Source organism: Lolium rigidum, chromosome 7 (genome assembly GCF_022539505.1).
Source record: "Lolium rigidum isolate FL_2022 chromosome 7, APGP_CSIRO_Lrig_0.1, whole genome shotgun sequence".
Taxonomy (NCBI): domain Eukaryota; kingdom Viridiplantae; phylum Streptophyta; class Magnoliopsida; order Poales; family Poaceae; genus Lolium; species Lolium rigidum.
Window position 1 is genome coordinate 3,649,327 of NC_061514.1, and position 70,918 is coordinate 3,720,244.

At 46.9% G+C, this 70,918-nt stretch overlaps 4 protein-coding genes and 2 pseudogenes across 4 annotated transcripts in view; 3 read left to right on the top strand and 3 right to left on the bottom strand.

Moving 5' to 3' along the window:
- Positions 1-2,460: 2,460 nt before the first annotated feature.
- Positions 2,461-5,074, bottom strand: LOC124674724 (annotated as a pseudogene).
- A 2,948-nt stretch (positions 5,075-8,022) lies between these two features.
- Positions 8,023-24,379, bottom strand: LOC124669546 (annotated as a pseudogene).
- A 7,612-nt stretch (positions 24,380-31,991) lies between these two features.
- On the top strand, positions 31,992-32,852 carry LOC124669177 (auxin-responsive protein SAUR71-like). Its single transcript, XM_047205856.1, has one exon. It carries the CDS (start codon positions 32,054-32,056, stop codon positions 32,402-32,404), a length of 351 nt encoding a protein of 116 aa, XP_047061812.1. The 5' UTR covers positions 31,992-32,053; the 3' UTR covers positions 32,405-32,852.
- A 12,002-nt stretch (positions 32,853-44,854) lies between these two features.
- LOC124675913 (amidase 1-like) lies at positions 44,855-46,928 on the top strand. Its single transcript, XM_047211990.1, has 6 exons — positions 44,855-45,025; positions 45,112-45,515; positions 45,619-45,807; positions 45,897-46,041; positions 46,239-46,410; positions 46,502-46,928. The coding sequence occupies exons 1-6, from the start codon at positions 44,913-44,915 to the stop codon at positions 46,787-46,789; spliced, it is 1,311 nt and encodes a 436-aa protein (XP_047067946.1). The 5' UTR covers positions 44,855-44,912; the 3' UTR covers positions 46,790-46,928.
- A 3,202-nt stretch (positions 46,929-50,130) lies between these two features.
- Positions 50,131-52,158, bottom strand: LOC124669577 (F-box/LRR-repeat protein At3g26922-like). The gene is made up of 3 exons (XM_047206170.1): positions 51,217-52,158; positions 50,942-51,091; positions 50,131-50,829 (listed from the first exon to the last, which is right to left on the bottom strand). The coding sequence occupies exons 1-3, from the start codon at positions 52,156-52,158 to the stop codon at positions 50,425-50,427; spliced, it is 1,497 nt and encodes a 498-aa protein (XP_047062126.1). The 3' UTR covers positions 50,131-50,424.
- A 14,337-nt stretch (positions 52,159-66,495) lies between these two features.
- LOC124675178 (probable LRR receptor-like serine/threonine-protein kinase At1g56130) overlaps positions 66,496-70,918 on the top strand; it is a 7,092-nt gene continuing 2,669 nt past the window's right edge. Inside the window, exons 1-17 of the mRNA XM_047211249.1 lie at positions 66,496-66,671; positions 67,194-67,386; positions 67,468-67,539; positions 67,630-67,701; positions 67,807-67,878; positions 68,001-68,072; positions 68,194-68,265; positions 68,347-68,418; positions 68,976-69,047; positions 69,142-69,216; positions 69,320-69,394; positions 69,534-69,605; positions 69,698-69,763; positions 69,864-69,923; positions 70,257-70,301; positions 70,407-70,471; positions 70,572-70,918. The exon at positions 70,572-70,918 is cut by the window's right edge and continues 33 nt beyond it. Of these exons, the coding sequence (XP_047067205.1) occupies positions 66,578-66,671; positions 67,194-67,386; positions 67,468-67,539; positions 67,630-67,701; positions 67,807-67,878; positions 68,001-68,072; positions 68,194-68,265; positions 68,347-68,418; positions 68,976-69,047; positions 69,142-69,216; positions 69,320-69,394; positions 69,534-69,605; positions 69,698-69,763; positions 69,864-69,923; positions 70,257-70,301; positions 70,407-70,471; positions 70,572-70,918 (1,596 nt within the window). The 5' untranslated portion in view covers positions 66,496-66,577. The remainder of the gene's footprint in view (positions 66,672-67,193; positions 67,387-67,467; positions 67,540-67,629; positions 67,702-67,806; positions 67,879-68,000; positions 68,073-68,193; positions 68,266-68,346; positions 68,419-68,975; positions 69,048-69,141; positions 69,217-69,319; positions 69,395-69,533; positions 69,606-69,697; positions 69,764-69,863; positions 69,924-70,256; positions 70,302-70,406; positions 70,472-70,571) is intronic.

Below are 70,918 nucleotides of genomic sequence, written 5' to 3' on the forward strand. Positions count from 1 at the left end.
AATCATTGCATCAAAATCCAAGGTCAAAGTTGTAGTTTCATAACATTGATTAAGGTTAGCCATCAAACTGTGTGGGTGCCCTGTTGAATTTTCGTCTGACAAACAATGCTGTTCATATTTCATAGTAATAATTCTATGCTAAAAATTATACATTTCCAAAATTCATGATCAAAGTTGTGGTTTTAATCTTAAGCCTGTTGCTAGAAATATACCGGATGTATGTAGATGTCATGGATGCCTTGTGGCCTATTTGCCGGTAATACATTTCCATGCTTTTGGTTCCTAGGCAGATTGTGCACTCCTTTTGTGTAATTTTTGTTTAGAAGATCTATTGTGGAATGTCCCTTTCTCATGCCCTCGGTCTGTCGTCATTTTGGGCTGGTTTGCTTCACATGGAGTGTCCTGATCTTTGCATGATAGCTTATAGCTGTAAATGCCGTTTCAAACTTCCAAACTTGTCATGCTAGTTCATAAGAACTACAGCCGCTGATTCTAACTACAAAGCTCGTCCCAGGTGCTCAATTCTGCCAACCCTTGTTTGGTACTTCCACAGAAGCTAAGTCCTCTGGGACATTGGCAAATGCAGGTAAATTAGTTGAACCTCTGTTTGGTTGATCTCTGATATTGCTAGTTCTTAGAAACAGATGATCCCTGATATTGTTACTTCTTAGAGAACATCAAATGTATTGTCAGTTGTCCGTACGGTACCTGACAGTATTACATGAAATGCAAGCTTACCGTTTCCTTCTTTCAGTTATATAACTGGCCATGCCGCTTTCTGCTGTCTTTTTACCACTATATATGTATCATATAAATAATGCTGTAAATATCCTTTTCAAAATCATGCATTTGTTAGCTAATTTCCTTGTTTATGGCCTCCCGTAGTTCTTGGACTTTATATTTTCCTCCGAGAACTCTAGTATATCCTCCGATCCTTGTATATAGGGACCATGCGGCGCAGTTGTTTCTACTTGATGGGATAATAAGACAATAAATGATTTGTAAGCGTTCATTCTTACACTGTACTGGTCTTGACACAAAATCATGTATCTTGTCAGGAATTAGTCAAAGTAAATGTTCACCTAAAATATTCACTGCTAGAGAACATTATGCCGTCATAATACTTAACTAATATTGATTCTTGTGCAGGCACAAATCAGCACGTGGTTGAAGCAGGTTGTCACACCAACACTGCTTACGAGGAGTCGATAGTTTGTAAGATGGAACGTGATCTGAAACGGCAACGGTTAATGGCGTCATTGGGCAAAGCAACTCCGGTAAGATAACTGGTTCAGTACCGGTGTCCTTGATGTGGTAGTTGTTCTAATTTGATTAATTATAACAATAATAATACTAGTTGAATTCTTTTTTGCTTAGTAGATTTTATTTACAAATATATAGAGAAAATCCCGAAGCATGAAGGTGCTGTCTGATAGTGTTAATTAACATACTTCTCATGGTGCAGTTTGTGTGGGGGCCTGGTGCTGTGATGAACTCGGACGCCAACCTGAGTAATGTATCTTCCAGGTGAAGGAACGGCCGGTCCATGAAGTAGTCATCTGTTGGAGTGTTCGGCTGTCTCCTTTTCTGCTGGTGGTGCTGATCATGTTACCCGCTGCTTCAGCTTGAGGCTTGCAAGCCTACTGGAACTTTTAATAATGTTTCTTTATCATGCAACTCTGTTAGACTGTTACCAAAGTATTGCTGCTTGTGTTAAGATTACTACTATCCCCTATGCTACCGTAAACCGATCATATTTGTGCTATGTACTCCTTCTGTTAGTGAATGTGTGTATTTCTTAGTTTTCTTGTCCCTGCTCTCTCCACAGTGTTCCTACAACGCCATTTTGTATGACATCAATTCTATTCCAACATTCTGCCCTTGAGCCTAGAAAGAGTAATTAAGGTTCTAAGTGATGCATGCAACACACCCTAATATTGCGGTTGTGTGGGTTTGCAACTTTGCATGCATCGAAGTAGTAACGGAATAAACTGACGGAGTTTTGAATGAAAGCTTAGTCGCGGCCTTGTAATGGAGCGGCTAGCTGAGTGTTGGAAGCTGCCATTGGCATTTCACATGACGCATAAGAGACCCGGATACTGTTGGAGTTGTTCAGCTGCTGCGGCCATTTATGTTTCCTGCTTAACAAATATACTAGTAATAAGAAAATAAGCAAATAAGCACAATCTTTAGTCATTCTGGTTTACTCTTATTATTCAGCTTCATACCCAAAACCTAAAAGCTTACGGCCGACCAACTATCATTTGCTGATTAGCGTAAAGTGAGAGTTGGTTATTTAGCCAAAAGTTAACTACTCAATTTTCCCAACCTATATCTGCATGACAGTTGAACACCTTCCAGCGCACCAATTTTTGCTACGATTGCACCCCTGTTCTGAGATATCTTATTCTAGTATTGGCTACGATTGTGCCCCAGTTCTAAGATGGAGCAACAGGCATGTACAATAATAAGTAAGTACATAGCGCCTTATTCCTTGAAACGGAGGTAGTACAATTGAACGTTAGTTTATTTGTGTCAGCTAATGCTTAACTGGCACGAGCGATAGAGGCACCTTCTTGCGAAAAACAAGTTGCCCTGTTTCCTCCATATCGATGTCCTGCTCCTTCATCCCCTCGGGGAGTTCCCAGTCGAAGCAATACAGCAGATTTGCGAGCACAAGCTCGACATTAGCCACGCCCATGGCGATGGCAGGGCAAGCCCTTCGCCCGGACCCAAACGGCAGGAGCTCGAAGTGAGATCCCCTGAAATCGACGTCCGCGTCCTGGAACCGCTCAGGGTAGAAGTCCTCTGGTCTGTCCCATATGTCCGGGTCTCTTCCCATCGCCCAAACGTTGACGTGTATCCTGGTGCCCGCAGACACGTTGTAACCAGCGATCTTGCAGCTCTGCATAGTTTCTCTCGGAATCAGCAGAGTCCCCGGCGGGTGCAGCCTGAAGTTCTCCTTGAGTATCATCTTCAGGTACTTGAGGCGCTGCACGTCTTCTTCCTCTACTCTAAGTTTGTTCAGGACCGCGGCGCGCACCTCGGCTTGCGCTTTCTGCATCACCCTTGGGTTCCTCATGAGCTCAGACATGATCCAGATTGTAGTGACGGCACAAGTGTCAATTCCACCGGTGAACGTATCCTGTCAACATTGTGATTTTTTTTTACATCCATTAATTAAGTGTCTAACTATTGGTAACTAAATATCAAACGAGCGAACCATACCATGAGGATTCCCTTGATGTTCTCACGCGTCAGTGCCAGAGGCCCCTCTTGACCATCTCTCCACATCTTCACCAGCGCGTCGACCATGTCCTCCTGCACCCCCGCCGCCAGCCTCTCAGGCTTGAGGTGCATGTCGATGACCGCGTCGAAGAAGGCATCGATCCTTCGGAACACCCTCTGCCTCCGTGGCGCTGCGCCGGTCAGGACGTCCGCCCACCGCGCGAGCGCCGACAACGGGAAGAAGTCCTCGAAGGTGAAGCTGCCGAGGACCCGTAGCGTCTCGTCCATCATCTGCTGGAAGCTGCTCCGCTCGAACGACGCCGACCCGTACATCTTCCCGAACGCCACCGTGCCGATGATGCCGTCCGACAGCGCGTACAGCTTCTCGCTGAGGTTGACGGGGGTGGCCGGAGGGACGGCGGCGAGGGAGTCCACGAGGCGGTCGACCTCGGCGGCTCGGGCGTAGGCGAAGGACTGGACGCGTCTCGTGCTCAGCAGCTCCACGACCAGGAGCTTCCGCATCTCGCGCCAGTAGTCGCTGTAGGGGCCGAATGCCACGTCCAGGAAGTTGTAGCTCAGCATCCGTGCACCTGCGCGTTGAGAAAGCGAAAGTTTGAACTGAAAATCGCAACAAAGTTTTGCTGTAGGCGGAAAATTCATAGAGGAGCCCAACTGTATCTATGCGCAAAAAAAGGACATCTGAAACGTCAAAAAATCTGGAAAAAACATCATACATGAACAATGCTGTACGTATGTGTACACCCAAATTTGTATGACATCGAACATTTGTCAGCGGATGTCCTGGTGATTGCCCCCTTGTCTCTGTGTGTGTTGCACATTTGGCCTTTGTATTTCCGTTATGCAGTAATGAAAAAGGGCTAACCTGTTTTAAAAAAAAATCTATGAAATATGCTGTTTTTCGTGACCTTTTGAAAAATTGCTATAGTACAACGACGTTTGCCGAAATGCACTTCGATTTTGTCTTTGTCAGATACCATTATAATTTCGTGCACATTTGTTGGCTGGAAAATTTGTCACTTTTGCCTGAAATATAACCATGCTAATGCTATGACCGATTTTCAAAAGACTATCAGTCCTTTTATTTTTATCCATGCGATATGTTGACAAATGTGCCACAGAATTGGGGAAACCTGTACCCGGCAACCCAGTCAGCTACACGAACCGTGTTGTATGTGCACATGCAAATTTGTATGGAAAATGACATTTTCTGACTACCATGCTGCACAAGCTGTCGCCCCCATTGCATACGTTGTTTTCTTGAATAGTTTTTCTTATCTTATCTGTTCTACTCTAGCATTTTCGGGTGGTGGTAGTAGGCTATCATTACAAGTTTTGGCAGGTTGTCACTTCATCATAATAGCCGGAAGCGAAGAAGAATTTTGATTCATTCCTTTCAAAGAACCCAAGATCAATACGTGATACAATCTTCTCTAAAAATGAGATCAAATGATATAATCATCACTGCATTCGGATCATAGAAAAATAAATCAAAATAAGATTGCAGCGTTTGAGAGATACTACTAAGTAAGACATACTTGCCTGGTGAATTTGGCCGGCTGCAGCAGTACAGGTCGTTGGTCCGGAGAACCTCCTTGGCCGCCTCCGGCGAGGCGACCACCACCATCCGCACGCGGCCGAGCTGGACCTGCACCACCGGCCCGTACTTCCCAGCACGGGGAGCTGCTTCGGAGGGCCAGGAGCGTTTCTCGCTCCCTGCCTGCCGCTCCTGAAGAACAGGTAGAGAAGAGGAAGGATAAAGATTGAAGATATGAGTGTGATGAGAGACCATGGCCACGGGTTGGGAAGAGCAGGAGCAGCCATGGAGGTGATAATGATATGCGCTGCGCGGACGACAGCTACCAGGGGGGAACTACTGAAGGGGAAGCGTGCTTCGTTACGCCGCTGATCATGCGCGTGTATCTATCGACCACTGCCACGTTCCATTGTTCCAACATTTCAGTCACAAGAACTTTATGGAAGAAAGTACTACGGATTGATCTGCAGCGGAGGCGTGTCACCCTCCGTGGAGGGCCCTGTGGGCTGTGGTATACTGATCACGAACTTTTTTTTTCTTCGAGAGCACGCGAAAAACGTGCGTTATTTTTATAGAAGAAGAAGCATAACTCTTTATAGAAGAAGAAGCATAACAAGTACAAGAAAGCACTCCAGTGCTAAGACCCACACACACATCGCCTCCCTCCGTCTAGGTCTACTCTCTCGCTATATCTAGCCTCCCTCCACTCCTCGCCCTCTCCCATAGGTGAAAAGCCTCTCTAATCTCCGCCAACATTTGGTCTACCGTTCTCTGCTCCCTCACATTCCCAAAAGCCCTTGCGTTCCTCTGCTTCCAGAACGTCCATGCCGTGCAAATGACCATCGAGTCGAAACGCTTCCTGTCAATCCTCCGCACTCGCTTGCGGGCCTCCGTCCACCATCGCTGTAGGATCCCTGTAAAACCTGGATCCGCTATCCGAAGGTTCGCACTGCGTAGGACCTTGCACCACACCTGTCTCGCATAAGGGCAAGAGACAAGGATGTGATCGACGTTGTCCTCCTCCTGCAGACATGTATAGCACGTGTCCGGGTGCTCCTGGAGCCCATGTCTAGCCCTCCTATCTGACGTCCACACCCTATACTCCAGTGCCAGCCAAGCGAACATCTTACACTTCATGGGAGAGAAGGACCCCCACACCGGCTCGCTCATACTCCACTGGACACTCCCAAGACAGAGCATCATGTACGTGCCCTTTGCCGTGTAAACTCCCGATTCCACACCTTTCCAGGAGATGTGGTCTGGCCTCGTGTCATCCCTCTCCACAGTCTCCACGGCCTCCCACAGGGTCAGGCACTGCATCCAAAGCTCAGCGATCATCTCCCCCTGTATGTCATCGATCCATCCGTCCTCAAGTAACGCCTCCGCCACTAGGTGGGTGTTCTTCCTCCTAGTGGGTACCATAGCGAAAACCTCCGGCGCCAACTCCTCCACTGTGTAACCACTAATCCATCTATCCCTCCAAAAAAAGATCAAATGTCCGTCTCCCACTGTGAACTGTGCGAGGCTCTGGAACACTCCTGCCGCTTCAGGATCATTCAGCCCAGGTAGGCCCTGCCATGGCCTCTCCGGGTTTGTGCGTCTAAGCCAATGCCACAGCACTCTAAGGGCAAGGCCCTGCAACCTGAGGTCCTTGGCCCCCAAACCACCAAACTTGTTTGGCTTGCAAATGCTCCTCCATGCCACCAAACACTGCCCACCCTGGACTTCATCCTTCCCAGCCCAGAAGAAAGCCCTCATCCATTTGTTTATCTCCTCCAGCATCCAAGCTGGAGCCTCCGCAACCACCATTTGGTGCACCGCTCTTGCCGCCACTACTGAATTAATCAAAACAAGCCTCCCCTCTCTCCTAACCAACCCCCTCTGCCAGGCTGGTACACTCTTGGTGATCTGATCTAGCAGCGGCTGCCATTCCGCCTTGGTGAGGGGCCGGAGTGCAAGCTGCAGCCCCAAGTATCGTATCGGGAAGGCTGCCAACTCACACCCCAGGATCCTAGCTGTCCTCTCCTCCTCCTCTAGAGCGCCACGTATCAGCGTGGCGGTAGTCTTACGAAAGTTCACATGCAGTCCTGAAGCTTATCCAAACAGACTCAGGATGTGTTTCGCTGCCCACAGCTCCCTGCACTCCGGCTTGAGGAAAAGGACCACATCATCCGCATATACGGAGATCCTCTGTATGGGAGAGATGGAGTCCAAGTCCCCAAATAAACCTCCCTCCACAGCCTTAGCACTGATCACGAACTGAAAAGGCAAATTGCGGAGATTGATTTGGTATGATTTTCCTTGATCCCTGCTACACCTAGACTATCTGGATTAGGATTTGGAAGGCCTTCAATTCGAAAAGAGAAGGATTTGGAAGGCTTTCCGTACTACTATTGCGGATGACAATTTCAAATATTCAACTTGCCAGGTGATGATGTTTTACCGGCTTACAACTGGATCGCGTCCAGAATCGCCTGCGCCAAACTATGGTCCAAAACTTTAGAAACCTAATATGGCGCGGTAATTTAGAGCACGTCCCAATAAAGTTTCGATATGTGGCAGAGAAATATCTACTTGAAAAAGTGAAAGTTTTCATTCGACCCATGGTTTCTGAAATTGTACTATGCATGTTCCGTTGCGCCACACTGGAACCAAAAATTGAATATTCTCCTGATATAGATCACCAAACCTTATGCAAGTGAGGGTGTTGTGCTTTGAAGACGCATATCATTGTGTAATTTGAGATGTGTGTACATGACCAGCTGCAAGTTGCAAGTGTGATTCCTGTTTGTTTTGCAAGAAGCAAGTAACAGCTGATGGTCGTCATACTGTAACTGGTGGCGAACGGAAAGAGAACGAACAAACTGAGCATAAATATAGCAAAAACATACACGGGGATATTGAAACTTAAAGTTGAGGTCGAGCCTGAGCTAGTTGCAGATGACATACGGGGAGTTGTCGTGCCAAGTCTATAAAGAACAAGCACACTAGAGCAGCAACCATCACCAAATATGACAACCATAAATCGAAAGAGGTACACTTGCAATCGCACACACTAACACTAACACCAACCGAATCCTAGGAAATCCTCCGGGAGGAAAACTCCTAGTCAGCAGGCTAATTAGTAATCAAAACATTGACAAAAGAAAATCGTTGGAACATTGGAGAAAATGTATCTTCCTAAATCATAATATATATTTTTCTTAGCGCCGTTCTTCAACAGTATAGTAACAAAGTATTTATGCGCCTAAACTACCAGCGTAAACTGAAGACTTTGATCTTCCCACCTTACATGTTTTCTCCCACAATGCAACCAAAGCGAGGGGAGATGTTGCTTTGAGCTCGGCCGTACCCTTGGCTTGCCATTACACCATCCATTTCCATTCTACTCAAAGAGGTAATAAACCAAACGCAAGCTTCATGTAGCCTAGCGCAGTCCTGTTGCTCAGCCAAAACCAGCGTAGTTACCACTGTCTTCACATCAATGTTGTTACAAAGGATGCTTTCACACATTATCTTGAGCCTTTCCATGGCATACCGGTCAGCGGCGACGAGCAAATGCCTGATGATTTCTTTGTAGTTCTCACGGTCAAGATCATCCATTACGGGCAGCGAATCGGTGTATATAAAATGTAGCAGCGCCTCAAATACGGCGGGTTGCATGTCACCTACGACCCATGCCCGTCTCTCTCATCCCGCCATACAGCTCCGCTTTGAAGACCAGAGACCGCATCGCGAGCACCATCTTGTGGGCGGGAAACTCCTGTCCTTCAGCCACGAAAACCACGTCGGTGCCCTCTTTCTCTTGCAGCAGCTTTCCGAGATGCTCCGCGATGTCGGAAGGGGGCACCTCATCAAGCAATGTCACGTGATTGACAAGAGTGATGAAGGCGTTGCACTCGATGGTAAGGCGGTCATCGCGAAGGTAAGGCGACTCCTCCAGCTCGCTCCTTTTCTTGAACTCGGCAAGGCCGGCGCACTTGTTACTGCCGGGACCGAACTCCTTTGTGGTTGCCTTCGTATACGGCGGTGTGGATCCGGTGACGTCCACGAGACTCAGCTGAAAGGATGCCCTCACCCTGGTTTCGGTATTGTTCTTGCTATGTAGATGGACATACACGGACACTGGTAGAAAAACAGGCTTCCGTCCAGCACCATAAGTCGCGAAGCTGAAGGAACCGCGACTAATGGGACCTTTAGTCGCGGTTCGGGAGGCGAACCGCGACCAAAGGCCTGGGCCCAGGGCGCACGGTGGCCAGCTGGTGCACGTGGGGGGCTTTATTCGCGGTTGGCCAGGCCAACCGCGACTAAAGGTGCCCGAAGGCCTTTAGTCGCGGTTGGCCAGGCCAACCGGGACTAAAGCCCCTCTATATATACCCATCCAGCAGCCAACACTTAGCCATTTGGAGCCATTCTCTTCACAAACTTCACAAGTGAGTGTTAGGTTTGCTTTTGGTTCCTCTTATGCACATAAGGTGTTTGATGAAATGCCCCAAGAGCATGAAACAAACATGATATGAAGTGTTGGAGCCACACTTGAGCTTTCTCATTTATTTTTTCCTCCTCGATCGCGGTTAGCAACTTGAACCTTTGATGTGTCATTGATAAAATATGCATGTGTGTAGTTCATTGTTTAATTTATATTGTTTGTAGCTAGTTAGTTTAACAAATGCATGATGGTTAATTATATATTTTATATTATAATAATGCAGATGAATCGGCAATGGATGTACGGTAACCGACTCTCCGGCGAGTTCGAGTACGGGTTTGAAAGATTTCCTCGTAGTGGCTAATGCGAACAAGCGGGGGTTTTGTTATATGTCCATGTGTTAACTCGTAAGAATCGAAGGGTTACTCTTCCTCAAGAGATGTTCACATGCACTCGCTTCGGCACGGTTTCATGCCAAGCTATAATTGTTGGACCAAGCATGGAGAAAGAGGGGTTATAATGGAAGAAGATGAAGAAGGGGATGATTTCATCGATGAAAGCTATCTTGCTCATTTCGGTGATACTTTCATGGAGGATGCTGAAGGTGAAGGAGAAGGTGAAGGGGAAGGTGAAGGGGAAGGTGAAGAAGAGGCACGTGATGATCCCGTTGATGATCTTGGTCGGACCATTGCTGATGCACGGAGACGCTGCGAAACTGAAAAGGAGAGGGAGAATTTGGATCGCATGTTAGAGGATCACAGGAAGGCGTTGTACCCCGGATGCGATGATGGTCTGAAAAAGCTGGGCTGCACACTGGATTTGCTGAAATGGAAGGCACGAGCAGGTGTAGCTGACTCGGCATTTGAAAACTTGCTGAAAATGTTGAAGAATATGTTTCCAAAGAATAACGAGTTGCCCGCCGATGACGTACGAAGCAAAGAAGGTTGTCTCGCCCTCTAGGTTTAGAGGTTCCGAAGATACATGCATGCATCAACGACCGCATCCTCTACCGCGGTGAATACGAGAATTTGAATGAATGCCCGGTACGCACTGCATTGCGTTATAAGATCGAGGCGATGACCCCGGTGACGATGTTGAGGGCCGAAACCCAGGAAGAGGGTTCCCGCCAAGGTGATGTGGTATGCTCCTATAATACCACGGTTGAAACGTCTGTTCAGGAACAAAGAGCATGCCAAGTTGTTGCGATGGCACAAAGAGGACCGTAAGTCGGACGGGAGTTGAGACACCCCGCAGATGGAACGCAATGGAGAAAGATCGACAGAGAGTTCAAAGATTTTGCAGTTGACGCAAGGAACATAAGATTTGGTCTAAGTACGGATGGCATGAATCCTTTTGGCGAGCAGAGCTCCAGCCATAGCACCTGGCCCGTGACTCTATGCATCTACAACCTTCCTCCTTGGTTGTGCATGAAGCGGAAGTTCATTATGATGCCGGTGCTCATCCAAGGTCCGAAGCAACCCGGCAACGACATCGATGTGTACCTAAGGCCATTAGTTGATGAACTTTTACAGCTGTGGGGCAGACCCGGTGTCCGTGTGTGGGATGAGCACAAAGAAGAGGAATTTGACCTACGAGCGTTGCTTTTCGTAACCATCAATGATTGGCCTGCTCTTAGTAACCTTTCGGGACTGTCAAATAAGGGATACAATGCATGCACGCACTGCTTACATGAGACTAAAAGTATACATTTGCCAAATTGTAAGAAGAACGTGTACCTTGGGCATCGTCGATTTCTTCCGAAAGGTCATCCAGTAAGAAAGAAAGGCAAGCATTACAACGGCAAGGAAGATCACCGGCCGAAGCCTGCGGAACACACTGGTGCTAAGGTATTTGATATGGTCAAGGATTTGAAAGTCATCTCCGGAAAGGGTCCTGGCGGACAATCGGTTCCGAAGGGAGCTGACGGGCACGCAGCCATGTGGAAGAAGAAATCTATATTCTGGGAGCTAGAATATTGGAAAGTCCTAGAAGTCCGCTCTGCAATCGACGTGATGCACGTTACGGAGAATATTTACGTGAACCTCCTAAGCTTCTTGGGCGTGTATGGGAAGTCAAATGATACAAAGGAAGCACGGCAGGACCAACAAAGTTTGAAAGACCCTGATGACCGGCATCCGGAACGGTTTCAAGGTCGTGCCGGCTACGCTCCGACCAAAGAAGAGAAGGTCATCTTTTTTGAATGCCCGAGCAGTATGAAGGTCCCGTCCGGATTCTCGTCCAATATAAAGGGAATAATAAACATGACGGAGAAAAAGTTCCAAAACCTGAAGTCTCACGACCGCCACGTGATTATGACGCAATTGCTTCCGATTGCTTTGAGGGGGCTCTCGCCGGAAAATGTTCGAGTAGCCATTGTGAAGCTATGTGCATTCCTCAATGCAATCTCTCGGAAGGTAATCAATCCGGAAGTTCTACCACGGTTACGTGAACGATGTGATCCAATGTCTTGTCGGTTTCGAGTTGGTGTTCCCGCCATCCTTCTTCAATATTATGACGCACCTCCTGGTTCACCTAGTCGATGAGATTTCCATTCTCGGTCCTGTATTTCTACACAATATGTTCCCCTTCGAGAGGTTCATGGGAATATTAAAGAAATATGTTCGTAACCGTGCTAGGCCGGAAGGAAGCATCGCCAAGGGCTATGGAAATGAGGAGGTAATTGAGTTTTGTGTTGACTTTGTTCCCGACCTTAAGCCGATTGGTCTTCCTCGATCGCGGCACGAGGGGAGACTAAGTGGAAAAGGCACGATCGGAAGGAAATCAACGATATGTATGGACGGCCATTCTCCGACCGAAGCACACCACACGGTTCCGACCAATTCCAGCTTGGTGGCTCCGTACTTTGAGAAACACAAGAAAATTTTACGCTCGGACAACCCCTGGGAAGCCTGAATCCTGGATTAGGAAGGCCCACATGGAGACTTTCGGCAGTTGGTTGAGAAAACATTTAATGAATGACGAAGATGTTGTAGATCAGTTCGTACATGTTGGCCAAGACACCATCTTCGACTATAACGACTTTCCAAGGGTACGAGATAAATGGGAATACATTTTACACGATCGCCCAAGATAAAAAGAGCACCAACCAAAACAGGTGGTGTCCGCTTTGATGCAGCAACCGAGAATGGGCAAAAGGTCACATATTATGGTTACATAGAGGAGATATGGGAACTTGACTATGGACCCTCCTTTAGGGTCCCTTTGTTCTGGTACAAATGGTTCAACCTAACAGGAGGTGGGGTAAAGGTGGACCAGCAATACGGAATGACAATGGTGGATTTCAACAATCTTGGTTACCTTGACGAACCATTCGTCCTAGCGAAAGATGTCGCTCAGGTTTTCTATGTGAAGGACATGAGTAGCAAACCGAGGAAACGGAAAGATAAGAAAACGATCGAGTACATCATGCGATGATCCAAAGCGCCACATTGTTCTTTCAGGGAAAAGAAACATCGTGGGAGTGGAGGACAAGACAGACATGTCGGAAGATTATAATATGTTTGCTGAAATTCCGCCCTTCAAAGTGAACACCGACCCAAGCATTAAGTTAAATGATGAGGATGCTCCATGGATACGGCACAATCGTAAGCAAGCGGGGACACAAGGAAAGAAATGATGTGTAATAATTTATTGTACCAAACTTTGTTGAATGGATCATGTGAATTATATTACCCGTGATGTGTTTGGTGTCCATTTTCGAATGATTCAATTGACTCGAGATAGCACCGATGATACATGAAATTTGGAGTGATTCGGTCATACTCCCGCATACAGGAAATTTGGAGTGACTAAGTCATACTCCTGCATACATGAAATTTGGAGTGACTAAGTCATACTCCTGCATACAGGAAATTTGGAGTGACTAAGTCATACTCCTACATACATGAAATTTGGAGTGATTTAGTCATACTCCTGCATAGGCGTATAATATGCATACTCGTAGTCTTTATAGCCGCCGCCGTTGTACTGGTAGTCGTCGCCTTCTAAGTTACCGGCGTCGTCGTCGCTGCTGTCGTCGCTGTCGTCGGGCGGCGCTCGTGGCTCGAACCGAGGGTAGCGCAGGCGGGGGATATCGCCGGTCGTGATGTAGTCCATGACGCTCCGCGAGTCCGGCCGTACCACCATAGCCGACGGCCGGCCTCGTGGAAGTTTCCAGGAGGCAGACCGTCCTCCTCATACCTGGCGAGCGCCCTCTCACGCCGATTGATGAAGAAGGCGTCCCAAGTATGCTGGTTATCGGGATGCGAGCGGGGATTCATCCGCTGCTCCGGCGTGAGGTCGAGGTAGTAGTGGTTCGTGATGGCCGCCCGGCGCGAAGTACCCTGAGGGACGGGAGGGACCGGCACGCCGCCGGCGCTTAGGCTCCGGCCGGCGAGGACGCGGTAGCCCGGTGGGCAAGGGTAGTTCGAGGCGCAAAGCTCCTCCACCTGCTGGTAGGTTAGAGTGGGTGCGGTGGAAGCCATGAGAGAGTGATGAGAGATTGTAGAGATGTGATAATGCTGGCCAAACCGGGCTACCTATATGTAGTGACAAATGGCGGGAAAAATGGGAGCGGGAAGACAGGAGGCGGGAAGAAAGAGGCGGGAAGAAAGTGGCGGGAAGAAAGAGGCGGGAAGAAAGTTGCGGGAAGAAAGTGGCGGGAAGAAAGAGGCGGGAAGAAAGTGGCGGGAAGAATTTTTCTGATATTTTTGATATATTATTTGTATTTTTAAGAATTTGAATTGAATTAGTTTTATTTTTTGATTTTTTGATATATTATTTGTATTTTTAAGAATTTGAATTGAATTAGTTTTATTTTTCTGATTTTTTGGATATATTATTTGTATTTTTAAGAATTTGAATTGAATTAGTTTTATTTTTCTTAATTTTTTGATATATAATTTGTATTTTTCATTTTGAAATGAATTAGTTTTATTTTTCTGAATTTTTTGGTATATTATTTTTATTTTTCACATTTAGACATGAATTAGTTTTATTTTTCACATTTAGACATGAATTAGTTTTAGAAAATGAAATAATTTCGAAAAAAGCCTTTAGTCGCGGTTGGCCAGTCATTTTCCGCGGGAACCTCAAATGGGGCGAAAAAGGCTTTAGTCGCGGTTGGGGTCACCAACCGCGACTAAAGGGTAGCCTTTAGTCGCGGTTGGTGACCCCAACCGCGACTAAATCCCTCTCGCCAGTTCTCTTCTTCCTCCGCCCGTTCGTGTACTGAGAGACTCTGCCGCCTCGACGACACCGCCGACGCCTCCTCGACGCAGACGCCGCCGCGCGCCTTCGACCGCCGCCGACGCCTCCTCGACGCAGTCGCCGCCGCGCGCCATCGACCGCCGTACGTAGCCCGTAAGGATCGTCCAAACCGCCGCGCCGCCGCCCGTGCCCGCGCCGCGCCGTGTCGCCGCAGCCGCCGCACACGTACCCCCGGTGCGCCGCCGCCAGAGAGAGGCGCGGGCCACAGTACAGGGGCGCCGCGCGCGCCACCGGCCAGAGAGAGGCGCGCCGGCCACAGTAGGGGCGCCGCGCGCGCGGCGCACGTACCCGGCCAATTTTTTTTTCTTTTTTTAGTTTCAGTTCTTGTTAATTTCGAAATTAAAATTAACTAAAAATTGAGACTTAAAATTTGAGACTTAAAAAACTAAAAGAAGACTTAAAATTTGAGACTTCAAAAATTTCAGACTTAAAATTTAGACTTAAAATTTAAGACTTAAAATTAACTAAATAATTGAGACTTAAAATTTTGAGACTTAAAAAACTAAAAGAAGACTTATAATTTGAGACTTAAAATAGCTAGGGCGGGGGCGCGCGCCACACACGCACACATGCAATAGCTAGGGCGGGGGCGCGCGCCACACACGCACACATGCAATAGCTAGGGCGGCGCCCGCCGGTGCCCCGGCCCCTCCAATCTCTCCCGACGCACACACGCGCTCTTCCGCGACACCCTCTCCCACCCCTTCCAGCTCGCCGCCCTCCTTTTGGCACCGCCCTTTCGCCACCGCCACCGCCCCCTTCTGCACTTAATTAATTTGTTTTTACTACATGTTTTCGGGATCGACATATGGCGGACAATAGAGCTGACCCAATTATGGACAACTATGATCCGGACGCTCGAAGAACATATCTTCGGCATCATAAAAGGCGATGTTCTATATGTGCCGACCGGACAAGAAGAAGATGATATCGATTCTTATCTGAACCTTGACGGTGAAGATGAAGGGCACCGTCAGCAAGATGGTGCCGAAGAAACGTCGATAAACGACGATCTTCAATTGGAAGTAGCAACCACCTCCGGCGCCGAGGTATATATATATACATTGAGCCTCTGGTGATACAAACTAACTGATTTGAATAAATATGTGTGTACTAACGCGCGCGACTCTCTTTCTTATTTTAGCCCTCGGCCGGATCGTCGAAACAATCGACTACGTCGTCGTCAAAGCGTGGCGCAACCAAGACGATGAAACCAGGAGAAACATGCACCATCGATGTTGTCGAGGAAGCAACCAGCAGGCCGCTGGAGCCCAGCAAGAACGCCACCAAGTTTATCAGCTAATGCGGAGCCGTTGTTAGAGACAACGTCTCGATCACCGTTCAGGAGTGGAATGAGCCAAAGAAGGCACGTCTTGGTTTCACTTTTGTCGATAAGAGAACAAAAAAAAGATTGCTTCAACAAGCTTATGGAACATTTCGTTCTACCTCCGGAATACCGCAAATACGATGAGGAGGGTAACAAGATTGCGGAAAACAAGGAGAGGTGCAAGCTAGTCAAACCGTTCGCTCTTTCTAAGATGTCCAACGCATTCCGGAAATAAAAGCAAAATCTAGCCCATGACTTTGTCAAGCAGGGCAAGACTCCGGATTTCAAAGGACAATATGAGAAACTGCAACATGATTGGCCAGAATTTGTGAAGCAAAAGAAATCGGAGCAGTTCCTTGAAATATCGAAAAAAATAAGGATAATGCGGCCAAGAAGGAGTACAATCATATTATGGGGCCAGGAGGGTATCGGAAAGATCAGAATTCCAAATTGTTCTTGTTTTTCCTAACCCAACATGAAATAAACAGCCGAACTCGGTTCAGTCCGTTCTCCATCAAACAATTCAGGCCCATTAATGCATCATCAGCCCAACAACCCACGTTACCACGGAAAAATAGTTTTTTTTTTAGAAGTGGAAAAGGGAAATTGAAAGACTGATAGAAAACGAGACAGAGATTTGCATAGTCATGTATCTCATGAGAAACAACGAAAGGAAATCAACTTCAGACTCTTGTCTTCCAAATATGCATAGCCAGATTTCATCTTTTGAAACGTTAAATGTTCGAGAATTTTCCTTAGAGCATCCATTAGATTTGTTTCTTCAAGTTAGAAAAATGATGTGTCGGAACGTTGGAAGAGTTTGAAAACACACTTAAAATTTAAGGTTCTGCATTTTTTTGGTAGAAATACATATTCAATCAAATTATTATTCAACTTATCAAACTTAAAATGAAGAGTTTGCTGAGGCCGATTTTTTTTGGCAACCCTAACTGTTTGGCTATACTGTGAGAAGGCTCACTATGTATGTCTTATTCTCAACCAACTTTTTGTCTGAGGGGTGTGACTAGAAAAACTTTTCTCCATCCCTAGAAGCCAAATCATAGTAATAGAGGCAGGTATGTATGAAATCCACGGGAGCAGGCCATATCTTTATTTGCACGATCGATTGTTCACACAAAGAGAGAGAGAGGGGCCGGGGAGGAGGAGGGGGAGGGTCGGAGGGAGAGGAAGGATTCCTACATAAGTAAACATAAAATATCATTGCTGGAGAGAATGTACATGCCCTGCACGGATGGCTGATGGAAGTGTAAAGTTGATCGCTGAAACTTTTCGTTTTCCATGCAAATACATTTTTGTTGTATCATAATGGACATCTTTGTATCAGTTACAAACTATTAGTGTTTATAAATGAGTATCATGAAGAACTTTTGTAATATCTACTAATATGATGCAACTATAATCACTGTTCAAAAAATTGGCCGAGATACCGATTCATCGGCCGATTATCATGAATCGGGTGGTAGCCGATAAGATTTCAGCATATCGGCTAATTTATCGCGGCACTGATATTTCGGCCGATTTTCTGACTGAGAGCCGATATTTCGGCCGGTTGTCAGTGAAATTTTGCTGAAATTCGGTACGGTAGTCAATATTTGTGTCCTATTGTCTTGTAGAATTGTGCATTAGCTCTAAATTTTCATTTTTATTGATTCAAATGCAAAGAATCATGGTAATACTTCTGCTCAATACTCCAATATTATTTGTACATATCATATTATAGAAAATTTAGTGCTGAAAATTAGGATTTACAAAAAATAAACCGATAAACGGGCGACCGATAAAATCGATTAATCGGCCGATAAGCGATTAACCTCCATTTTGAGGCTGACCGATAATTTAAGATTAACGATTTCTTGAACATTGACTATAATGGGTAATAGCATAACCAACTACAAAGTTCAAAGATACATTGCGGACGTATTCAGACAGAGAAGATTAAATTCCAGCAAACCACTACATCTTCGCATTTGTATGTGGATTTTTTTTAACAAATATATTTTGAACATTTTCGTTTTTTAACAAAATTTTATTTTGAACAAAAAATATATATAAAAAATTGTTTGAAGAAAAAATTGCAAAAAACTTTTAAGCACAAGTTTTTTTTTGAAAAAAAAGTTTTTGAGCAAAATTTTTGAATTTTTTTTGTTTAAATTTTTTTCAAGTATGAACAATTTTTTTGCTAAAAATAAAAAGTTATTCAAATTTGATTTTTTTCAAATAAAAAAGAAAAACACAATCTCGAGAAGAGGGTAACTTGGGCCGGCCGACAAGGTAGAACGGACCAGCGGCGTCGCTGACAAAGGGGCGGAACCCTAGATAGGTTTTGCTAGCCGCCCCGTTATCGCCTCCTCCTGGAATCCGTACGTACCAGTTCACGTAATGATAAGTACATGCAAATAAATATTCAACAAACATTATTGAACTTTTCGAATTTCAAATGTGAGGCTTTCGAGCTTGTTGCCAGTTGCCTAGCCTTGCGCTTTGCTAGATTAGCTCATCTCGAGTCGAGTCTAAAATGTATCAAACTCGACAAGTTTGATGAGGCAAATTTTTTTTTGACAGCCTTAACCGTTTGGTTATATTATTAGGAGGCGCAATATATATGTCTTGTTTTTGTTTCAGCTTTCTACCAACTTTTTATCCGAGGGATGTGAGTAGGAAAATTGAGATTTTCACCATACCTAGAAGGCTTATAGTTATCATAGAATGCAAGAAAAGTTCCACTTCCAATGTTCTTTTTGACACATGTGTCCCAACTGAAATATAGCTTGCTTGATGTGTCCCAACTCCTACATTCAGCCAAGCTTATAGATGCAGCAGAGACAAGAGTTGGTCATGTTGATCTACATCCCACCCTCACAAGGACAATTTTTATTTCCACTCACGCGATGTAAATATTGTTTCGATAATCTATTGAGCAGACTAAGCCGACTTGATAGAATAGACCTGAAATCCTGAATTGTGCCAAATCTGCAACATTATCTACATAATCTTTTTTGTGGACTCCTACTCAAATTCCCAATGCATCACATTCCTTGGTAGATAACTCTACGTGAATCCAGTGGTATTCAGTGTGCTTGTACGTAATTGTTTCTCTTCCTCCGCAATTTGTCATTTGGCTCTGCAACTAGTAAGGCTGATTCTACAACATGGGGTACGTAGCCTGTTATTTATGGAAGGTCATGGCTGAACAGTGTGTGATCTAGACATCAATGCAGCACCAAACTTCACATGTCATTTGGTGTGCCATTACTTTGTATATGTGAGTATGGTTTCCGACATTTATGTTGGTCATTGCACATCAACATATTTCTAGGAAACCGGCCAGGGCAATGTAGGAACCACGTACAAACTCCGGCAACGTTCCACCACCTTCGTTTGCTTCCCCAACGAAACAACAGTACTTACTAGGCAAGTTTCAACGTGACCAAAGAAGCAGCATTACATTTGGTACGATGACCCCTCCGTAGGGTCGATGGACGAACGTGACGGCTTGTCTGGGTCCCGACACGCACCCACCACACTGTCCGATCGATCGGCGAGGCGTAACTAACCGCCAGGCAGCGCCGTACCGTACGGACGGCAGCAGCAGGCGCACGTGCCGTACGTTCCAGCGGATTAAGAAACCGACCTAACCTTGTTTATTTTTTTTTATCGCCAGCACTCCCGAAGCTAGCAGAAAACGAAGCTATTTCCAGGTCGATATGGTGTGCTCTGTGCTGGCCACACACACAGCCTTTGCGTTTCGAGCGATCGGATCAGGCAGCGAAGGTGCGCGTCAGCTTCGCGTGGGTAGTTTTGTCCCGGCTGCGTGCGTGCTGTCTCCATCCTGATCCTCTTCGCGTGAGTAGCTGGAAGGAAATGAGCCGTACGTGCCACGGCCAGGTACATTTCCCGTGTACGGAACGTACGGCTGATACTAGGAGGACTGACGGCGTGTGTGCGGAGCCGCCGTCAGGATGATCCTTGTGGTTTTGGCTGGCAGATTCCGCCGTACAGTTCGTACATTTTTTCTTTTGCGGGTAGTTCGAACATAGTTGCTCGCGACAGCTTATGTGTGCTAGCTCACCTACTGTAGTGTCCACTTTATATTTTGTTTACCTTCACCAAACAATTTAGTAGTCTTGCCATGCTATGCTCGGTGCATAGGCGTGCCACACGTGAAACCTCTAGTAAGGTATCTCTAGCAACGCACCCCCCATTTTGCGTACCGTGCAAATTTACAATGACGATTAACTTATTTTTTAACGCAATAAAATAAAAATATGTAAAAGAATGTTTAGAATCGATTTGGTGGACCACCTTCCACGGATCAATTAGTAAGCAGAGACCACTTCTCTATGAAAGATTGCTGCACTAGTCAGTTAAATCAAAAGTCTGAACTGATGAAAAGAGACTAGACAGTGTATTTATATTTAACACTTCCCCTCACATCTAGGCTATTTTAGACCTTAGCGTGGGTTCGGTGCAGGCTGTGGAATCTTTTTTTTTCTTTTTTTAGAAAACTACATGAGCAGGGTCTTGAACTTGGGACCTCTTGCTCTGATACCATGAAAGATTGCTGCACTAGTCAGTTAAACCAAAAGTCCGAACCGATGGAAAAAGACTAGCCAGTGTATTTATATTTAACATTCCCCATCGCGTGTAGGCTACATCTACAGCGACAAATTGGCAACAACTCCAGTCGACAATGTCTGCATCGTCACTTGCGTCCACGATACTCCCGCTGTGACTGCGGGAGGGAAGAGAAGGCACCATAAGGGGCGCCGATGATGACATGGAGGAGAAGAGGATGAAAGCGCGGGACTTCAAATCCAGTCGCAATCATCCGCTTCACTTCCACTACGACTGAGGGGGAATGTTAGAATATGTATAGGATACTGAGTTAGACAAGGACTCTAGAGATAACATCTTGTATTCCAAGTCTTCTCCCTCATGTACTTCTATATATACCACATGAGGTTCACCGGAATAAACATGAAAAAACTATTAGGGTTCTACAACTTTCTACACTCTCTTTTGATTAATTATTGGTCTGCATGCTTGTGGTAGGGCGAACAAAAGGACGCGTCCTCGCTGTCTGTCCACCCGCAAACCCAAACCAAAAAAAAATTTCCAGAGATACGATGGTGCGAACCAAAAAAATAGCTCAAGGTTTGCTTCATAAATCATAGGCACTTGAATTGTACATACTTATCTTGGGAAGTTCAAACATTCTACTGGAACGTTCATCGGGCCAAGCGTGAGCTGACGTGCCCGTCTTCCTCCACCACAGACAGACCAAGCGTGAGAGCCATTGAACACTCGTCATCCAACGCTAGAGCAGGTGAGGGGTAGGGGTGAGGAAGGGAGGGAGCGTTCGCTGCGTGATAACAAGGGTTTTCGTACTCATATGTCGTAATCAAAACAAAAATGATTTTGCACGGAAGCTAAGGAGAAGAGGCGACAACCAAAACTCATCTAGGGTTCAGTCCCTCTCGCTGGCAACACCGGTGGTCCGCTCTGCCTCTGGTGGCCTTGGGCCTTGTTGGTTTGGCGGAGCACGGTCTCTCGCCAGCGAGAGGTTTTATGTTCTTTGTTTAGCCTATTTTTCAGCGTCTTCTTTGGGATGTTGAGGCGACGACTATGTCACGAAGTAAGAACAAGGTCCTCCTCGCTGTATCCTCACCATGGTGATGCATCTAGCACCATCGGAGGGCGTGTGGAGTCGTGTGTCCGGCAGATTCCACGAGATCTGGTCTGTTTTCGTGCCCGTTGGTGTGTTTTAAGGCCAGTCTCTTCCGATCTACGGTTTGTCATCAAAGGTGATGGTTGCTGCTCTCGTGTGCTGGTCCTTCGTGGCCTTAGCTAGATGACTTTCCGTCTATCCGTTACAACAATCTCTATTACGACAAGATTTGTTCGGCTCTGGTGATGGAGGGACGAGAACGGCGGTGCGCCATCGTCTCGCGCTAGTGTTTGTACTCGTCGCTAGGTACTAGCTATAAAGACATCTTTCTATTCTTAATAGGTGATCCCATTTTCCTGCACATGCAAGGTAACCACCTCATCAAGCATCATTGAGCAATCATAACCTGACACTTAAGCAATTCTTCCACGTCATCATGTACATGACCCATGTAGCCATGTACTACTACCGTCATTTCCCCTTCCAAACCATGCATTGTATCTTCCATTGTGATTCACCTTCCCCATTAGTACAACATTGATTCACCTTCACATTAGAGCAGCACTTAAACTTCCGTGTGATTAAGATCTCGCACCAAATCAACTCCACAAACTTAATTGCATGCCATGCAGCTTGCCGAAGTCAACAGGCCGCCATGGCAGATTGATTACTAATTTCTCAATAGCCCTGCAACTCCTCCAATAAAGAGCCAGTCAACTCAATGCCTTCCCATATCCCATAAATTCTCAATATCTGCAGCCGCATGGAAGAGGTCGTCCTCATTAGACACCATCCACCGCTGGGCAAGATCGACAGCGCATGGTCGTCATCCACTACTGGGAACGATCGGCAGCACATTACATCAACGTGTAGGACTCTGGTCCTTGATTCTCTAATACTAGGTTCCGTGTGCCAATGGTGGTGGTGCCCAATGAATCAGTTTGTTCTTCGTAGTGATTATGTATCCATGTACAGATATATTTCTCACCCTCCACCAAAGCACACAAGATTTGAAACTTTCATATGGACAGACAATTCTTTTCCTCCGTGTTTGGTATACATGGATAAACCATATCTCTTCTCCTGTCCTTCTCTCTGAAGAATATAGTCTACGTTGTTTCCCACAATTTCTCTCTACAAATTACAACAATTTTACCTCCATACCATAGACATTTTGTTGATTAGGGTGCAGCCAAGTGCTGAACAATATAGCCAGAGTGTGGCTATGCCTCTAACATATAATTGTGCCACTACTTTTTCTTCAGGACTGTAAAAGTATTTTATGTATTCTTTTCCAGTATGTAGATTTTTATTTTGCGAATCAATATGAAGATGTTATTAGTATAGATAACCGACTATATATATACATGTTAAGGACGTTCCAGCAATCCACCTTACCAATGTTATTTGATTTGTTAAATTCATCCATGCCTGATATACTATTGACTTCAACATCAAAGAATACCTAATTTTTGTTGCTGCAACAACTACAAGATGCATGATACTCCATATAAACTGGTTGATGCACGTTGATAACAGTTTCTGGAATGAGGCTTCAGCCAGTCTTCTTGCTCGATCACCTTGATCTACCATCAGTTTTAGTCAGTAAGATTTGGTGTATATCACATAACTAGATTTATGTGGAATTGCACTGTTATTCATGGCATCGTGTGTTGTTTGCAGGCAGGCTATCCATACATATCCAGTTAAACTAAATTACCATGTAAGTTCTCCATATTTTATCTAACGGTTTTATGTCACATGTTCCTCTTAATGTCACATTATACCAAATCATTTGTTGATTATATTTTAAAAGCCTGTTCCATAGCTTATTTCTCTATAAGACCCTATTCCTTTGTGTCAGAGATTAAAAAAAATAAGATTCTAATCAGCATGCTCCATGAGTTCCGTGGAAGAAAATAACATTAAGATATGAATATGGCATCTTAGCATATTCTCTTAGTAACGATCTAGGTAACTGTGACTGAATGCTATATGTGTTGTAGTAAAGACTAACAAGTCAGGTTATGATTCATCTTTCCGTTCCTTTTGTTCTTTTTAGTTTTTCTTTTAGGTAACCAAATTATTGACACTAAGTGTTTTCTCATGTATCTGCTGCATATGCATGCAAGAGCTCTCATATTTTGTAAAAGTTAATTTTTATTACCAAGTAAATGCTCAATTTCTTAACAATGTCCCTTTAAATATACAAAAAATTTAGGCTATCATTTTCTTTGCACAAATATTGGTGTCATCCCATCATATTGTAGAAGCTACTATATCTATTTAAAATATTTTTTGGCGCTTTATTTTCTACTTGGTGGCCAATCTATATATAAGGAAAATATGAACAATTGAGCAGGTAATCCGGTGAGTTCTACATCACTGAATAGTTCTTCCCCCAAAAATTTATTTGATGACTTCTTTTATCAGCATCATCTTAGTTTTGTAGGTCAAACTCCAAAGATCGGGTTACGAAGAATTGAATACCTTTACAACTACATTTCTTATTTCGGCCAGCCAAGTTTTTTTTGTAGAAAATTTTCATCATACAATGTCCGCCGCAACGCGCGGGGTATCATCTAGTATTTGTAATTTCTATTACTTAGGGGCTTCTTTGAACTATTGTTGATGATTTTTAATAGATCGGTGGAATTTAAAAAAAACGAAAATAATTTTTGAGCAATATAGGAGCCCATAAAATAGTAGAGTATGTGTTCTAGATTGTTGCCTGCGATGCGCACTGTACCCGCCGGGACGATGCCGCAACCTCCCCCCTGGCTCATGCAGTTTTCCGTGGCCCTCTGGACCCGCCGGCAGACTAGCGCAGCGGAGCGGACGGATGGACAGCGACGGGTACCCTACGCCATGTGCCTTCTCCATTCCGTGGTTACGGAACCGTACAAGGGCCGGTACGGACGGGCGACAGTGTCGGGTCCCGCCCCTTCACGTGCCGTCAGCTCGCACTGCTGTTGCCTGGCCGCGTGCGTGCCCATCCTCCTGTCTTGCCATTTGCAAATTACAAACGGACATTCACCGTGGTTGAGCTAGCCACAGTGGAAGCAGCAGCGTCACATGCATGGTGGACAAGAAACGAACATTGCTAGTGCTTTTACTTCGTGAGGGTCCCGTCTGCCACGGCAAGTACAATTAATGCCTCCTGGGCACTCGGTGGGCGTGGACGTGTCGACCCAGCGTCGCCTTGGCTGGCCACATACATGAGTGTTCGGATGTTTAAATTGCCCGCCCGAGGACGTCCGTTTTTGTCGTCTGGGCGCGAAAATGACCGTGAGAGGTGAATTGTTCGTTTGCGTCGGGGGCTATCCCTAGCGGTCCGACGTATTTTAGACACCCATGTTTTGTTTCTCTGCTTCTTCCTTTTCTTTTTCTTTTTGTTGAAGAACTTCCCAATTTGTACATCGGTTGCAAGTTGTCTTTCACGAATCTTTGAATGAGCAAGTTCAAACGCGAAAACAAGTAGTACTGATTACTCGAATCGGATAAGTTCAAACATATTTAACAAACAAACTAGAGAACAAATTTAAAAACAAAGAAACTATAAGCTAATTCTTGGCCTTCTTGTTAGAAGGCCCTGCCTCGTCATTCTCACGGACGCGTCTCTTCTGCCGGTGTAAAAGGCACCTAAAATATTTTTCACGGTATGGAATGGATCTGGACAGAACAAGCACACTTTAAATTGTAAAATATATTGATACCAGCTACACCTCAGGGCCCACCTATCTCCTACATTTTTCTTGTTTTCTATTAGTATTGTTGTATTTTCTCACTCTGTTCCATCCATCTTCCTCCTCAGACATGACCCGAACCCAATACTTCCTCGGGTGACTCCGCCCCTAGCTTGTCGTGCACCGTCTGCCGCTCGCGACGGTGGCCTGCCACAATGCGTGAGATTTCGTTCCCCACCGGCGCGAGAGGGAGCAAAGGAGGCGGCTGCGGCGCGTGATGTGTAGCAGGAGAGGTCGAGCTGAATTTTGGCCAGATTCCCACTGACTAGCCAGAGGTTTGGTGGCGGAAGAGCACTATTCCGAGCTGAAACTCCCCTCTCGGTAAAGTTGACTGGTATTAGAGGATCTATGTTGAACTTTTTTTTTACCTAAACCTTAGAACTGATATTTAAGAATTTAACTATTTTTACGGGACATTGTAGAGATGCTTTTAACATGTGCTCTCCAAAGCTAGCAATGGCCACTACCGGTTCGGCCCCATCTCCACCAAAGTTCCCCGTTTTGCGCACGCTCACCTTATTATCTGGAGTTGGGTAGCACGTTGGTCTTATCAGCTAGCCACCCACTTCACCAAACAACATTTCACCTGCCTATTTGTTTCCTCAACAAAAGAAATGTGTACGGACACTTTATAAGAAGCAAAAAAACACTAAACATTAGGTACGACACATACGTACGGTCGACCCACGAGCATGACAGTTCGATCTAGCTGGTTGGCCCGACATACCGCTGCAATGTCCAACCTAGCAACAACGTCCAAACAGACAGGCAAACACACATCGAGGACGTAGGAACCTTTAACTAACCTGAATTCGCCGTACCGTACGGCAGCAGGTGCGCGTAGCTGGGCGTTGTACGGTGCACGGATTAAGAAGCTGACCTAACACCCTTTTAAACCTCAGATCCAAAAAACGCGTGCGTGCTGTTCGCGGGTCGCACGCAACTTGGCCCCGTCCCTGTCTGCTGGGCCACACCGCCTTTGCGTTTCGATCGGACAGCCGTCTTATCAGCTAGCTTTCGTCTCGCATTCTGCTGTCCCGGTCCGTCGGGCTCCAAGGGAAAGGGTGCCGTGCCACGATCGGGTACGTTTTTCCTGTACGGAATGTACCACGACGCCGGGGCGTGCCAGCTGTGGACGTCGTCTAGTCATCATCCGGTTTGGTTCGGGAGTATTGCCCAGTACGGTGTCATTTTTACTGTCACTCACTACCTCTTTCGTGTGGGAAGAAGTACGAAAAAAAAACCTTGAACTGGTAGGGGTAAATCAAGCATCAAACTTTCAATCCCGGTAATTGGCACGACACCCCCCGCGGGTGGAACTAAGGTCTTTTTGGCGCACCGAGAAAGCTATGATCCAGACATAATATGTTGCTCTCATTGACAGTATAGGCCCATCTGCTATATCGATCTTGGGCCACTACAATAATGGCGCAAGGAGCCGACGGCTAAGTGTCGGAGCCGTCGGCAGGTCAGCCCGTAAAGAGAGCCGTCGGCTACCCTCAGCGTACTTCGGGCCGTCGGCGTAGGCCTAGACACGCGAGTGTCAAAGCCAGGCCGTGACGACGTTATCACGGCGTTACAGCTACGCCGAGGGCTGCTCTCGGCATAGCCTTCTCCCTTTTTTTTAAGCTACGCCGTCGGCCACCTTTGGCGTAGCCTTGCACTTTTTTTCCTCCACACTCCCTGATCGCTTTTTAAAGTTTCAATTAAATGGCACAAAATGCTAAAAAATTCAAAAAATTAAATCGTTATATATATTCATGTATGTTACGCAGCCTACTATTAGGGGAAATTAACAAATTTGAATTTCAACTTTTTTTTTTGCAAACAAAGATTATTTCTCGGTAAAATGGCATTATTTTTTACATACGATGTCGGAAAAAATGTATAACCTATCATATGATCGTCTCAAAAAGTTACATCAGAATTCGCCGTGTTTAACCGCTTGCCATCTTTTTAGATTCTCAAAATTCTAAATGGAAATATGAAAGTAGGAAGATTTTAGTTTTTCCCAGAAATCTAGGATTTTATTTTTTATTTTATTGAAATTGATATCAATAATTGCATCCTGCATAAAGATTATTATTACTTAACTATTAATGTTTATTTAAATAATAGTTAAAAATTCAAAGTAATAAAGAGTTGTGATATCACGGTCTAAGGGATAATAGAATGATATGGTAGTATTATCAACAATGTTTCATTTCTTTTATGGAAGCTCAACCGAAAGGAACGAAGGTGTCAAAGCGTGGTAGGGATAGAGTAGTGTGAGGATGGATAACAAAATTAGAAAGTTTGGCCATGAGTGTAATTTGAGAGAATTAATAAATTTTAATTTCTTTAAAAAAATTGAAGTTAACGGACGGTGTGGCCTACGCCGAGGGTCTAGACACCGACGGTGGCCGTCGGCGTATACGGGCTACGACGAGGGCTAGGTCTACGCTCACATCACACGTGGCTCTGCCGAGGAGAAGACCCTCGACATAGCCTAGGCCGACATCCCAATGTGACTACGCCAAGGGTTTACGACCGTCAATGTCTTAAGTCATTCCTATAGTGGTACGTCGTCGACCAGAGCCGCATCACTCTCACAGGCTTGGCGGAGCACAGGATGTTGCTTGCCGCTCAGAGGTCTGCAGAATGCGTCGCTGCTTGGGTTCAAAATAATTATGTAAAATATCGATGTATCTACCCACTAAAACATATCCATATATCTTTATGATTTGTCAATTATTTTGAACTGGAGAGGGAGTAATGTATTTCTTTCGGGCCATCACCGATCAATTAGATTGCCTCGGTCAACGTAGCTTGCCACATGTTAGGGCATCTCCAATGGTGCCAGCGTTCGTTTGCGATCGCGCTCGAAAATTCTGCATCCCAACCCAGCGGCCCGACGCATAGTGTTCGATCTGTGCGTTGAGACGTAAATACGGTTCAAATATGGGGCATACTTGTGTCTGTGCGGATAACACGGTCGTCCGCACGCTTCTCGCACGGGCCCGTCTGGCAGCGTCGCAGATGCTTCGTCTTCAGCGCGGCATAACTTACGGGCGGCGCGTTGCGGATTTTCTGCGCCGCATTAATGGTGCACCTCGCCTTCCGCGCGCGTGCGCTGGTGGGCGGCGTCAGAGTGGAAGGGCATTGAAGGCGAAGGGGCGTACGAGACTTTTTAAGGTCCGCTGGCGGTGCCAATTTCTCGACCACACCATTGCCGTGACGAGGTGTGCCGCTGTACTACGCGAGGGCTGAGAGCGCCATGACGAGGTGCGCCGAGCCATCCAGCTGGCCGATCTCCGAGAAGATCCTGCGTACGTGCTCAACTCGTACAACGGGATCTTCTTCGGGACGTGGGAGTTCGACGGGCGCCACCGAGCGGGATACCTCGGCCACGTCAACTACTTCGACCTCGAGCTCGCCACAGACGACGACGATGATGACGTGGACAAGGACGGGGGCGCCGAGGATGACGAGTACGAGGCCTCGTCGGATGGCCATGTCCAAGGCGAAGACAATGACCCGGCGTGGGATTCAAAGACCCAGCCGCCGGACGTTAGTGAGGAGGAGGCCATTTGCCATCGCAATGGCCAATAGCGAGCTCGACAAGCTCGCAATGTGGGACGGCCTCGCCATCCAGCTCCGTGAGTCGTCGCTGGCATAGGGGAGGCCGACGCCTCCTCCAACCACGTCGACACGTACCCAAGGGAGCGCGCGCCGTCTGCTGCTCCTTCGACGGGCTGGGATCCGTGGCCACCTTCACCAACGCCTCCTGCTCTGCCGACGGGTTGTAGCAGCAGCCGCAGGATGCCCTTCCTCCTCCACCGCCAGCGTACCAGCTCCCATGGTGGATCCGGAGTTCATCGACCTCGTCAGTGACGACGATAGGTACCAATAGGTTTTAGCTTTTTGATGTATTTTTAGGATTATGTAAATTATTGGTTTTCAACGGGAAAATTTTTTTATACGTCGGACGTCTGGGAACACCCCTAGATGAAAACGGACATGCGATCGATTTCGACCATTTGACCTAACGCACGTCCATTTTGGCATCTAATTTGCGTCCCCCAGTTGGAATGCCCTTAGAGCATCTCCAGTCGCGTCCCCCAAACCGTCCCCCAAAGCGATTTGGGGCGCGCCGGGCAAAAAAAGCGTTCCAGCCGCGTCCCCCAAAGCCCTTTTTTGTCCGGCGCGGCCCGATACGGTGTCCGGCGCCCCGAGCCCGTCCCCGTCCCACAGGGGACGCTCCGGGACGCCGGACACAACGAAAGCGAGGCGGGAGTGGCGGGGCCGACGCGTCGGCGGCACGGAAGGCTAAAACCCCGTCGCCTACCTTTGGTCAAGCGACGTTAATGGCGTCCCTATTTTCCCGGGCGACGCGAGGGACGCGTCTCGTCGTGCATGGCCGCGTGGCCGTCCGCGCCGGAGTTATTGCGTGCAACCACCGCTGCCGCCGCTGTTTTAAGACACCCTCCGGTTATCGCCGCTCATCATAATCCTTCTCGTCGCCGCCGCCTCCCCTTCCCGCATCCTCTCCTCGCCACTCAAAAAATGTCGTCCTCCCGCAAGATCGCCGCGGCGAACGGCTCGGCCGCGGCAGCCTCACCGTGGCGGAGGCGTGGGCGCCGTACCACGCCCGGTATCCGGTCCCGCCGGACGTGCGGCTGCCAGCGGCGGCGGCTGGAAGATGGCCGTGGAACGGCATTGGCATCCCGCCGCCGCCGAAGCCGGACACGCAGGCAATGGCGGGACGCCATCAAGGCCCGTCGGGCTCAACTCACCGCCGAGGAGCGGGCGGATCCGACATGGGCGGCCAAGGACAACGACGACCGGTGGACGACGTACTTCAAGGCCAAGTACGACGTCGAGCCGCACAGACACCGACGGGCTCATCGGCGGGCCCAACAGCTCGGAACGAGGAAGGCCGCGCCTGCTGCGGGGCGTTCCGGGCGCACCCTCGAGAACGTCATCCGCGGCCTCCGCAACGGCGCTCCGCGGCCGGAGATGCCGTCGTCGCCGCCGCCTTCTCCTCAATGGCAGCCGAGGAGGACGACGTACTCGTCCTCCTCGCACTCTTCTTCCTCGGGGCCGGCGCGATCGACGCCGTCGTCGTCGTACCGGTCGGCGCCGTATACCGTTCCCAAACGGGAGGTCAAGGAGGAGCCGGCGACGCCCGTCAACACGAGGCGTGGCGGTAGCGGCAGCGGGCGGCAGCAAGGGAGGCGCGGCGGCGCCCTCCTCATCCCGGCCGGAGGTGAAGGAGGAGCCGGAGGAAGCGCCGCAGCGGCGGCCGGCCGGCGGAGTACGAGCGGCGGCAGCGGCTCATCGCCGGCAGCCGACGACCCCGAGGACCGCCCGGGGCCGGCGGGCGGCGTTCTTGGCGTCCATGGACGACAAGGACGCCCGGAGGGGCGACCCGGACGCGGCGATCGCCATGTCCATCCGCGACTCCGGCAAGCCGCCGGTGGACCTCACCGACGACGGCGAGGCGGGACCAAGCGGCTTGGTGAAGGACGAGCCCGTGGACGAGCCCGTCGACGAGCGCGTCAAGCGAGGAGGTCGTCACCGACGAGATGTACAACTTCCGGCAGTACTACGACGCTCCGGCCGCCGCAAGTGGTTCTAGATTAGGTTTAGTTTTAAAGTTAGTCAAATTTCGTTCGAATCTATGTAAGTTTGGACGAATCTAATCGAATCTAGTCAAGTTTAAAATTTGCGAAATTTTGTTTGGGGGACGCGACCGGGAGCGACGTCCCCCAAACGCGGCACGAACGAAACACGTCCCCCAAACGCTCAATCCGGCGCGGTTTGGGGGACGGTTTGGGGGATGCGACTGGAGATGCTCTTATGCGTTCATCCATCATCTGACAGCGGTTAGGCAAAACAAATTCCCAGGATTTTTTCCATCTAGAATACGGAGAGGGTGGAAGCAGAGCTTGGTGCGGTGTCGGCAAGGTTTGTACACGCGCGATGTCTGGGCTCCGTACAGTACTGTACCCTGCCGTGCTCCACCCGGTAGAAGAAGAAGAACTCGCAGCAAGGCAGCGCGCGGTTTTCCCGGCGATCGGTTTGCTCGCGCTCGGGGCCCGGTGCATCGTACTGTAGCAGACACATTGAGAGCGACGGGTACCGTACGGCATGGCGGCCCACCACGTGCCGCGTCGCCCTCCCCATTCCTCGGTTACGGAACCGTACAGGGGCAGGTACGGAAGGGGCGACAAAGGCGGGGCCCGCGCTTCACGTGCCGTCGCCCTCTCCGATCCCATTCCGGCGACCCGGCGACGCCAACCTCCGGCCCGCTCGATCGTTCGCCTGCCCACAACTGGCGCGCGACGCTGCTGACGCCACGCAAGCGCGCGCTTGCCTTCCTGATCCGCCATGAATGAATTCTACCTCCTGTATTCCTGTTACATGGCTGCCGGTCCCACGAGGTCAGGTCGACGTGTCGAGCAGTTCTCCCCTCGGCCGGCCACACCGCCGCCCTACACGCGAGCGCACAGACGATCCCGATCCGGATTCCCGTCCCACTCACAGCTCCAGTGCCCGACCCACTCTCCCTCTCTCTCTCCCACCTCGCACGGCGAGCGGTACTTCTCCGTGGTCCTAGCCGTACGCCTCCCCCGTCCCTCTCCCCTCCACGCGGGCCCGGGCCCCCATGGCCCGCCTGTCCGCGTCGGCGAAGCGACCGCCCGCGCTACCCGCCCGGCTATATAGCGACGTCCGCCTCCACGGCCCTCCACTGCGAGCCCATTCACTCGACCGGCGCTAGTACCTCATCTCCAACCAACCTCCGCCCCTTCGTCCCACCGAGCAGGCGATGAAGAAAGGCGGCCTGCTGGGGTGCGTGTCCACGGGCGCCTGCAGGGTGGCGCCGGGAGCCGTCGCCTCCCCGTCCTCGCCGACAGGGAAGGTGCCGGCGGGCCACGTGCCGGTGGAGGTCGGCGCCGAGGGCGAGGAGACGGAGCGCTTCCTCGTGCCGGCCGAGCTGCTCGGCCGCCCCGCCATCGCCGAGCTGCTCCGCACTGCCGCGCAGGAGTACGGCTACGCGCGCCGCGGCCCGCTCCGCATCCCCTGCCCCGCCGCCGCCTTCCGACGCCTCCTCAGCGCGCTCGCGGGCAGGGACTGCAGGCCGCTCACCCTGCCCTACTACGCCGCCGTCGTCGTCTGACCCACGAGCCCGCTAGCTCCTAGAGCTTCGTTCATCGTAGCGTCTCGACTCTCGATCCGTTTCGTTTCGTTTCTTTGAGGGGTGGCTGTGCAGGGCTGTGCACGTATACGTACACGCGTGTGGTGATTCAGGAGGACCCGATCGAGAGAGAGCCTTTCTAGCTAGATTTCTTTTTGCTCTTTGCTTCTCCTTCTTCCCTGTTGCTGTTCCTCTTTTTTTTTTTTTGTTCTTATAATACTACGCATGTATAAATTTGTACATCCAGATCTATGAGATGCAGCTTATGAACTCTGCAGAGTTTCAGTAGCCGGTGCACATCTTTGCCCCTGTCTGTCTTCTTACTTGCAATGGATGTAATAGCATAACGTTCTTTCTTTTTTTGCCCCTGTGTTCTTACTTGCAGTGTTTGTATAGATTTGTGCATCTAGATCTATGAGATGCTTATGAACTCTGTGGAGTAACCAGTGAGCACATCTTTGCCCATGTCTTCTCCCGCTATGAGGCTCTGCTGTTTTCAGCAGCAGTTAACAGATTAGTTCACTCCTCTTTTCCGAACCGAAGCCAAGCGAACGGGTACAGGACTCGTAATTTCCGCTTACTCCTTAATAGGCTCGTACTAATATAGGAAATTTGGTCATGCAAGTAGTTGCTAGCATTTATTCTGACATACACTTAGATCGATCAGATCCAGTCCAGATGATATGTATGGCCCGAACAAGCCCGTCATCATCTGTAACTTGGTCTTACTTGCCAACTCTAGGTATTAATTTGTCTTCAACCTCGACAGATGTATCTGTGGTGTGCTTTCAATCAAATCTGTCAAATGAATATTTCGAAAAAAAAACTTTTTCTGATGATAGTTGGTTTCCCCTTGGCCATTTGCGAGATATTTTCGGTTCAGTAAGTCTGTCTATCTGGTTCACCTGCTTCCTATCTTTAGTATGATCAACTGCTCCCCAAGGACAATGGAAAGAGGAATAGTTTTGTTTATTGAGCGCACACACCATTTTTCTAGTCAAACGTAGAAATGAACACCTCTGCTTTTTCCTCGTACCAGAAAATTCGATGCTCACTAAAACAATTTAAAGGCCTTAAGCAAGAGAAAAGTGCAGACATTAGCTGAAGTATATAGCTGATCTGTCCACAATTAAAATTCTAAAAGTGTTTTGGGGAACACCCAAATAAAGGAAGAGCGTGCGAATGGAGGTGATAAGAGCATCTCCACCGGCGCGCCCCATATAGTCGTCGGTAGGGTCACCGGCACTGCTGTAAGGGGGCGTTGGCAGTGATCCTCTATTTTAGGGACGATGTTCCCACACCGGCGCTCCCAAATGGCGGCTTCCAAATCTTTTTTTTTTTACAATATTTTGAAACAACATATCAATCACATTTTATTCATACTATATTCAATAATTCATACAATCACACAAATAATACTTAAATTATTCATGCAATCAAACAAATAGTACTCAAATTATTCATACAATCAATCAAACAAATAGTACTTAAATTGTTCATACAACCAAACAAATCATACAATCACACAAATAAAAATAAAATCATGCATTGTTGGCGGCTCCTCTCCTCGCCCACAAATGCGCAGCTAGATCCGCCTTAAGTTGTACATGGACACCTGCATCTCGAATTTCATTGTGCATATGCAAAAAAGCGGCAAATTCTTGGGGTACATGCTCTACCTCAGCAAGTGGCTCTTGATAATCAAATGGTTGATCATCCTGCACAGGTTCGTCGCGCTCGCTCTCAATGATCATGTTGTGCATGATCACACATGCGTTCATCACCTCCCACATCTGAGACTCGGACCAAGTGAGAGCAGGGTACCTGACAATGGCGAAACCCTGCTGAAGCACCCCAAAAGAAAGCTCAACATCCTTGCGTGCTGCTTCCAGGCATATTGCAAAATAAGCTTCAATCTCATTTGCTGGAGAGGGAATTGTCTTCACAAATGTAGCATACGTCGGGTAGATATCATCAGCTAGATAGTACCTCTTGTTGTCTGTGTGGCCGTTTACCTCAAAGTTCACGGCAGGAGCTTGTCCCTCAGCTAGCCTGGCAAACACTGGAGAGCGCTGCAACACGTTGATATCATTGTTTGTTCCTTTCATGTCAAAAAATGCATGCCAAATCCAAAGATCATGGTCTGCCACCGCCTCAAGAATGACAATGCACTCACCAGTATGCCCCTTGTAGATCTACTGCCAAGTAAAAGGGCAATTCTTCCAGCCCCAATGCATATAGTCAATGCTTCCGAGCATCCTAGGAAAGCCTCTTGCCGTATTTTTTTTGCAGGATCCGAGCTGTATCATCTTCTCTTGGTGCTCTCAAATAGTCTTTAGCAAACACTGCTATGACAGCTTGGCAAAACCTGTAGAGAGTCTCTGTACCTGCCATCTGTGGGTAGTCATTGACTGTATCTGGAGGAGCTCCGTATCAAGACAGCGTATTGCTGCAGTGCACTTCTGAATTGAGGTGAAGCCACACAAACCTGTGTAATCTTGCTTGGAAATGAAGTAGTTGTCGTCCTCCCTAACGCCGTAGACAATCTTGAAGAACAGCTGCTTCATCCTAAACCGACGCCGAAATTCTTTTGGCGAATGAGTCGCGTCGTTGTTGAAGTAGTCGGTGTCAAGCAGCATTACGCCGGCTTGACGATGCCGATTGATGTTCCTCCTCTTGCCTGGCTTTGAGCCGCCGCGCCGAGGCACGACGAAGAAAGGCTGGTGAACGCGCAGCATGCTCGTCAGAATCGACTGCTGCTGTTGCCGCCGGACAGCTTAGCGTTCTGCTCCTCCATGAAGAGTTGCACCACCATCTCGTCGTCGGTGTCCATCGTGGCAATCGGACGAGCACCTTGCGGGCGGGGCGGTTGTGCGGCGGTGGCGGCGAGCTCTGTTCCAGGCGAAACAACGGCCGCCGGTCGAGGGGGTGGCGACCGTGTCGATGGACGACGACTCCTAGTCAGGCGGCGGTGTCTATTGCAAGCAGGGGGCGCGGAGGCAACGGCGATGGTGGCGATCTAGAGGGGTGGGAGTCGGCTCGGGCGTGTGTTTGGCTGCCAGACGGAGCCTACGCTTGTTTTCTGACGTGCCGCGAGGCGTTGGCGCCCCGATTCGTGCTCTTCGTCAAGGGGCCGGCACGGGGATGTCGGCTGTTCTGTTGGGCTCGAAAACTAGTCGGCGCCGTTTTGGACGCACCGGTGCGAGCCCAAAAACCACGTCGACCTCCAAATCGCTATCGGGGCCTCTATGGAGCGTGCCGGGTGGAGATGCTCTAAGATTGGAATTCATTAACGGTTGGATAGTATAGGAATGGAATGGAATCGCAGGGGCAGTGTACATCCGGTGCAGTCTAGGATCATCAGTAAACAAACAGTCAAGCAGATGATCGAATAAGAGCAGAGAGATATGGATATGTTGGCACAACAGAATCCAATCGCTTGTATATGCAGTGCGCAGTCGAGCGGAGGGCCATCCATAGTGGAAGTGGAACCACCTAATTCTGATCGATCGCCTCCTCATCGGCAATGGTTTGGGCGCATGAAGGCTAAGCGCTTTTGCTGGTAACATAACGGCTTTGATGTAGGTTAACCAATTAAGCAATTGTTCGTTTTGGCAAGTGGCCAATTGTGTTGCTGTTCTCGGTTAAATTTATCGATGTGTCCCTCGCACAAAAGGCGTGTAGAGAATGATAATCAAACCAAGGAAGGAAGAACGAGGAGGAGGCGATAGGATTGGAATGGTTGCTTAAAAAGGCGGCACAGCTGCTTGATTCAGTCTAGGGTCAGTAAAGAAACAGTCAGGTGGATGATCGAATCCAAATCGGGGCTTGCTAAGGTGGCAACAGCACAATGATATGAGGGGATATATCCAACCGAATGCAGAGCACAGCTACCGGAGGACCATCCATGGTGGACGGAATCAAGTCAAAAAAAAAAGAAGTCCCCCTTGTATTAATTAAGTGAGCGTTTTCAGTTTTTTGGCTTGAGTTTTATCTTAAAACATGAGCTATTTGCTGAATATATACAACTGCAGGAGCATTTCAGACTTCTCGTAGTATAAAGTTTGATCGCGTCTTGATAGGCGATCAACATGGACAGAGTTAAGGAGCAAACTTGATGGCTAACTGAACGTCTTTCCCGGTTGTTTGTGCAGGCAAGTGGCAATCTTTCTGCTCTCGGTTAAAGCAGCATCTATTAGTTGATGCTGCGAAATTACCTGTCTTAGGTTTGTGGATCAAAGCATGCTCTGTTTAGTGCTTATCTCTTTCCGGAAAGCGATCTATTTTAATCAGCGAAGGATCTTTACAGAAAAAGAAAACACAGAGTGGGGAATGCAGACAGAACAAGACTGGCATTGTATATCTGCAGAAACACACTCTCCGGCCGGCCACTAAACTACTCAGGTACGTTACGTTGATTCCTCTTGAGCCGCAACATCGATCATTGGTGCTCTATCAGGCGCTTAAGACACACAGATGTGTCCATGCCTGATAATTGCAGACAGCACACAACACACGAGCTAATTAAGAGCATCTCCACTCGTCCCCCCGACGAGGCCCCCGGCGAGCGTTTTTTCCATCCGGACGGCGTAATTCGGCCCAGTCGCGCCCCCGGTTCCTCGTTTTCGTCCGGATTTGGGCCTAAATCCATCCGGCGATCCCACGACATCCCCGGCCCCCGGGGAGCGCTCGGGGACTCCGGACGAGTGAAAAGCGGGGAAGGGCCCGATCCGTCGGTGACTCGACGCACGAACCCCACCGCCACGTCGCTCAAAATCTCCCCCACCCCTCGTATCTCTCTCGCCGCCGGCACCACCCCGCCGGCTTGTTGCCCAGATTGCGCCGCCACTCCTTCCCCACCTGCCTATATTCCGCCGTGTTTGGACGACGGTCTATCCGGCTGCTCTTCCGCCGGCCTGTTTTCCGGCCTGCTTGCTCGTCGTCGCTCGCGGCTCGGGTTGCCTCGACCACGCCCGTCGGTGTTCGTCCATTTGCCTCGCCGGCCATGGACTCGGACGAAGAGGAGGAGCAGATGTTCGTCGAGCTTATGCAAGAAGAGATGGCAGCGGCCGCCCAAGACGAGGAGCACATGATGATCCTTGGTTGCTTGGCAAGCATGTACGGCGGACCGGCAACTCGTCGGCGTGGTGGGTCGGCACGAGGTCGCCGGAAGTGCAAGCCGAGACAGCGAATGGAGGCTACTCGCATGTTGTACGCCGACTACTTCGCCGACAATCCATTGCACGGTGAGAGTGTTTTCCGGCGTCGCTTCGGGATGAGCAGAAAGCTATTTCCGGAAATTGTGTATGCCATCCGCCACTTTGATCCCTACTTCGGATGCAAGGCGGATTGCACTTGGTTTGGTTGGATTTTCGTCACCGCAGAAGTGCACGGTGGCTATGAGGATGCCGGCGTATGGAGCTCCCGGTGATACTGCAGATGACTATCTTCGCATGGCGGAGTCCACCGCCCTTGATTGTTTCTACCGGTTCCGCAGGGACGTCATAGCGGTGTTCGGGGACTATTACTTGAGATCACCCACTGTCGAAGACACTCGGAGGATCCTTGCAACAAATGAAGCTAGAGGTTTTCCGGGGATGCTTGGAAGCATTGACTGCATGCATTGGCAATGGAAGAACTGTCCGTTTGCGTGGCGGGGAATGTACAAGGGTCACAAAAAGGCTGCACTTGTGATACTTGAAGCGGTGGCTACCCATGATCTTTGGATTTGGCACTCTTTCTTTGGTATGCCTGGATCCAACAATGACATCAACGTCCTAAACTGCTCCCGGTCTTTTCCAAGCTTGTTGAGGGTCATGCTCCCCCGGTGGACTATGTGATCAATGGTCGGCACTACAACAAAGGATACTACCTTGCAGACGGTATCTATCCAAAGTGGGCAACATTTGTGAAGACGATCTCCAATCCTAGCACCCCCAAACTTTGCGAGTTTGTCAAGAAACAAGAAGCTTGCCGAAAAGACGTCGAGCGAGCATTTGGTGTCCTACGGCAGAGATTTGTTGTCGTCCGGTTCCCCGCTATGACTTGGTCCAAAGATCGGATGTGGGAGGTGATGAACTGCTGTGTGTGCCTACACAACATGATTATTGAAGATGAGCGAAAGCATCCGGTTCCTCCGGCTGAGCAAGAAGCACCATATGAGAGAGAGGGTCCTCTTGCACGGCCTAATCACCAGGTGCCTCCATCATGGGCCGCCTTCATTGCTATGCGCCGGGAGATTCGAGACTCTACAATGCACCAGCTGCTGCAAGATGATCCGGTGGAGCACATATGGAGGCTCCGAGGCAACGCCAACGCCGACGCCAACTAGTCTGTCTTAATTTGTTTGAAAAATTGTGAAATTGTGTGCTTCATTTGTTTCAGCACTTGTTAAACATTGTACTTGTTATCGCCGAATTTGTTTCAGCAATTCTCGTCCTCTTGTTTGCCGAACTTGTTAAATTTTATGTTGAATTTGTTTGAAATATGTCAAATGGTCGAGGTTGGGGGTTTCCTGCCGGGGGGACGGCTGGAACTTCGGCGCTCCCCACGCCAAATCTTCATCCAATCCGGACGAAAATTTCGCCGGATTTGGGCGTGGGGAGCGCCAACGAGTGGGGATGCTCTAATCAAATGCGGTCAGGTGCTCTGCCGCTTCCGGAGCCCCAATGCGTGTTCTCCGAGTCATGCCGCATCGTCCAGCCTTGGAATTTGCCTCTTGGTGTAGTGAACTGGACAAAGCTGCCGGCATCAGGCTGAGTGGACTGGAGAGGGACTCAGCAACCAGAGACGGCGGTGGTCGGGCAAGAGGGCGTTCTTGGATCGGTGGAGCCCGTAATTTGGGATCATCAGAAGGTAGTGCTTCCGTCGACTAGGTAGTCTGTACAGGTAAAGAATTTTATTCCTGGGCTCAAAGTGCTCGACATCATTTCAAGACCACTTATATTGTATTGTGATAATGAAACTGTAGTTTCGATTGGAGTAACAACAAGTTAAGTCTTTTTGCCAAACACACGCGGACCTTAGTGGCGACGAAATGGGCCGTCGCCACCCCAGGAAAAAGCAGTTTTTACTAGTACGCAGTAGTATGATTCAGCCCATCAGGCCACAAACATGTCTATCCCTTGTTTCTTTCACACGAACAGCCCATCCAAAAGAGTTATGTTTAAAAAATAAAAAACACATAGTAGAGCGGCCGACTCGCCCGTTGGCTGTTAGCGTGACCGGCCGAGACGAGGTGAACCTTCTCCGATTCTCCCCACAACTGCTTCCCCCTATCTCCGAATTTCACAGCCAGCTATTTCTCATTTCCTACTGTAGTTGAATACATTCGCGGAAAATTTTATGAATTTTGTCGACTCGAAGAGTTGCCATTAGTATTTCTTTACTCTTTTTTCGGAAGCAAGGGGGAAAATAATGCCTAAATTCTAAACTAAAGTAGAAGCCACTCGTTCTTAAAACCATCATTCTTAAGTTTAAGATCAAAGAGTCGGGCGGAAAAAGGGAAGAGCTCCCCGTTTCTGGTTATTTCTATTCATTCAATGCACATGAGTGGTCTCAATTCTAATTCTAGTTTTATGTATGTGTTTGATTTCAGGGAGACAAGTACAAAGGTAAAGAACTCATTCCTCTAGATATATTCAAGGAATGCCACTTCAGCCGGAAAAATGGCTTCTCCTCCACCGTAAAAGATGCAATCGTAAGTCAACTTTCACAGTGTAACCTTTTTTAAGTTGTTGTATCTTGGTGTATGTGGTAACCTGTTTGCTTCATTGCAAATGAACGCTGAGGTGGAAAAGCAGCTAACTATACCTACGGCAGATGGAGGACGCAAGACTGAGATCCAGGTTTTATCTGAGGTCCTCTCAAAAAATACAGCAAAACCTGAATTTCTTCGGAATGTGGAACTTATTATTCCTTCTGGATCGAAAATAAGGAATCTGGCTGCAGAACGGGAGAGAGAGAAGAGGGGTAGTGCAAAGCTACAAGATGTTGTTAAGAACCAGCATGATCAAATGGTTGAGCTGACCAGCCAGGTACAAGAAGCAGAAAAAAGTGGGCAGACATGGAAGAAATAATTGATACGTTGACTAAAATTATACAGCAGCAAAGCTAGAGATTCGAACTCAGAAACGTGTTGATCTGGTGGTTCCATGGTCATGAATTGAACTGTTATATTTTCGCTGGTGCTAGATAACTGATATTTCTATTTGCGGACTGGCGATGCCATGGTCCACCACAATAGGTAGTTTTAGACAGTGCCAATGGTGCTTTATGATTAAATTATTTGCATGTAATTATACCTGTAATTATTTCATGTATTATGCCGTTTGTAATTTTCATTTTGACGACTAGGCCGTAACGGTGTCAAGTAAAGCCCACTGAGCCGTTGTCGGATGCATTGAAACAAATTTAGCCCAGTACTTTTTTATCTTTGCCTTAACATGTGCTATATGTCTAGCCTATAGAAGCCCAGAATTGGGCCCGTAAACCATCGAATCCTTGCTTGGGCCTCATTGTAGGTGGACGCATGATGTTATAATGGGCCCAACAAGAAGAATAAAGATAGGCCTTTCTTGGCGGCCTGTAGATAACCCAATAATGATCGACAACATCATGGGCTGCCCCTTATGGACTGGTCTAACCTATGGTAGTAAGGCTGTAACATGGGCCTTGGAAATCATAGCCAAGAATAACGATGGGCCTTCTTTGGTGGCCTGTAGACGGCCCAAAAAAAACCGACAACATCATGTGCTGCCTTTTATGGGCTGGCTTAACCTGTAGCAGCTAAGGCCGTAACATGGGCCTCGAAATCATATCCAAGTTGGATCGATGAACCGTAGATGGCCCATTTGTGGTGTGCCACGTGGCACCTCCACATTCGACAAGTGTCGTGTTGCGATACGTCCACGTGGGTGCACGTGTCAAAAGCCGGATGAACATCTCGTACGGTGCAGGTTGCAGCTATGAAATTTTTTATTGGTCCACGTGGCAGCTCTTTCAGTGGGCCACGTGTCTGCATTTTATTAGTCCACGCGCAGGAAGCTGGGTCATGGTCTCCTCGCGAGACGACAAAAACGACAGTCACCCGACCGGACTGACATGTTAATCATTGACGTGACAGCCTGACACAACGGTCTCTGGTAGAGGGGACCAATGCTATGACGGATATGGCCGTCACGACGGACCGGGCTGGGTGGGCTTCGGGTTTGGGCTCTGCCGTCATGGATCTGCGACGTGCCTCCCTAATCGTCATCCGGTCCATCTGTGACGCGAGGTCCACCACGGTCCTGCAAACCGCCAGGATGAGGTCTCTGTGACGGATTTTGCCCTTTCGCTGACGAACTAAAATCGTTATAGACTAGCCAAATGTTAGGAGTGTGAAGTACAAGCTAAACCAACTAATTCTCCTTTTAGAAAGGTCTTATAAGTGTTAGGCACAACTTCTTTAAGCATTTCATCGAACACCTCTTGTGCATGTGAAGAAGAGAACAAAGCAATACACCCCTCTTGTGAAGAAAGTGAAAAAATGGCTAAGTGTGGCTCACACTTGGGCAAGGGCAAGGTTATATAGGCAGATTGGGGACTTTGTCCCGGTTTGTAATACAAACCGGGTCCAAAGGGTGGGCCTATGGTCCCGGTTTGTACTAAAAACCGGGACTAAAGGGTTCCGACGCCTGACACAGCCTGCCGCGCCCTGCCGCCGACCCTTTAGTCCCGGTTTGTAGTACAAACCGGGACCAAAGGCCGCTAACGGACATGCGCCAGCGGGTGGGGTCGCCCTGCGCGAAACGAACCGGGACCAATGCCCCCCATTGGTCCCGATTTGGTTTAGAACTGGGACATTTTCTCCCAGGGGCTTGGAACCAAAGGCCTCTTCTCCACTAGTGTATGGGTAATAAATTTTAGAGGATACATCCTTTGGTGAGACTTGTTTGGCACATCAATACCCTTCGCTCTATAACATATTAAATGGAAAAATGTTTCTGCTGCTCACATTATGGCTAGGTTCCGCAGAACATTGGTTCAGAAGGATGCTAACTGGTACTAAGTGGAATGTCTGGTTACACTTATGCCAAAGACTGATGATGATTCACCTCTTCCATGAGCCGGATAGTTTTGTTTGGCAGCATACTAGTATAAGAGACTTTTTGGTTAAGTCTACGTATAGTGATCTTATGAACGGGCACACGAGGTTCCTCCTCAAATACCTTTGGAAGCTTAAAATCCAACTAACGATAAAAATATTTTGTGGTTCTTTCATAGAGAAGTTTTAGTTTTAATTAGAGGAAATTGAAATGGGACTAAAAGAGGCGGTTTATGTGACTCTGACGGTGGTTGACCATTTATTGCTCTCATGTCCTTTTGCTCACCTTGTTTGGCGAATTTTACATTTAATGTCTTACAAATTCATCCACCAACAAATATAACCAGTATGCCTAAATGGAGGAAATAACAAAGAGGAAGCTAGAATACGTATATATGTTTCAGATTTACGTTGGTATATATGGAATTTCCCAAATAATTTTGTTTTTAACACGAATGGAGCTTCAATTTTTTTTTTGCAGATTATCCACTTTGTTTTGCAGTGGATTTTGTTGTGAAGTCTTCTTATCTTGGAGGACCGCATGAGATTATGTTTACTGGATGCACCCGGCTATTGACGGTTGCTTAGTATATCTTTAGTCAGGCCGGCGTCCTACTAATAGGATCGATGCGTAGATGTTTTTCTGCTTATTTTTGATGGATGATACTTTTCTTGACCTTATTTGATCCTTTAGCTGTAAAATTTTAAACTATAAACCTCGTAATAAAAAGATGTGTGCATCACTTGATGGGCCTGGGTTTTACTCTCCTTTTCAAAAAAAAAAAAATGTCCAGAGAGTAATTTTTTCCATGATCTCTAACACATTCAAAGATGAAAAAGGTGGAAATATGCATGCATAAGTGTAAGACTATATGCTCACCCTCTCGTGGGATATATTTGTCTAATGACAGTTTCGTCTGAACCCCTCCGAGCTAATTACATTTAATTAAGCAAGTAGAAAACCTATAAGATAAAACATTTTGCAATCAAAAATTTAACTATCCCTATTTGATACTAAAGAAATTATTTTGCACACGGGAAAGACTTGTATAGGTTTCCTCCATTAGATGAGATCACAAGATCAGCTCACAAAATTCATTTGTAGAAATTGAAAAAAAAAAATCTGAAACTTGTATACAACATATCTACAGGTTGTATCTGCAACTCCAAAAAAAAAACCAGCTCAAAAGTCCATATACATGTAGAGAAACAAAAATGATAAACTCTACTATGAATAGTGACAATTTTACATGAATATGATTTCACACTATTCACACCCAAGATTTGCCTTTTTTGGTTCTGTAAGTGTAGGTCAAATTTGAAGCTACAAGTTTTAGGGGTTGCATATATACCACAAATGTTTGTTGTCAATCTTTTTAGAATATTTGAACATATTTTGTCTGTTCAAAAATATTAATCTTACAGATCCTATAGAAAGTTAGATCCTACCCAAGTTGCCCCCCCCCCCCTCTCCCCCACATTGTCTAGTGCTAATTGGTTCTTGTTTGTTACGAGCAGATTTTCATTTGAGGTTAACATAGGTGAAAGACATTTCCCTCCCTAAGTGTTTTGGTGTTGATGAAAATGCAAATAATGGACTAACCGTGTGTTTTAGTATGTTAGACATCTATGTTCAATGACACAAGACGGTTCGGTGCCCCTCAAAAAGATCGAAGAGAAGACGGTGTTTCTGGAGTTTTTATTTATCTTGTTTATTGGAAATCTGTACTATTAACACTATTGAAAGGTGTGGTGGAATCAAGTTCACGTGCACAAACCCTAAATCACCTCCATAGCCCTCTTATTTTTCTGGTCGAGAGATCCCCTAAAAATGGCTTGCGGCTTGTTGCTTTTTCTTCTGCATGGTCGATAGTACCGCTACTCTAAGCGGTAGTACCGCTTAACTCCTACAAGCGGCACTACCATTTTATGAGATAAACACAGCAGTGCGAGTGGTACTTCCGCTCACCTCTGTGAGTGGTAGTATCGGTCTCACTATCAGGGTGAGCGGTACTATCGGTCTCACTATCGTCTCAGTGTTCGGTACAAGGTCGGTATAGTGCATGGGTTCAGTTTAGTACCGCTTAGCCAAGTGGTACTACTGCTTATTTCAAATCAACAACGGGAGACTAAATTAGTATCATTAGATTCATCGTAAAATGTATTTTATAATATGCAAATGAGATGTCACATATTGCTTCTTATAAAAATAATTACTAGTCAAATTTAAGAAAGGTTTACGCAAAAGGTACACGAGGGAGTAGGTGTGAAGCTCGAATCCAACCAAAAAGGGATTAGCTTTGCTAGCTCTCACTCTCAGTGTGTCAAAACTGAAAAGCAGCGCAGCCGTTCCCACACTTAATCCTATCCATCTCTTCCAGCCAGCAGCGCAGACGCAGAGCCATGGAGGCCAAGGACGACGACCACGGCGCCTTCATGGAGAAATTCCTCCTGCTGCCTCCTTCTCCGAGCTCCACGCTCCCCCTGCACGGCCTCACCTTCGCCATCAAGGACATGTACGCACCAATCCTCAATTCCCTGCCCTTCTTCCTCTGAACCAGAGAATGGCATCAATTAATTTATCTGATCTCCCGATTGGCAGCTTCGACATCGCCGGCCATGTGACCGGGTTCGGCACCCCGGACTGGGCGCGGACGCACGCGCCGGCCGCCGCCACGGCCCCGGCCGTCCTCGCCGCGCTAGCCGCGGGGGCCACGGGCGTGGGCAAGACGGTGATGGACGAGATGGCGTACAGCATCAACGGCGAGAACGCGCACTACGGCACGCCCGTCAACCCCTGCGTCCCCGACCGCGTGCCGGGCGGCTCCTCCAGCGGCTCCGCGGTCGCCGTCGCCGCGAACCTCGCCGACTTCGCCCTCGGCACCGACACCGGCGGCAGCGTCAGGGTGCCCGCCGCCTACTGCGGCGTCTTCGGCCTCCGGCCGTCGCATGGGTCGGTGTCCGTTGAGGGCGTCGTCCCCATGGCGCAGATGTTTGACACCGTCGGTAAGCTGAGCTAAGCAGTGTCAGTGTGACCGTGCGACACAGAGTAGGAGAGCATCCACCCGGCACTGGTATATGATCCGAGTGTGATGGATTCTGGTTGCAGGCTGGTTTGCTCGAGACCTGGCTACGCTGTCTCGTGTCACCGACGTGATGCTGCCGTCGGCACAACCAGCTGCCGAGCGACGGCCGAGCCGTGTGACGGTTCCGGCGGACTGTTTCCGGGTCCTGGGCTCTTCCCTCGACGACCACACCTACGAGATCGTCAACGCTTCAGCGGCCAAGACATTCGGCAGTAAGTATCTAGCAGAAGAACTCGTCGGCTCGAACTCGTCATAGCAGAGCAGAGATCGATCACTTACATTCCAGCTACATAACTGACAGGTGATGTAGTAGACAATGGAGATCTTGGCGACTTCGTGTCCAGCAACGTTCCGAGCATCGGCAAGTTCATCGTCGTCGGCTCGTCTGCATCGTCTGGTGTGCCGGCTCTGTCTGCCATCTCGCACGTCATGCGAGTGCTTCAAAGGTTTTTGGATTCAATCACCTCTTATATATACCTACCAACATTAATCAAGAAAATGTATTGTACGCACAAGTTATTAGTCTTCTAGCCGGATGCACACCTTGTTGCATTTTCAAATTCATTCAGATCTATGAACTCGATCATCGCACATGCATGAGTGTCATCTCTGAATTTGTGAAGATGTACCACTTATTTTTCAGGTCTGAATTCAAAGCTAACTACGCAGAGTGGATAAATACAGTGAAGCCCAACCTCGGCCCTGGCATCCGGGAACGGGTGCAAGAGGCCGTCTCATCGTCAGATGATCCAGCCATGGAGGACCTTCACACCGTAAGAACCGAATTCAGGTCCGCCCTCGCCGCTCTCCTCGAGGTACCAAACCAACCCATCAATCATGCAACTGCTCAAAAGAATTCATCTTTCTGTTTTGCTATGCTTGAACGAAGTTCGTATCGATTTGTAGGACAACGGCATCCTGGTGATCCCTACTGTCCCCGGCGCGCCGCCCAAGCTGTGCATGGAAGCAGCAATGCTGGAGGATTTCCGGGCGAAGGCCTTCTCCCTACTCTCCATCGCCGGCCTGTCAGGGTTCTGCCAGATCAGCATTCCACTGGGAATACGCAATGGAGTCCCGGTATCAGTCTCGCTGCTCGCGCGACACGGTGCCGACCATTTCCTCGTCGGCGTGGCGCAGGAGCTCTACGAGGGCCTCAGGGACGAGGCCACCGCAACCTGGGGCTCGTCGGCTTAGCCTGATTCGCCTTCTTGCCAGCCGAAGTGAATCCTCCATCAATCCATATATACAAGAGGTTGTATGATTTCTTCTGTCTGAACATATATAACAGGTAAATGCAAAGTGAGTGAATGATGAATGATATTGCTGCGATCCATAACGATTTTCCACAATTTCTAACACATTCAAAGATGAAAAGAAGAAGAATATGCATATCTAAGTGTAGAGACAATATGCTCACCATGGTCTCAGGATGGAAGCTAAGCCTCTCATGTGCTAATTGCAATTAACCTGTTCAAGCACAGTTTACCAACATACAATAAGAAATTGTCAATGGAATACTCACTACGCAAGTAGAAAAACCTACTGAAGAAAACAATTTTGCGATTTAAAATTTAGCTATTCAGACGCCATACTAAAGAAGTTGGATTGCACATATGTGTTCGTTTCGAACAGATCCTCGTTTGAACCGATCATCTGCGTATTTTAGAATTTAAAAGTGGTTTAAACAAATAACAACTACTCAAAGTGAAGATAAGTGCAAAAGAAGTACTCAGTACTTACTAGGAGTACTACCCAAACTGAAGATACAATGAGTACCATTGGGTGTCTACAATCCTACAATGTAGCCAGCCAGCTCCATCTACTTCAGCATACTGCATCCAACCTTGGTGAACAAATAAGTGCAAAACAAGTAATCACAAGGTTTTGAATCCATACTCTTTTTTTTAAAAAAAATTGAATCCATACTTCTATAAAAGCATTCAGAAGAATCCATGCTACGCACAGTCGACCTGTAGCAATAATTCAAGACCATGAATTAATATAATTTACATGTGCACTTCCCTAGGTTCTGAGTACAGAGAATAAAATTCACAACTTTACTTTGTGATTAAGAGTGAAGCAGCATTTTTATTGTGTCAGAATAAAAATATATACAGCTCCAATTATCAATTTTAAGAAACACGACAGAGTTTAGAAGAGCCTAGATAGTCTACAAAATAAGCTCTGCTTTGTTCTTGTTTGAACACCAAGAAAATAACAGCTACAAGTTACTACTTATACATTCTTTCATCAAAGGTAGAAGTGCTTAAAAGATACCCCAGCCACCATTATGTATCATGACTATCTGTTGTCTTAGCAATATCAAACATCCCAGCATATTTACCCTTTTTTCCTTTTAATCTGCCCACATGGAGGTGGTCATTGAGAAAAACATCTTAGGTGAGTAAAAAAACATAACAAGACTTCCTTAACAAACACAATACCAATCTACTCACTCTGTGCACAAATATAAGATGTTTTAGACATTTCAAAGTGAACTAGATACACACTACAGTGAGTGAATCTACACATCAATAGTAGACTAGATGCATACCAAAATGGATGAATCTATAAAAGGCTAAAACATCTCATATTAATAAACGGAGGGAGTACCTAATAGTGTGTCAGCTCGCATTTATTACAAGTTTACCACGAGGAGCTGCTATTGCTACTATGGTGTATCTAATAATGGTCCTCAAGGTTCAGGAAACTAGATTTGGCCAGGTTACTTTCTGGGGGAATACCACAAAGAGGACCATTTCAATGATATTTGTTTCTCTTGGAGGAGTTTCCTTTAGCCGAATTTGTTAAAAGTGGTGCTGGCTCGTTCTCGAAAACCAACCCTGATGCCGATTATATACTTCTCTCTAAGAAAAGCAACTTCTAACTTCTAGTTAATGACGTACCGGAACAGCCGAACAGTGCATCTAAGAAATGAGTGGTCAAAATTGCCTATGCAAGTTCAGTATTTAATAAACAGAAAAAATAAAACATGTAGTTCAACCAAGTAATTTCTCCACATACTGCACTAACTATTTCATTAAGTCCAGCATCATCAATACCAGAATGAATAGGCTCTCTCAAGCACAAGTGCAGAAAGTCAGGGCACTTGCATTCAACATTGTCTTCATGCACCCCAAAAATGACCAAATTACAATAAGCAAATTTCAAGTGAGAATATATGCAAATATGGTTTTTTGTTGAAAATTTACCAAAAAAATGGAGTTAACAAACTTAGCGAGCACAAAATACCTTTTTAGACTTCACTTCTTGATCAACTTGCTGAGTTCAACCCATAACTTTCAACCATAACTGTAATAACATTCTTGTTTCTCCTCCTGCACCAAGCAATGTTCGGTATAGTTTCAGGTCACAACCTTCAGAACAAAAAATGTCAAGGTTCGCAACTTCTGCACTTCTGAAACTCGAATCTATCCTGAAGTTTCTGACATTCTTGTAGTGGGATAACAGCATCCATTTCTTATCCTAAGCAAAGCAAGTGAATATATGTTATTACTTCTTAGTGAAGAGGAATGTGTGAACAGTTCAAGAACACGTATTATTAAACAGCAAATTGAGAGCGTACACCAAAAAGGATATCTGAACATGCGTACACATAGTATGTATACGTAGCATTTTTTTAGGGAATGTACATGTAGCATATAAAATGAAGGGAAAAAGATAATGAAGAAAACTTATCTGTCACTTGGAAGTAGCCCCATGTGGTACAATTGTCCCCTCTTCAAAGCTGAAATATTTATTAGCTAATAGATCATGGTGCAGAATATAGCAAACCAGCAAAAGGTAACCATGTAGGTATGCTCTTAATGTTTAATAACAGGAGGGGGCTTAAAAAAAAAGCAGCTGAATATATGTTCTTAGTGAACAGTGCTGCATCATAATCATCTCTACTTTCATCCATCTGCTCTACTAGATGTTGGTTCAAATCAACATGCAGGCATATGTTACACAGCTAGCTAACACGAGATTAAACCAACTGAACTGCATCTTTCAAAATCAAGTAAACGATTGACTAACAAAAATAAGGAACATTATACAACCATTGTCTTAGGTACCATTGCAGCAATATAGCAATTTTACAGCATTAACAACAAATAGGGAAGCATTGTGGACGCTGAACAACAGAAACTGCAAGCAATGGCATAGAAGGGTTACCAGCCCTTTCAAGTTTCAACAGCATAGAGCATTAGAGCTCATTGCCATACTTCGCAAGGGCATACAAAGTTTCTACCCCTTATATAAACCCTGATACTCTGAGCAGTTTTCAGGAGTTGTTTCAGAACTTACAACACACACCTGTTGTTCCAGAACATACAACGCACCAGCACATTCAGCAGTGAAACTAAGCACAAGTGTTGCCTACTTGTAACATCAACAGTCAGACCACATAAATAAAATTGAGTGCAGATACCAACACGCGTAAGCCACAACCACAGGCCACAGAAACACATAAAATGCAGAAATAATAGTTATCATTCAGATAACAACATGAGCAGGTCACAACCACAGTAAAGCTAGGTAAATCACATTGCATGCAGGTGCAGGTAACTACATATCAAAGTCATGAAAAATTGAGAAGTCTTTTGGACAACCTTCTGCTGCTAAGCCCTAAACCTCCAACACCCACAAACACTGCTGACTAACACTGCATCACTTCCCTTAACAAAAAAAATGAATCGTTCAAAATAATGCTCCAGCAGCTGCTAATGAACACTTCATCACTACCTTAACAAAGAAATAGGTCACTGAAAACTCAAAAGATGATGATCTGGTAGCTGCTAAGTGCTAACGAACGCTCTATCAGCGCCTTAAGAAAGGAATGGGTCGCTGATAGAAAGATCAGATGCTCTGCTGTACCTCCAAACATGACCACTTGCACGTCCTCGGACCTCCAAGGAAGTTGTGTCCAACACCTTAGTGGCCCACATTCTCTTGGAAGCCAACGGCTGCAGTTTGCGCTTGACCTCACTCACCATGATAGGATCCGGACCAGCCAACACGATTATCACCTTCTGCAGCAACACCGCTCTCCCAAGGACCAGCTTCAGGAACCCAACCTGGTTTGTCCCGCCGTTGAACTGATCGAACACCACCTTCTTGACATGCGACTGCACGCATTTGATCGGGCCGACCCCCTGCCAGAATGTAGAATTGATCTTGTCACCAGCCTTGACTACACCCGGGTCATCATAGTAGTCAGTGTCATTGTCGGACTGCAAAATTAAAGCGTCCAATTCAGCGAAAGATGGAGAAGAAGCAATAAAAATTGCAGTGCTTGTGATGACAAAAATTGTGAATGCAGAGAGCCAGAGGGTAAAAACTCACAGCCATAACGTGTAAAGTCTCTACTTCAGGGAAGCATCTCAAGAAAGTCAGCAAAGTTCTCACTTCCTCGGAGACTCTGAAACGCACCTTGAGAGCTAACACCTTGACGCTTGGAACCACTGAATTTGGGCTCACATTTGTCACCCCAGCCTGCAAATCATCGCACAACGATCAAAATCAATGCAAATCAGGCCAGCACTCAACGATTTGTCTAGCCGGTCACTGAGAAACGGCTTACATTATGGAACAGAGTGATAGGAGTGAAAAGTTGCGACCTTGATGATGGTGTTGCCGATCTGAAGCACATGGGTGGCCGTGTCCAAGTAGCCGAGCACGGCGAGCTCAGGAGCGTAGCCTATCTTGACGTTGATGTTCCTTCCGGCCTCAGCGGGGTGCGTGCAGTAGATGATGAGACGCTGCAGGCGCGCGGCGGCCATGACGGCGACCTCGTCCGCCAATGAATGCCAGAGCAGCAGGCAGCGGAGGCTGTGGCTGCCGATGCGGACGCGGTCGGGGTAGCAGTAGTTGGAGATGAGCGCCAAAGTCTCCAGCTTGGGGCTGCAGGCGAGCACGTACTCCAGGTCGCGCTCCTCCGTGATGCCGTGACAGATGCCGAGCTCCTGGAGGTGGGGGAAGACGTCGGGGCCGCGCGGGAGGCCGGTGGTGAAGGGGAAGAGCCAGACACCGAGGTAGAGGCGGCGGAGCGAGGCGCCGCAGCAGAGGAGGGATGGGGGCAGCTGCACGGGCACGTCGAAGGACAAGGGGCGGTTGACGAGGGTGAGGTCCTCGACGCCCTTGTCGGCGAGGAGGCGGAGCCACTCCGCGAGCGCGTCCTCCTTGGATGCGTCGATGAGGTTGTTGGCGAGGCGGACGCAGCGGAAGGGGCCTGGATGGGAGGCGAGGATGCGGGACACCGCGGCGGCGGGCGCGCTCCAGTCCATGGGGCGGCCGTCGGGGAGGAGGTGGCTGTCGTCGAGGACGAGATGGGTGCCGCGCCAGAGGCCGCGCCAGCGCTGGGAGAGCGCGTCGGTGCGGGCGGCGTCCTTGACGGGCAGGCGGGAGACGACGTTGCAGAGAAGGTCATCGGAGAGGGCGCTGATGCGGTCCTCGCCGTCGCCGTCGTCGGAGATGGCGGCGGAGAGGAAGGCGGCGGCGGAAACCGGGGAGGACGGGAGGCAGGATTGCATGATGTCATCGAGCCAGGGGGACGTCGTCATGGCGACCGGCGCCGGCGTGGGAGAGAGGGGCACGCGGCGGGCGGCGCGGCTTGTCTAACTTGCTACTAGCAAGTCACCCTCTAACTTGCTGCTGGAGCCGTTAGATCAAATTTGAAGGGCAAGATCAGTGAAACATTGTGCACGTAGTACTGTAGCGACGCAGTACAGCTGCGTGCCCTGTTCACCGTACATTGTTTATTACTACTGTGGTGCCTGTTCTGAACCATCAGATCTAAATCCAACGGTACAAAGTAAGCACAAGTCAGACGTACTGTTCACCTCTGCCTTGTCTTTGGCAAGTTAGAGAATCCGGGGCGCGCGGCGGTGGCCCGGTGCCGCGGTGGGGAGCAGGTGTTGCGTCCTTCCTTCCGACCAGTGAGAACCGAGAAGAGTCGTGTTTTTTTTTCAGAACAAATGAATGGGTTTGGTCTCACTTGCTAGGGTTTTGCGTAAGAGCATCTCCAGCAGGCGCGCTATATCGCGGCGCGCTAAAAGCAAAAATCTGCGCGCACTATATCGTTGCCGCCCGTCGGATCGATTTCTTCTCCGCCGGATGCGTCATTTTGCAGCGCGCGTTGGCGCGGTAAAATAGCATCTCCGCCGGACGCGCCATTTTGCAGCGCGCGGGCACGACGCAAACAACAAACACACACAAGTATGCATCCAAGAAGATCAAACAATATATAAAAATTCACAAATATATTGTACCATCCAAATACAATACATTGTTCACAACAATACTTCACACCAAATACAACACGTCCAACATACAACAATACAACATGGTTTTGAGACAATACAACACATAGTTTTCAAACAAATACAACAAATATGCAACTATTGTTGTCCATTCCAATTCCACCATTCTTCCATGAGATCTTTTGAAGCTCATCATGTGTGTCGTTGCACCGAATGGCATGGTATGAGGCAATGAATCGGGCAATCCTATGTGCGGACCTCGTCACTTGCACGGGAACCCCCATCAAGTCGTAGTGGGTATGATCCACATCTTTTCCGCGATCATCCTCTATAATCATGTTGTGCATGATTACACACGCGGTCATGATATACCAAAGGCATTCTTGATCCCAAAATCTAGCCGGTCCTCTAACAATGGCAAATTGGGCTTGCAAAATCCCAAATGCTCTCTCTACATCTTTCCTAGCCGCCGCTTGTGCATTGTGGAATTGAGTTTGCTTTTTACCTCTTGGTTGAATAATTGGCTTCACAAATGTTTGCCACCTTGGATATATGCCGTCGGCGAGGAAGTAGCCATAGTTGTACTTGTGGCCATTTGCTTCAAACTCCACCAATGAACCTTCCCGCATTGCAAGTCTTGTCATTAGTGGTGATCGTTGAAGAACATTGATGTCATTGCAAGATCCGGGCATTCCAAAGAAAGCATGCCATATCCAAGTCTCTTGGTCGGCCACCGCTTCAAGTACTATGGTGGCATCCTTCTTGTAGCCTTTGAATTGTCCATGCCATGCCGCTCGACAATTCTTCCAACTCCAATGCATACAATCAATGGAACCAAGCATACCGGAAACCCCGGTTGGCGTTGATCTCCAAAAGCCTTGCCGTGTCTTGAGCATTGGGGGCCTCTCAAGTATGTGGAGCCAAAGACACCGACAATTGCAACGACAAAGCGCTTCACACACAAGATAGAAGTGCTCTCTCCCATGGCCAAATGATCATCAACAAGATCCGCCGGTATACCATATGCCAACATACGCAAGGCGGCGGTCACCTTTTGATATGTGCTATGGCCAAGTTCTCCGGCGGCATTCCTCCTTTGCTCAAAGAAGCGATCATATTTGGTGACCTCCGTTGCAATGTGCTTGAACAAGTTGAGACTCATCCGGAAACGCCGCCGAAAATAGCTTTCGGGAAAATCGGATTCTCATTGAAATACGACCGCATCAACTTCTCATGCCCTTCAATCCTTTCTCTCCACAACTTCTGTCTACCGAACACCGATCCACCAAATTTTGGCCTCTTAACGGCGCGGTATGCTAATAGTATCGATATGTTCTCCTCTTCTTCTTGGTCGAACTCGTCATCCGATGAATCATATGAGGAACTCTACAAACATATGTATGAAATTACTTCACTATGAACTATTGTAGCTACTTGGCGAGTAATAGAGGCCGGCCGACGGAGGTTCATACCTTGCGAGCAAATGGGCGAGCACCATGGGCGCGCCATGTTGCAAGCAAGCTCGAGGACGACGAGGACGACATGTCGACGCCTGCGCGGAGGAGAACGCGACGGCGGCGCGAAGGGGGCCGCGGAGAAGGACCGCCGGCTACAACTCGTCGCTGACGGCCGCGCGAGCGACATAGCGCGGCGGAGCGTCCGCCGCTGCCAGGAGGAGGTGCGGGCGACGCGGATCTACGACGCGGCGGCGCGCAGAAGCGGGGGTGGCGGCGGAGTCGACCGGCGGCGGCTGGATTTCGCACCGGCGGTAGGTGGGGAAATGAAGGCGCGGGCGCGGGGGAGGAATTTTCCAGCCGTTGGCTTTTTCGCGCTTGGACGAGCGATGCCGCGCGCTGTAGCCGACGCGCCGAGATATGCCGCTCCGGATTGTGCAAAAAGCCGCGCGCCCTAAAAATTTTACAGCGTCGCGCCGCTACCGCTTCCCGCCGGAGCGCCACATTCTGTCCCGCGCGCGCTATATCGGACGTTTTTATGCCGTGCGGCCTATATAGCGCATCTGTTGGAGATGCTCTAACTGGGCCGGAGCAAGAAGCGTATGTGCTCATCATGTGTGCTACCACTACCAGCTACTCCAGCTAATTCTAATTCTAAAATCACCCTAAAAAAGCTAATTCTAAACAAACTAACTCTAAAAAAAGCTAATTCTAAAGAAAAATACTAGCTGCAGTAGACATTGCCCGCTCAAAAAAAACTGCAGTAGACAATGCTGCTTTTATTTTGTAAGGATCGCAATTTTGTGATTGCACACTAATCAAATAGTTTGATCACCATGGGGTTTTGGGATCTATGAGCCTTTTCTCCTCAGTACAAATGCAGTGTATCGATCAATTGATGCACAACTAGCCCTCGTAATTTTTAGCACATGCACTACTAGTTCACCACGTGCCACATCTTTTACACTATATTTTTTCAACTCGGCTACAATCCTTTCAGTTAATCACTTAGAGGTTGTTTGGATTCGACATTTCATTTGATTTTGTATAAATAAAATGAATTTAAACTTCTAGAATTATTTCGTTTCATTTGAATTGAGATTTCAACACCAATGACTTGTTTGCCCGATACACATAATTATAACTGAAATGAATTTCCCTAGGGAATTGCTACATAACGAAAACATGATCTTTGCAAAACAAAATATGTGTGTTCAACATGAAATGAATTGAAACACCTAATAATTCATAACATCTTGACCTCACAACACAAATTCATACCGAACACATAGATTATCTCATCATCCACAACTACATATGCCATGTTCAATTCCATAAAATAAAGATGCATTGAGACAAGAAAAAACAATATCCAAAGTATTTGTACTCCGCTTTCATCAAAGGTCCTTAGTCCCGCTCTAGCAGAATTATTTGTTGAGTAGAGTGTGCTTATTATGTCCCAGTATTAGATAACCTTGTACTTATAGGAAGTTGCATGGGGAGGCTCTCATTTCCACAGTTTCCTTCTCTCTTCCCCCCTTCTCTTGAGAGTCGCCTCCCTCTTCTTGGCTCCCCTCCCTCTCCTTTTCGACGGCCTTGCCGGCCGGAGATGACAAGGGAGAGGAGGCCGGCCACCTTCTTTACATAGTAGCAGCAGTAGTGTTAAGTTTAGTTGTAGTTTGGAGTTTACCCTTGTGGAGAATGGAGTGATGCCCTTTGGGGTTTCGTCACCGGTGGCTGGTGGTGGTTCTTCTGTTGTCCATGGCGCTCCAGCGTATGGAGCCGGAGATGGGTGACGGTGGTTTCTCTACTCCCCCTCTCAATAAGCCCGGTTTCAGCCCAGATCTGAGGTTATTGTGCAGTTCCTCTGCTCGGTGCACCCATGGTGGTGATGGTGGTCGCCGGGAAGGAGGTTCCTCGCCTTCTCCTTGATCTGTGCTGCTAGGATTGTCTGCTGCTACTTCATCCATGAGTTCATACTCGGTGGCCCAAGATAGGATGCCGACCTTAATGGCCAAAAGGTGGCTCCCTTCGACGCCGACGATGTCTTCTGGCGTCTACTCAACCTCCAGGTGGAGGCCTCTTCAAGGACTGGCGGTGGCGTCCCTCTTCTTCCTAGTTCCAAGTGGTGCCGTCCCCGGCACCGGCGATGAAGGCCACAACGGCAATCATGTGTGCTCAGGCACTGGTGGAGGACCCGATGGCTTTTTCTAGATTTTTTGTAGGGTCTTTTCTGCAAAAGTTAGGGACTTTTTTATATTTTCTTTGCTTGTTGATATCCCTTGTGTAATTTGTACCCCCTACCCCAGATGATTATAGCAGCTTCGAGGCCCTACGGGGCCTTTCCCGGTTCAAGAAAAAAAAATAGGAAGCTGCATATTTGTTTGGCTGGAAGATGATATGCTTAGTTAGGATCCAACTACGAGTAACCAATTTATAGTTCTAATTTTCTAAGAAACAATGCAAGATTCAAAAGTGTGACATGCTTAGATACAAGTTTTAATTAAGCTTCCCTACAAACATGCCACATAGATGGTTCTCATTTGTTTGCCAATGCATACTAGTGCATCAAGTTGATCCATTTGGTGAGCTCGAAATTAAGCAAGCCACCAAGTTCTAAACAAGGAACTCAAGTACTCAACCTTACAAAATCCCAACACAAAGTGCATGAGGATTAGTCACCAAGCTACGGACACGTAGGGCATTTATTTGGTTAGTATAGAGGGCAAGTTTAACCAATGGAGGTAATAATATTGTGGATAGATATTGTTATGTTGTGATCTAAATTCATATTAAAGGGAGTCTAACTTTTAACGAGCGGAGCGAGGTCCATCGCCGAAAAGTGATAGTTTTTCGATGTCAAAAACGATATCAATCTGTTTTAACTTTAGTTTTAGTGCACATTGCAAAAAATACTTGCACTAGAGTGGTAGATTTTTGCTAACGTAGCACTTCTAAAGTGTTAATTTTTTGAACATTTCCTACAAATATGGTAGTTTTATGCTATTGATTCCCGTAATATGGCCGCCGCGTGTGCCCACACCACAAAACGGCTTGCCGGGCGGCGTTGACCGACCGGTGCACTGCTTTTCAACTGCCGGGGTGTGGAAGAAAATTCAGTATCGCTTTGCTATTCCGGCGACACGCACAGCCTCCCAGAACTGCTCCTGATCTTGGACTAGTGGCGAATAGCCCTCCAGATGCTTCCCTCCCAGTCTCATGAGAAACAGAAGGTCCTTTGTCCATGCTTTCATCCTAGACCATTTGGGAGGAAGGAAACAACCGGGTTTTCAACTCCATTGTCCCGCTCTGAAAAGGACATCCTGCAGGCGCTAGTCATTGACGAGTTACATACCTGGAGTTTAGCGGGCACGAAAAAGATTGGATGGCTGCTCCATGGCGCCATTCTCTATCTGCTTGTTCCATTTTTAAGCGGTTTTCTTCTAGTAAAACATGAATCAATCGGTCAGTATTATTACTGCAAGTGGACGGGACACGTCCAAATAAGTTGGTCTCTGTTCATGTCATGCCGGCACCTTTCCCGCTTTCCCAATTATAATTCACCACAAAATTATAAGTCAACTATTAAGATCCTTCCTGTCTCATGAAGAACTCGTCCAAGATGCGCGCACCCATGAAAATATCAGCGAGGACAAGTCGAAAAGGAAATCAAGCAAGGATGAGGCATTTTCTCGTTTGCGGCGAGCGAGGTCAAACTTTTTTTTTAGGAAGCGGCGACGTCAAATGTCAAAGCTGATATGGCCGGTTGCAAGCGATCAAAAAATCCAAACTGAAAAATGAAGAATTACTCTCTCTTATAAGCTAATATTAGCCCTTGTAAGTGAGGGGAGACTCAGTAGAGGAGATTAGACTAAACGCTGGCTAGGCTCACCAGCCAACAACGGCCTTGACTATGTACGTTCAGCTCGGCAACCAACCTTCCTCCCCTCCTGTTCGCAACGGTCGGCGTCGTGAGGGCATGTGGGCACATTCAGGAGGTCTGACTTTGAAGCGGTCATCCAATTCCAATCCAACATCCGAAATTATACTCCAACTATAATAACCGAAGCCACATGTGCTCTGTGCTAATCGAGGTGTTCAAGTGGCCCTTAATCTAGTGGTTCCAGTCGGGAACAACCGAACAAGCAACCAAGTTGGTTCTCGATCGTAACCTTGTACGGCTGGATGTACCTAGCTGGTGGCCATGACTATGACGCATCCATGGATGCTCGTCAAGTCGTCATGCGATCAAGGCTGACTTTGCAGCGGTCATCCAGTTCCAACATCCGAGATTATAGTCCTTCCCTAAGCCACACATGCTGGGCTCACCGAGGTGATCAAGTCGCCCTTAATCTAGCAGCCAAGTTGCCTCCAGGAGCGCCACTCTCCAATCTACTATACATACACACACGTCCCTTTCCGTGGTTTTATCTCCTCTCACCTCTCAGCTCTCTCTATCCCAGAAGGGGGCCGATCTAGGGAGGAAGGGAGATGAGGCAGCTCCTCCATGGCGCGGCGCTCTCGCTGCTGCTACTTGCGGCGGTTGCCAATGCTCAGCGGGCGCCAAGGAGGAGGACCGATCCATCTGACGGTGAGCATGCTTACATTTCAGCTTTCACGAATCTCAACTGTTGGATTCCCCCTCTCTTCGTTGCTGACTCCTGATGGTGATGAACCTGAATTGTCTTGAACCTTTCGCCTCTTTCCCCCCCTCTCTGTTAAGTTCTTTCACCTAAATGGCCCTTCGTTAAACTTTAAACCATTTCTGGTTCCTTTAATTTTTTAATACTTTTATAATCCTACTTGGTCACGCCATGATGGATCGCTTAACTAAAGTACATGATACTCCAGTTTAGCTGTTTTTGGTCCCAAAACCCAAATCACGCCATTTAAGTTGGCTAGTTTGCAAAGATCTTGAACCCTCAAAGATTGTTTTTGGACCCTCTAGGTAAGAAAACCGGTAGGTCAAGTCATTTAGTATGGTTATATTGAAATTACTTAGTAATTTTCAGCATAGATTTTGAAAATACTTGTCAACCAAAATGGCGTGTCCTCCATTTAGTTAAGCCATCCAACATGATGCAAATATAAAAGGCCATAGAAGTTTTAAAGTTTGAAGAGGAGCCAAAGTGGTCTACCCTTTGTAAAAGGGCAATGTAGGACCAAGAACACCTCTCTATCCATCAAATGCTGCCGAGGAAAGCCTATAAAACTAGCTTCTTCTGAATATTTCCCCTAGTTTCGCATTCCAGACGGAGACCGAGCTCCAAGAAACATTTCATTTCCAAAAAATTAAAACACATATTTCAAAGTTTCAAAAATATGAAAAATAGATGTAGTTAATGATGGATGCTATAAGGTGCTACAATCTTAATGTGAAATATTTATTGTTTGGCTACACACAAATAGCAAAAGTGCGGATCTGATCATGGTGAATAGTGCATATTTCAAAACTATAAAATTTGTTAGACTTTTTCTTTCATTTTATGTAACTCAAAATACAAAGAAAACCACATTAAGATTTTCAGACTTATCAGATACATCAATGACTACATTCAACCATTTTAGAATTTTAAAAAAAAAATATAAATATGATTTTCAGATGTTGAAAATAAAGAGATCTCTCGAGCTCTACCTCCATTTGTCCTGGTTTCGTTGGTTCCACAAATTCCCATAATCTCGAATGACTTTTGAGTTCTAAAATCATATTCCAGTGTTTGACTTTTGCCGCTATTCGCATAGGCACTGATATCGCAGGCCTACTCCTGTTGTTTCTAGGCCGTCGGATCCCATCGGCCTTTTCTTCTTTTTGACCCAGTTCTTTTCCCTCGTAGCAGCGATGTTGAAACATTATTATTCTTTAAACTTAATTAGTGTTTGTAAGAATTAGTTCAATTCTCAATTAAGTGATGTCATACCACGATTTTATCTCATGATTTTAGATTACATGAGCTTATGTTTTACTACGTCAATATTTTTCTCAGTTATAATCCACTTGAACCAAACAAAAATCGTGCAACTGAGAAAATCTAACTTGCAACTCAAAAAATCTTAGTAGCCACCTATTCTTTTTATATATGTGAACTATTTTTGTTTCATTTACAACCTATTTATAACTCAAAAATTTCAGTTGAAATTCACCTACAGCTCACATACTAGCACAAATCAAAATGTAAATCTAACAAACTGATAACCTACTGAGTCCTAGCTTAATTCTCGGTAAACTAAGGACTAGCAAAACCAAATCAACTGATACAAGATTTGATCGAAAGAAGCATGTCATATAATCTTTAAAAGGTAATCTCTCGACTATAATAAAACGAGTAAACCGTGGGTGAGCTCGAACCAGCTCCACGCCTCCAGTCCGTTCACGGCGCCATCCTCTGACCGTTGCTTATTTTTGCACGTGGTTTCTCTAGTAAAACCTGAAACAGTCCATCGGTATCAGTTTCTCTAAGCCGTTCTTTCACGTGTACGGACACATCTGGGTTGCATCCGTCAAGGCGCCATCCATGTCATGCCTGCACCCGTCTGTCTCAGTTATTAACCACGAAAAGAAGTCAACCAAGATCATTCATATCTAACGAAGAACTCGTCCAAGACACGCACGCACACGCAAAAAAATAAACAATCAACTCGAGCTTGGATATAAGTCTAAAAGAAAAATAAGCGGGGTTGATCTTCTGGCTCTGTGGCGCTAAATATTTGTCATGGGTTTACTGAATTTAGATTATATTTTAATCTATATTTTGTATAAATCTGCCACAACAGTTTAGAGGTGAAGTAAGTAACTTTTCTTGGTTGCAACTTCACTTATAATTGAAAAATCTTAGTTGCAACCTACTTGCAGTCGAGCAAATCATAATTGCAACCAATCAGTAAGTCAAAAACTCTAGTTGCAACCCATTTTTTTATTTAACGTGAACTAACTTTCTAGCTGCAATCTATATACGTCCAAAAAATAATTGCAGTAGCATGAATCACGATGCACAAGATTTGATCGAAAGGAGCATGTCGCATAACATTTAGAGGGTAATTCCTTAACTAAAAGTTATATTTTCCTGACGCCACCTCTTATGGATTATGCCCACGTACTGATGAGGCCTAAAATACACATACGGTGGGTGTGCTGGAGGCAGCTCCAGGAAGCCATCCTCTATTGTCTTTTTTTTTCGATAAGGGGAATATATTAATATAAAAAAGATACCAATTACACCCAGCCTCTGCAACAACGCACCACCCTAATGGCACTACGGATGCACACAGCCAAAAAACGAAAAGAAAACTAAGAAACAAAAGTCCCGCTACAGTATCTTGGACCTAACAACAGCAATACATCCACCGCCAAGACAACACCTGAAAAACGAGACTCTCCAAAACGACGCCTCCAAGAAGGGAACAGGTGCTCTAACACCGTCGTCGCCCGATCAAAGATCTTAGGTTTTCACCTCGAAGATAGTCCCCGCTCTCAAAACAATGCCTCCAACAAGGTCATTGCCAGGCACAACCGGTTAAGGCCGGACCTTGGGTTTTCACCCGAAAGGTAGGACTCCGAACTTCCCCTCGTTGTCGCCCCCACTTTCATACCGCTGCTCGTGAAGCCCGGAACACCAAGCAAGTCTCTCAACCGCGTGGAGACTTGAATCTCCCTTAGCTAGTCCTCCCCTCCGGCCTTCATCAATTTCTCTTCTTCCGACTTTCATCATGGATTCATAGTCACTTGATGTCAACACAGAAAAAGAGCTTCGCACCGCTCCCTCCAGAACTAATCGGTCGGAATAAAAGCATGGGTGCGCACGACCGAATACCACCGATCCAGCAAACTCCAGGCAAAAGCACTATTACATTCGCCGGCGGAGCCTTCCGGAACTCAACACTCGGGCCAGATCACGAGTCCAGGCCTCCGGTAGGTCCTCCTCTTCACGCAAGAGAGGCCCTAGGACCGCCGCCTTTATTCAGGTCGGACCCCCACGTCGGCGACCATCCTAGGCTGGTCACTCCAACCCTCCACCGACGACACCATCGCCGGCTTCCAAGCCCCTCCATCTCGCTGCCGGAACGCGGTGATAGATCAATAGATCCACCACCACCAACCGCAGGCCGATCCTCTCCGGCGAAGAAGAGGGTCACCTCCACCGTCGAACCCAAGGCTGTTGCCCCGGGCATCCTCGTACCGCGGGAGAAGCCCAAGATCATCACCCCTCACCGGCGAGAGGCGGAGGGAAAGGCGCCCGCCTCCACCAGCCACCACCGCCGGCATGCCGCCGATGGAAGGCGGGGAGGCCGTAGCCCGCAGCTGGATCGACCCCGGGAGGGCCGCCGCCGCCCCTACATCCTCATCCGGCCGCCGCCGCCCCGGGAGGCAGAAGGACCGCCGCCGCGTGAGAGGCTCCATTGGCCGCCGTTCCCGACGCGCCACGAGGGGAGGCCCCCGCCGCCGCCACGCCCCGAGATCTTTGCCCCGGCGGCGCTGCCGGCGGCGGCGGCGGGAGGGTTGGGAGGAGGGGTGCAAGGGGCTAGGGTTGGGAGGGGTTGCTTATTTTTGCGGGCTGTCAAACCTGAAACAGTCCGTCCATACCAGTTTCTCTAAACCGTTCATTCAAGCGTACAGAGTCTAAAATTAGGCATCTTTATACTACTGTTGATGATTATTAATAAATCGGTAGAATTTTTGTAAAAAAGTGTACGGATACGTCTGAAATGTCGGCAGTCTCTTGCATCCGTCCTTGGCATGGCAGCACCTGTGTGTCTCAGCTAACCGCGAGAAGGAGTCAACCAAGTTCCTTTCCATGTCGAACGAAGAACTCGTCCAAGACACGGACACGCACGATCGAAGAGTTAATGGTATAAAACCATTATTTTTCCGGCTAAATGCTAATTTTTATAGAGGCTTTTTACGGTAGGGATAAACAAATACCAGCCGTTCAAACCAACAAATTAGATGGTTCAGATTTATCAATACTTGTTGATTGAAGTAGTAGTATATTTTCAATAAAGGGCAAACTGGGTACATGCAAAAATGGAAAAGGAAAGATCTTGCACGTGCAGACTAGATTGTTGATATTTCGGCAACACAACCATGTAATACAAGAACATTCCTTATATAGCTATACTTGCTTCCATATCTTGACCAGATGATATTTCATTTTACATCATTAGGAACATCTCCACGGCAGCCCCCAAAAAGAATAAAATAGAATAAGAAATTTAACCGAAACATGAGAATTTCTTATAAATATTTAGGATTTTAAAATTTGAACGAAATTTAACTAAAAATGTCCTAAACCCTAGATCTAATAGTCACGACGGCCGAATGGGCTCCAGTTGAGGCCACCGGTGCCACTGTTCATAAGGTTGCCACCATCGTCGATGTCATCATCCCAGAAAGAGGACAAGAAGCTGCTCGACTCGCCGCTATCACCTTGAAGGCTGAGCCGCTGTCCTCCGCCGACCGTTACTCGTATACTCTTCGTCCTCCACTATCAACCGTATTAATTAAAGCTGACCTAGAGGGGGCGAGAGGGGGCTGCGCTAGAGCCTATTTAAATTCCGAAGGTACACGAGGCGGCGACGCGCATTAACGCCGCCGCATCATGCGGCAGCGAAAATAGGACGCCTTGCCTGCCACCGCATAGGAAACCGTCACCGCATTAATTAAAGCTGACCAGCGGTTGGCCGGCATTAAATCAGACTGACCAGCATGTGCTAATGACATAGCTGGCCCGCCGTAGACGACGTGGTGTCGGCATCGACTAATGTTCGGTGCTCTCGCAACACCAGATTGGGACGACAGCTCGTATGCTTTTAGGACCAAGGCCGGAAAAATATTCCGTATAGAGAGACATTATATCGTACCCAACAAAATTACCGAAATATTTGTAATTGCGGAAAACATTTCGAATTTTGGTATTATTAATTCAAATAGAATTTATCTAAAATTTGCATGGAACCTCTCGACTTATTTTTTCAAAATAGGTATGCTTAAGTTTAGTTGCAACCTTAGAGGCTACTAAAAAGGAGCACTAGTAAATTCATTTGTGAAAAAACTCAACATAGTGGCAGACTGCTTGTGCATCTTTGGCTGAACCGAGCCTCATTACACCAAACAACCATACATCCAAAATATTATCAGATATTTTTGTGTCCATGTGGTGGGAGTCGGTTAAAACCTTGTGGACAAAAAATAGTTCATGAACACGTACGTATCATCAGTATATCAAACTCTGATGTGACACAATTGCACTTTAGAGTAACAAATCAACCCAAATCTGTGTCATGATTTTCTTACCATGTAAATTATTAAAAATACTACTAGTCCATAGGACCAGTAAATTGTACCGTAAAAGACCCCTTTTTATATCTGCTTGTGTTTCGGGAGAAAAAATCACCACGTTTTCTCGAGATTTTCGCAAAAAATACTAATTGTAATTTGATATGATTAAGTCGGCTCAATTTAGACTACTCATAGTGGGAGTAACATAGGTAGTAACATCACACACCCCAAAATATTTTGGTGACATGACATGGTAATAAATGAAGAAAGAGAGTGAGGTGGTAACTAGCTATGTTACCATAACATCACACTTCTCAATACAAGATGAGTCTACAACCTAATTAATATAGCTTTGCATGACACCACATATATGTTACTATCCACTATGAAGGTAGTAACATAGAGTAGTAACATGTGCATGTTACTACTCTATGTTACTCCCCACTATGACTAGTCTTACGATTAGCGTCAAAAGTCTTGAAAAAAGGTTGTGGTTTTTTATCCCACCGAAAAGTGATAGTTTTATCTATTAACTTCGTAGGAAAAACAATTTCGCAACGATGATATATAGGTCGAAAAGAAAAATAAGGAGCCCTAGGCGGATTGTCAAAGCTGTAGGTCGGTCCAGCTTGGCAAGCTTCCTTCCTCCCCGTCATGTTTGCAACGGTCGCGTCGGGTAGCATGCGGGGCCGGTGATGGCGGCTGCATGCCATCCAATTCCAATCCAACATCCCGAAGCTATAGTCATTTTATAACGTGAACCACACGTGGTGGATCAACTAGCTAATCAAGTGGCCCTTAATCTAGTTGCTCCACTTGTGGTTGTGGGAATGAAAAATCAAGTTGGGTCTTAACATTGTACTAGGTTGGCTGCATCTGGCTTACCTTTTTTTTTTAAGATTCATATTTTTACAAATATACCCCTCTTCATATTGTTAATGTTAAATATGCCCCCTCTGAAATTAATTGTTAAAATACTTGGCGGAAAGTGGAAAAAGTGACACATGAGTACATGACACTTCCCGCTATAGAGTGTGGTGGGATGGATCTTTCCGCCATCCTCAATGGTCGGAAGTGTCTATATTTTGGTTGCATCGGCTCATCTCCTCGTCACTCATCTCTCGTACAAAAGAAAAAAAGGGTATATCTAAGGCTCAGTTAATTGAGAGTTATCAATAATCTTCTTCTTGACCTCCGGCTTCCTCCACAACCACCATCGGAAGAACCACCGTCCACCCCGCCCGGGGCCGGCGCGTTGTCGGGCATCTCGTCGCCCCGCCCTGCCCCAAGCTCCCCCCTCCGTCGGTCCACCGCCGCCCCAGCCATCCCTCTAAGCCTCGCCCCTTCTTCTCCGTCACCGGCACCTCGTACCCGCACTCTAAACCCTAAGGTCCATCCTCGCCGTCGCCGTCTCCGCCGCGGCCAGCCGCGCCGTCACAACATCGGCTTAGCGGATGTTCCCCTGCCCCCTCCCTCCTCGCTCCTCCCGCTCGATGTGTGCAAGGTAGAAGACGACGCACGAATCTTGGCGCGATTTTAACGGTTGCAGATTCTGCTGAGCTCTAAGGTAAATCTCAGTTTAATGAGAATTAGCAAAACCGAAAGAAGAAACTTTCTTCAACCACTCCGAGTGGTGGGATGTACTTCACGCCACCTCATCTAGCGGGATGACACGTTCACATTTTTCACTTTAGCCCGTGTATTTTTACAATCTATTTTGGGGAGGATATAATTAACATTGACAATATGTAGAAGGGTATATGTTAGGAATATCATTGACCATCGTAGTCGTCGTCGTGTGAGCATGCCTCCGGGAGCCCAGTGCCCCACCATACTCATGTCCCTTTCCCAAGTTTCTTCTTATTGTCCCGGCTCTCATCGTTCACCCCACCACACCCCTCTCCCCTCTCCGAGTACACAGGAAGCCGAGATATCCTAAGCTAGAGCAAGACCGAGTTACAAACAGAAGAACTGAGCAAGGGAGGGAGGGGAGATGAGGCGGTTCCTCCATGGCGCGGCGATCTCGCTGCTGCTTCTTGCGGCGGTTGCCCATGCTCAACAGACGGCGAAGACCGATCCCGGCGACGGTGAGCATGCTCGACTTCGTCTTTCCTGAATCTCAAGTGTTGGTTTCCCCCATGCTGTTCGTTGATAAACCATCGCCAGCTGGTTTTCGCTGCCCGTGATGAATTGCCCAGTGATTCGCCTCAGCTTTGCTCTCTTCTCCGATCAACTGCTGCTGATGAAAAAACAGGAGATGCTATCTGTTTTGTTTGCATGCTGCTCTGCTTGTTTCTCCTGAATTTTCATTCCATCGTCACCCTCCTTGGTTCGTTCCCCATGATCTGCAAGAGTATGAACGCATGATCTTGCCGTTCCAACAAACCAGCGTGTTCCGGATGTCTCCGTCGGAAGGTCAATCTAGCCATCGACGCACGTCGACGTCTCTGTTTTGACATTTGCTCCTCCGGACAGAAAAGTCAGAAACCATGTCCGGTTTCATTTGGCTGGTCTCACTCGCGGTTTTTTTCTAGCGCTTGTCGCCCGTCGGATCCCCATCGGACGGTTGGATGGGCGTCTTTTTTTGACCCGGCTCTTTTGTCTCGCAGCGGCGGCGCTGAACGCGGTGTTCGCCAAGCTCGGCAAGAAGGCGTTGTCAACATGGAACATCAGCGGCGACCCCTGCACCGGCGCCGCCACCGACAACACCAACATCGACAACAACCCGCCCTTCAACCCGGCCATCAAGTGCGAACGCTGCACCGGCACCGGCAACACCTCCGTCTGCCGCATCACCAGGCTGTAAGTGCCGACCGCGCTACCTCTCTCGCCCACAGGGTGTTCGATGGATTGCCCACGGCTGACAAGACCCTTCTGATGCAGGAAAATATACGCCTTGGACGCCGTCGGACCGATACCGGAAGAGCTGTGGAACCTCACTGCCCTGACCAATCTGTACGAACTCGAAACCGAGACTCTGCATAGTATTCCAGTCTCCCAAACCAAGTTCACTTTATCATTGTATCTGATTCGATGCTATTTCAGGGATTTGGGGCAGAATTACTTGACAGGGCCTCTATCATCGCTCATCGGGGGGTTGACTGCTATGCAATACATGTGAGATTGACAACTCTGATCATGATTTCATGAGATGAAATGAACACGTATTACTTTCGAATTCTTTGCATTTAATCTCACGCTTTCTCTCTTTGGAAACATAAGGTCTCTTGGCATCAACGCGTTATCTGGACCTGTACCAAAGGAGCTCGGGAACCTTACAAATCTTGTATCACTGTAAGGATTTTTTGTAACTACAAATTTAGAGTTAAATTCTTTTTCAATGGTAACTATGCTGATAGGCTTCATGCTTTTTTACAATATACATGTTTAACCTCAAGTTTTTGGTGTATTTACAGGAGCATTAGCTCAAACAACTTTAGCGGCTCGCTTCCTTCGGAACTGGGAAACCTGCCAAAACTTGAGCAACTGTATGTATTTACTGAATTCTCGAGAATCAGTTTTCTTCTGCCAAGCCAGTTGTCTTTTCACATGGACTAGTCAGTTGCATGTCTAATTTGTGTTGTTTCTCTACTTCTCAATCAATAACAGGTACATTGACAGTGCTGGCCTTACTGGTCCACTACCATCCTCACTTTCCAGGCTCACGAATATGAAAACACTGTATGTCTATACTCAACGTGTTGTTGACATTATAATGTTCCACACCATTCGATCTTATGTACTTTTCTTCTCTATGTTTAGGTGGGCGTCAGATAATGATTTTACTGGGCTAATACCTGATTATATTGGGAGCTGGACTAATTTAACAGACCTGTAAGATTGCTTCTGATCTCAGTCATAGTAATTCTCTAAAAAATTAAATTGCTGCAAATAATATGGGATATGTTGTTTACACATTTCAGTGAATATTTTATGCAAGGAGCTTTGAAAGATACCTGTGCAGTTTTCTGTAGTTATATACAAGCTAAGCTTTAGATTGTGCAAAACATAAGTAGGTGTGGAAGTTGGAGATTCATTTAAAATAAATAACTGCTTTTGTCCCAGAGATATCATTTTTGGTCCTAGAGCCTTTATTGACCACGCTGATCTCTGTATGTGGCATCTTACAAAACATTGCATCCTCCTTCCCCCACTATCCAAACTTATGGCTGCTAGTTTCAGAAGAGTGATGTATCAGTAAGCATTGAATCACTCGAAATATATACCCTGTATTTTCTTATATAATAAGTTGTACTTCTAGGTTCTAGCTGCATAGATTCACTTTCTTTTGATGTCGGAAGGATAGATCTCTCTCCTCTTTTACTACTAGGTTGCTGCATCCATCGAGAAGGGGATTCTTTCAATGACTAACTTGAGCTATGGAATTGTAGGAGGTTTCAAGGCAATTCTTTTCAAGGTCCGCTTCCAGCTACTCTTTCCAATCTTGGCCAGTTGACAAGCTTGTAAGTAACTATTACCAGTGATAAGAGCTAAGTATCATTCTTAAATGTCAAGGTTGCAGCAGAGAAAATTTAATAATATACTTCCGTTGTGCAGACGAATCGGTGATATAGTAAATGGAAGTTCTTCTTCACTGGCATTTGTCACTAATATGACATCTTTGACCACCCTGTATGCATTACTTGTTATTCAGTTATTGGCTCAAATTACAGTTCCAATTTGTTGTAATTCATCGACTTGTTATCCTAAAACTTGTATTATGTTCTTTTTGCAGGGTTTTGAGGAACTGTAGGATATCTGATAGGCTTGTATCAGTAGACTTTTCGAACTTCACGAAATTAAGTTTATTGTAAGCATTGTTTCAAAAAAAAATTTTATTGTAAGCATTTTATTTCGACAGTCAAGTGCCATTTGTGCAAGATACGTAAGTGCATTGCTATGGATTGCATATTGGTGTATGACATCTTTCCCGTCTTTCTTTTTTACAGGGATTTGAGTTTCAACAATATCACAGGCCAAGTACCACAAACTTTGTTTAACCTGAGCTCACTCAACTTCTTGTATGGACTCTCTTGACTGCAAAGCATATTTCTGTGGAAGGAAAACCTTCATCATTCTTCTCGCTAATCTTTATAAATTTTGTTGTGACTAGATTTCTTGGGAACAATAGCCTTTCAGGAAGCCTTCCAAGCTCAATAGGATCTTCACTTAAAAATTTGTATGCAATGTGGTTCAGTTTTATTTACAGTATTTACATAATAAAAGCAGGGAGATGTTTATTCAATTTCTAATGGTGCTTTCATATTCTTATTATGTAGAGATTTTTCTTACAATCAGCTATCAGGAAGCGTTCCTTCTTGGGCTAGAAATTCACAGTTGTAAGTTCCAAGTTACGAAACTCCCATTACTGGCTGAACCAATCCGCCCAAGTAAGGCTTATTAGGCTTATAGTGTACACATGAAATAAGTAAGAATCATATTTGATAAATATGAAAGTCTGTTTTTTTGCATCTGTCTTAAGCGTTTATAAAATTGTGTAGGATGCCTATTGTTTGGGAAGTTAGACATTAATCTTACAGCCTGGCACTAATCGAGCCAGTTATTTAAGCCTCACTAAAGTTGTCTTATTTAAGCTATATCAAATAAACCCTAAATATGCTGTGAAGTATGAACAGTGCATTCTAATTGTTGCTTATTATTCATTCTCTTAGGAATCTGGTGAGCAACAATTTCACTGCGGACAGTTCCAGCAACAGGTTTGTCCATACTTTAATAATATCTTCTCAAGACCCGAATAGATAGTTAGTAAGTTCTCTCAGCTTGTATTTTGGGTTCAAAATGTCAGTCTATTACATTTGCAGTGTCTTACCTACGGGGTGGACGTGCCTTCAGCGTGATACACCATGTTTTCTTGGTTCTCCACAGTGTGAGGCTTCTGCGTTTGCAATTTTAAGCATATGCCTACTTGAGGAACTGTAAGCTTGCAAAAACTAATACAACTATTAAATAATTTAACTTGCTTGCAGCTTCTTCCTTTGCTGTGGACTCTGGTAGTGTTCGATCCATATCAGGCTCAGATGGTTCTTTGTATGAACCTGATAATGCCAGTCTTGGACCTGCATCATATTATGTTACAGGAGCACCAACATGGGGTGTTAGCAATGTTGGAAGGTTCATGGATGCATCAAATGGAAGTTATATAATCTACAGTTCGCAGCAGTTTCAGAATACACTAGATACGGAACTGTTCCGGAATGCAAGGATGTCGCCGTCATCTTTAAGATACTTTGGTATTGGACTTGAGAATGGAAACTATACAGTTACACTTCAATTTGCAGAGTTTGACTTCCCAGACACTCAATCTTGGAAGAGC

Coding starts and splice junctions, on each gene's coding strand:
- LOC124669177 (XM_047205856.1), top strand. CDS start 32,054: ATGAAGAAAGGCGGCCTGCTGGGGTGCGTGTCCACGGGCGCCTGCAGG.
- LOC124675913 (XM_047211990.1), top strand. CDS start 44,913: ATGGAGGCCAAGGACGACGACCACGGCGCCTTCATGGAGAAATTCCTC. Junction 45,026..45,111: donor ACCTTCGCCATCAAGGACAT/GTACGCACCAAT, acceptor CCCGATTGGCAG/CTTCGACATCGCCGGCCATG. Junction 45,516..45,618: donor GCAGATGTTTGACACCGTCG/GTAAGCTGAGCT, acceptor TTCTGGTTGCAG/GCTGGTTTGCTCGAGACCTG.
- LOC124669577 (XM_047206170.1), bottom strand. CDS start 52,158: ATGACGACGTCCCCCTGGCTCGATGACATCATGCAATCCTGCCTCCCG. Junction 51,092..51,216: donor TCGGCAACACCATCATCAAG/GTCGCAACTTTT, acceptor GATGATTTGCAG/GCTGGGGTGACAAATGTGAG. Junction 50,830..50,941: donor AGACTTTACACGTTATGGCT/GTGAGTTTTTAC, acceptor TTAATTTTGCAG/TCCGACAATGACACTGACTA.